The sequence below is a fragment of the Colletotrichum orchidophilum genome, assembly GCF_001831195.1.
Source record: "Colletotrichum orchidophilum strain IMI 309357 chromosome Unknown Scaffold_1.1, whole genome shotgun sequence".
Lineage (NCBI taxonomy): Eukaryota > Fungi > Ascomycota > Sordariomycetes > Glomerellales > Glomerellaceae > Colletotrichum > Colletotrichum orchidophilum.
In genome coordinates, this window is record NW_019172957.1 from 1 (window position 1) to 58,967 (window position 58,967).

Below are 58,967 nucleotides of genomic sequence, written 5' to 3' on the forward strand. Positions count from 1 at the left end.
ACCCTAACCCTAACCCTAACCCTAACCCTAACCCTAACCCTAACCCTAACCCTAACCCTAACCCTAACCCTAACCGCCCAACGTACCGACGGCTGCCCGCCCATCCGCATTCGCCAGCCTCTCCCGAGCGCCATCCATCCGATCATAATATTAATAACCGTATGCGCGCCTACGTACATCTAAGCGGCGTATTAGTCCCGGAACGCGAGCACCGCTTAAATCCCGACCTCGTCTTAATCCTGGGGCTAGCCCTCGAACGCGGCTTCTAAAAAAAAAAGCCGGGACTATTATAAAATAGCCGCTAATATACCTATATATAAATACGGCTCCGTATACCCGAGCGGGCGGGTTCGGATCCCTAACGCCGCATAAAAGCATAATAGCAAGTTAAAATATACCTATCTACCGACCTAAGTCTTAACTAAAGCAACGAAAAATAAAAATACGGCCTGGTTAAATATCTTATCGTCGCCCTGAGGATAAATACCTTCGACCCCTTTTCCGTCCTCGTCGTTATCTTAGCCGTTATAAAACCCGTTATCGTAGCTATTAATAATACTACTCTTATCTAACTTAGCTATTATATCGCATAATAAGCCTTACTACTCGTTCGTAAAACGGATAGCCTAACGCTTTAATACCTCGTCTCGTCCGATCCGATACGCCCGCTAATAAAAACCTAAATACTAATACCCTACTAACTAGTATTTAATTATAAACGCCTCCTTACCTTTAAGCCCGAACGGCATCCTATTAAGATTAATATTTACGATATTAATAAGCTATTAAAGCGTCTCGGCCGGTACGCTATCTAATCGCTAGCTATACCGTTCTACTTTACGATCGAAATTCTTCCTAAGACATAATAAAACTAATCGCTCTCGCACGGCCTCTTCATCCCATTCCTAACCTCATCCTAACGCTATACTCTTAGCCCATATCCACTTAATAGCGTCGTAAATCCTAAGAAGATCGCAAGACCTAAAATACTTAACCTATTATAACCTCTTTACTTATAATAAATCCTAGTTTATATCTTCCTTTGAATCCCTTATTCTTAGCCGCTCGGTATCCTCGGTGTTAAGTTCGGCCGTATACTAAGCTATTATTAACTTTATAACATCTTTCCCGCTACTATTACCTAAAATAGGTCCTACCTCGGCCTCGTTATTACCGATAATTTAATATCGTACGTACTTCCCGCGCATTTACGTTTATAACTAAACCTTTATTAATATCGGCCTAATCGCTATATACCCGGCCTCCCGCTAATAGTATGTAATATTATTTTTTACCGTAATAAGATAGTAGTATACGAAGCAGTTATACCCCCGCAGAACGTTAAACTATTTAATAGCCGAGCTACTATCGCCAGGCAAAATATTAACTTTTAGATTAGCTAAATCTAAGCAACTATAATAATCTTTAATATCTTTAAAAACCTCTCTTTTTAGCTAATACTCGTGGCGGAAGTACGACTTAATATTATTACCGGGCCGGATAGCTGCTTTGCATTTCCGATAAATAAGTATACGATGCTTCTTATTAATCTCGACGAAGCTATCCATAGCGATTTAATACCGCTTTTTATTTTATAATAGTAAATAAATAATATAAAATAATCTTCCTATTTATTATTCTTTTATTACCTTATTAGCACCCCTTTCTCATAACTTAACCCTAGTAACTACCTATATAACCCGAACCCTAAATCTCTATTCAACGTGCAGCGCCAGCCAATCATTACTCCGTCCCAACTCCAACCGATATTACTCCAACGCTCGGATCACATCTTGCAGTTTATATAGCCGATTCTACTTAAATCGCCTCCGAATAATACTCAGGCTGAAGCAAGCATCAATGGATACTCTAGATCGCTTTAGCACATTTATTCGTATTGACAAAGAAGCTGTGGCTGTAATGAATGTTTTGTGTTAAACGCCCAGAGTAGTCTCTCTTTGTGCCCCTGTCATTGATGATCTTGTCCGCAAGAGACGCGTCGTTAAGTGAGGCGATGATATCACCAAGAGACCTTTCTCCATGGATTGCGGAGGGATGCGCTGCGCGAGATCGGTACGTCACCTAGATATCAACACAACAATCTACTAGGACAGGTCCTCTGAATTCTCCTCGGGGAGGAATGCAACGCGGTGTGGTTGGATATCGATCCTTAATACTGAAGTGAGTCTAAATTGCGAAAGGGCTGCGAGTCTCCAAACACCACTGTCACTCGTTGAATAGCACACAAATACAGAAAGCAAACAGGCGGTAGTCATCGAACACCAGCTGCAGATATATCAGTGGCGAAGTGTTCTGAGACTTTCACCGTGTCGGCTATGGACTTGGGCACTGCTCATGGGACCTTCTCTTACTACCAGGCAAAATGGCGGTCTCGCGAGCTACCTCGGTGGATGAGTGTCCCTGTTGTCAAGTCCCCCTGGTGTAGTCTGTAATGATTCGGATGTATGGGCCGACCCGTTACGCTGCCCCTGAAGGAGCAGGGTTGTTGAACAGCCCGTGGCATGGCATGACATTCCCCTTAGCCACCGAACTTTCGCCTAGGCCCAGACCTCGCAGTGACTCGGACTCTTTCAATCTCTGCCTGTATAGCTTGATAGCTGGAAAAGGTGACGCTCCTTCGGTCTCATCTGCCACTCAACTATTAACGGACACGAGCATCCCGGATTCCAAATACGCTTCTTCGAGTAGAAGGACTAGCTAGCCGTGGCGCTCGTAGACCAGGAGCACAATCATTTTACTTTCTCTTCCTTACGTCAGTCAAGTCCCTGCCTGCCTTTATCCTAATTCACTCAACTCAGTATGTACTGTCTGTCAAGGTTCCTCGAGGCTCGTCATGGCAACACGCGGTAGCCGAATCGCGTATCTTAGATATCAAGTCTCTTTTCAAGTCACTTCGCGCTTCCCTTAAATGTCCAGGGGAGTCGTCACACACTCGGCCAGAATCTGAAAGAGTTCAGTTACCATGCTCCGGGCCAGGTAGTCCCAGCGCCTCGATCCAGCTGTGCGACTCTTAGCCCTCATCCCCAGCTTCCCATTGCCTGACCCAATGTTGTGGTTCGTCGAAGGCAGTCGCGTAGAGTTGCTCGAGATGTTCGTTCATGGCGTGCGACCAGACCAAACCCCCGAGAGTGACAGTGCATGGCCCAATGTCAATAGTATTTGACAAGTCGTGCTTAATCGTTGCCCATCGCTTTTTGGTGTATTAGATCAGCAATGCCGACGATGTTCTTGATGGCGTGCTGGCGGCCGCGGTCTTCTTAGAGGTTAAACGCCTACGTAGCACGAACTTAAATAAAGCTGGCGTCTTTGTGCTAATGGTCGCCGTGTATTCTAAGCTGCTCTCGATAGTTAGGGCTAATATGGACCTTAAAAAACTGCGTAAAATAATACGAGGCAGTAATGATGAAGATCCTAGAGAAACAATCAGTCCCACGGCCCTCTTAACGCTAGTTATGCTTGGAGAAGCTCCCCCGGATCTAGACTTACGTATTCTGTGGTCCCGCTTATTTTAGGGACTTATCTATCCACAAAGCTAACGCCTAGCCGATCATTTATGTAAAACGCTCGTCGGTAAGGATGTGTCTATCGCTATAAATAGAATTTAAATTCCGTTTTATTTTGGGAATTGCGATGCGGCCGTGAACGTAGCTTAAATCCTTTATAAGCAGAAGGCCTCCGTTATTGATAGATATATAGGCGATGTCCGGTTGCACTTTGTAGTTTAGCGAAAGTCTGTGGTCGTCAAAGTCGACATGATGCTCGTCCTCGGCTGAGGTTGGAATGTTGAATAGTACGTGCCTAATGAAGGCGCTCGCGAATCGGTAGGTAAGATCCTCCGACAAAGCTAGGTAGACGACGGACTCCACCTCGTTAATATAACTTAGAGAAGAGGGTCGATTGGTAGAGATCGAGGGACTTGAGGAGGGGCGCGACTTGTGAAATTTAGTAACCATGGTGTCTAATCGAAAGCCTTTTCGACCTTCTCTACGTGGGCAACGATTCTGGGGAGCTATACAACGGTGTCCCTTGCTTCTTCTCCGGATCGGGGGTTAGTTGGGGGGGAGGTGAGCTTGGCATTGAGCTGCCATCGCCGGCAAGCTTGTCACCTGCATCGTAACTATTGACATGCTGATCTTTAGGTTGAGCATCACCTGTTCGACACAGACGATTCATAGCAGCCCAAATTGGTCCAAGCGATTTGCCGTAGGTTTCCTGCAGCGCGTACTCAGAGCATGGGACATCTTTGACGCGGTCACTGAGCTCGGGGCCTTGAATAAGGCTCTCCAGCGCTGTCCTGGCATCATCATGGTCTTTCCAGAACGCGGAATTTGAGGGGAGATGGTTCCTGTTGTTGACAGCGAGAACGCGCAGGGCAGACAGCTGATCGCGGCCCCAATTACTGGCGCTCCCCTCGTTCAAGCTCTCGAGCCAATTTTCCTTCCGTTGTCGTTCGCGGTGAAAGATATTGGGCGTTGTGACGGTGTCAAAGTAGAAGTTCTGCGTCATGGTGGTTGGCCTGGCGACGGAGCAACTCGGAGTTGGAGACCTCCAAAGAGATACAAATGCGGGGGAGCTCCATGCGGGGGTGGTCCAGACGGGGAGTGAGTGGCACCCCACTGGTGCTGTTCCTCCAATTAAACGTGGTGTGGCATCGCTGTAGCAACCGAGAAAACGCTGCTAGAGTTTATGAAGTACGCAAACCCAACTGAGGTTCAGGGCGGGCAGCGTTTAGAGGGCGCTGCATCATCAATCACCCCACCACGGCCACTGCATCCTTGCGTTCACATCCGCTCACGGAGAACACACCGGCAAACGTGCATCCCAATGTGCACTCTTCACGATAACATCCAGGCCTGGCTTTTGAATCTACCCAAGGATCACGAAATACCCTTCAACGCGTCTCCGACGACAACCCGCAAGCGCAAGCGACTAACCAGCCATGCCCTCACCCCTCCGGGCTCCGACGACGAACAAGGGCATGCGACGATCATGACTGATCAAAGCGGAGGAGGGCCTCTCACGCCGCAAAAGCGCCAGCGTCTCATACCTGCCGGCGGATACCAATTCAACCCCGAAGACAATACCGAAACCCCTCGTGCGGTGCGACCAGGCGATTCCGTCTCCTGCGATGGTAGCAGCGTATCTCTAAGTGCGGGCAGCGGTGCATACTCCGTGGCCTCATCATCGCGACCTAGTCGCTCCAAGTCGCCCACGAAACGATTCAGCATAGCAGAAATCAGCAAGAACCCGATCAAGGTCTATGCGCTAGATTCCATAAGGACACTCGAGAACATCGACGCCAGGCCTGGTGCGGGGAGCCTACGAGAGTCTCTCAGCATTATCTCCAGGATCGCGAAAAGTAGAGGAATCGTCCCTAACAGCGATGTGGTATGATTTTGTTGCTCTTCCCCCCGTCCGTTTCCCGGCGTCACTGTGATGGTAGTCCTGACAGAAGTATTGCGCAGGATTCAATTCGATGTTCCAACCCCGAGATAGATCTCGACGACGATGCTGTTTACGATGTGAGCGATATCCACGTTAAACGATACGGACCGGTACCTTCGTTCGCGGAGGTGAATGCTATTGTCCAGACATCGCAGTACGGCATTGCGGAAAAGTTTGACGAGGCCAGCTGGGATCGTGAAGTGCACTTCCGTGTACTCGCCCTGTCTTTGCGGCGTCCTCTCGCGCCTGCTAGAGATGGCCTGATCAATTTCGCACCTTCGTAAGTATTACTTGTGCATCTACACCTCGAAAGGATGGGACCAATAGCTGACGTTTCTTTCCATCTACACAGAACGACAGCTGCAATCCACCACAAGCTGATCAAAGATATGCCGCCTCGTATGGTCGACTTCTGTGTCTTTATTGATCCGGAATCAACAAGTACAGAACACAAGCCTATTGTCACTGAAGCCATTGATCGTATGCGGCACATGTCTGGCTACTCGTCCATCAACCACACGTCTCACTTTCTCTTTCGCAATAAGCCCATCTCGTTGAGCATCGAGTCTAAGCAGCGCGGTTCTAGCCAGGATGACGCACATTTGCAGATCGGGACATGGCATGCTGCACAATGGACTTACCTGGATCGCCTTGCACAAATTCAAGGGGCCACATTACAAGGCTTGGCTTTCCTTCCGGGTCTTATTGTTCAAGGAGAGGACTGGCATTTCGTAGCCTCCACGAGAGAGGGAGCCAGTACAGTAAGACGCCCCCATTGGTGTTCTCCGCCTCTCCCGTTCGTACTGCCTCTTGTTCTCCTTGCTAATTCAAAGTGTAGCTGCTGTGGTCCAAGAAGAACATAGGCTCGACCACGAACCATGAAGGAGTTTACCAGGTTGTCCGGGTAATTCAATACCTTGCCTGGTGGACGGAGACGGTATATTGGCCCTGGTTTTCGTCGATCATCCTCGGAGCTTCAGCGAGTGGGCCATGAATGGCGTTTGGTGTTGGTTTGAAAAGAGCTCATCCTTGAAATTACCACGCCCCCTAATCCAGGTCCATCACCCATGGTGCGTCCGTCATGCCAACTAACCGAGGACTTGAGATACGTCTTGCGTATGCAGTACTCTATCTTCAAATTGGCCGCTCGCCTATGAGCGACGTGGGGTCAGTCCATTGCCGTGGCCCATCGTTGCTGCCGCCACTTTTGGGAAATGGCGAAAGCTATTTTGGGCGAGTAAGCCCATTCCAGTCTCATCATGTCGGCTTGGATGGCGTGCTCCCCAAGACGACGAGGGCTATGTAGTCAAGCTGCCAGAAAGGGCGATTACTAACATCATGCCGAGATGGTGCCCCGATGCAGCCGAATCGCTCCATCTCTGACGAAAAGTCGCGTGTTCATGCTTCATTTGCCTGATGGCTGTTTGAAAAATTCCACCGTTGTGCATGGCTAGACCAAGAACACTGAGCGCTGTGAAATGAGACATGGATCTTCTTCTACGTTGTCGATCGGACGGGCTCCTCTGGAAATGACGTCGCGCCTTGCCTGTCATAGAGAGATCAGACACCACGAGACTGTCGTAGCTGAGAAGGATTTCCTTCACGCCGCGTTATTTGAAGGTTTCGAGATCATGCTGTGGTCGATGCTCTCAGCCTATGGTAGTGGTTTTACTTAGATCCACTAGAGCTGCCGTGAAGCTTGCAATTCAGAACGGGTGCGATGTCCGTCAGGGTCCGAGATCTGATGCGGAGGCTCGGTGCAGAGAGGATTATTGGCGAGCGTCCCAGTCACGAAGATGGAACACTCCTCGGATTAGTCTTACGAGACCGGGTATGGATGTTTGAAGAATCGGCGCAGAGGTTAAAGAATAGACCACGAGAAACTTTGTTCAACTATCAACACCACAATGTCGACACTCAATTGCATGATGAAAAGATGATGTGCGGCCAGCTATATCTATTTACATGGTCGGCGATGTGAGTATTGAATGATTGAAAGCAGAGGCATTTGTGTACGGCCAGGGGAAGACACCACTCAATCAGCTGGAGCCAGACCCAGACGACTCAGCAGGTTTTGGCGCCCAGTCGGGTTGAAAGTCGACATTTTCCCCTCTCCACTTCGCCATCTCACAATCGCTTCAAACCACCAATTGGCAGCACTTTCAAAGATTGAACAGGAACTGTCGGAAATTGGAGCGATAATTGGAAGTATAGCAGTCACTCAGCTTAAATGCTGTATTTTCTTACTCTGGGTTGCGATCAAAACCGTCGCCCTTTGCTCACCAAGTTTGTCAATCACTCGGCTCTCCATTGATCGCAGACTCATGGTGCAGATTACGCGTACATAAGGTAAGGTAACCCCACTTGCCTTAGCGGGAGTCATTAGCGAAGGAACATTCAGTTTAGTAGTACGTCATTCAAATCAGGAGGCAAATCGCAGCCACAGGTAGGAAAGGACGACAGATCACAATACCTGGATGAGGAATGACGACGTATGTTATCCTTTCCGCTCCAAGTGAATCAGATACGCTGCACAGCAAACTCCCAGAGAAGTCAGTAGACAGTGATATGTCACAGTCGGCTATATAAAAGCAAGGTCTGGAAATAGAACTCGGCAATCAACGCCGCATAGTAAATAGAGCATTCCCTAAACGATTTTATCAAGCCTACTGGACAGCCCAAGTCTTCTGTGCTGAGGTGAACAGGGTCACTTCCAGCGAGCTATTCTACAGCATCAGCAGGCTAGAAGTGTGCACCAAAATACAAACATTTTCATTGCTGGAGGCCTGAAGAATTTTGAGCTTAATAGATTGTGCTATAGTTACTTATGTCTTCTGGTCAGCCCCTTCACCCTCGTACTGCTGTTCCCCGGTGAGTCTTTACAGTAACCACTTAATCATCAACAATTCAGCATTCCTCATCATCAGGGGAATGATTCCATCATTCCTTTTATCTGAGGGAGCTCCAACTGTTATTATAAACGACTGGTAACAGCCCTTGTCAAAGGACCGGCTACCTTTACATGAGAAATTGTTTAATCAGCACTAGCAAGGAATAGGGCTGGATGCGATTGGAAAGCAACGGGGCGTCTAAGCCCGACGGGAATAGAAGGAATCTCTACGACTCTAGTATATTTCTTAGAATCCAATTACCTCAGCACCTTCGTGGGATATATCAACCTCAAGTCTTTACAGACGTCTGGGATACAAAGCCCGGGCGCGAGCCGGACGGCGCATCACAACCTCTGCAAGCTGTCCATGCGCGTGTATGTGTGTGGACTTAAGCTGACAGCCAATTTACGATAATTTGGCCAATAACAGGTCATTTGAAGGTGCGTTATCTGAAGATTGCTGATTGGGCGCCTCCCGTACCCCGTGACAGATGATGGCCAGTATATAACCCCCAAGGCAGCAGAGCGGGGTAGACGGAGCCAGATCCAAAGCCAAATCCCGTTTCTTAGAAACTCCAGTCCTCCGACAATGATCAATGAGACCGACCATGAAATCCGAGGATGATGCAAGGCCCCGGTCGCGACCGAGGAGCCCAAATCCGGAGCCCTCGCGACCCGAAACGCCGGCCGACAACGACGCCGAACACCACAATGGAAATTGGAGCTATCATGTCAAGATTGGAACGCCTCCTGGGGGGTACCGGCTGGAGCTAAGCCTCGTTCAGAACTTAGCTGCGATCGCCGGGTATTCCGTGGCAATGTCTATATTACAGACGTTGGACAATGCAAGAGCAGCACGGGAACGACAGCGCCAGAGGGAGGCCGAAAAGCGCCGGGCAGACGCAGAAGATCAAGAAAGAAGGGAAAGAGAGCGGCGAGAGGCCCTGGAAAGACACATGCGAGATCTGTGGGCGAGCCTATAGGCTATATGACCATACTACGTCCCGCTGGCTAACGCTTCCTAGCGGAATCGACCTCGCGAACCTGACCATATCGGACGAGGATATATCGGCGGCCAGGGCGGACGTGGGCTACCAGGTAGGAGCTCGAAATATCGTCATAGCAGGCAGCCTCAACTCGGGGAAGTCATCTTTGCTCAATGCACTGCGGGATCGAACCTTCGGGGATGAGGACTATGCGCCTACTGGTGCATCGGAGGTCACGCAAGAACGCCACCGATACGTGGATCCTATACATAACGGGTTCGTGTGGTACGACTCACCGGGGGCAGGCACGGTAAGTGAATCAGCCTTTGGGTACTATCAGAGACGCCAATTGTATGCGTTCGACTTGGTCATGCTGGTGCATGAGTCTACCATGACGCAGGTCAGTGCAGTCCTAGATATACAGCCTCGCCCTGATAGTGCTATCACGCTAACGGGAGAAACAAGGCCGATGTGCAAGTACTGCAGGTCTGCCATGCACTGAGGACACCCTGGATCTCCGTGCGTACGAAGAGGGATATGCACATAGGGAACTTCCAGCTCGAACGGGGCTGCAGCCCTGCAGAAGCAAGGACTCTATTTCTCAGTGAGGTTGAATCCGATGTTGCTAGATTCCGACAACAGACCGACGCGAGTGCAACCGGATTTACGGAACAGTTTCGCGACTACGTCGTATCGGCTCCTGGGATCAGGGCGGCTGTGCGTGGAGGAACATCACCGACAGATCCTATAAACGCATTTACAGATGAGATGGAATTACTGCGCTATATAGAGCTAGCAGAACAAGGATAGGACTATACAATCGTTAAGTTTTGAATTATTTGTATTTTTAATATAATTGATTATTAGGAGAACACAGATTTAAATAATATGTACGCGCGAAACTTCATGAATCATAACTTCATGAACATTGCTACCCACGTGTTACGCCTTGTCTGTGACTATCGACGAACTCTTCATCGTCCCACAAGGTCCCCAGTCCCCCTGTTTGACACCCTGCAACCTCCATCTTCAATACTTTAAAATTTCTGTCTGGAATAGCGAGCAATGATGATACTTACGACGCACATTGTGAAAGGGTTGTCGTCATCGGCTGTATCCCCATGATCCTCCCCCATGAAAAAGTCTGCGGCCACATCGGCTGCACACCGAAGGTTCATCATGGTCTTTGCTTCCAACCGATTTGCCGGCTCTACACGATCGACGGAGGGAACTCGTGGGTCTTTCGGGTCGACATGCTTGAGTATACTGGCGACAGCTCTGCGTATCTCGCGACATCTGTGCATCGCTTCCTTCTTGATAGCGTCCTGCAAGAGTCGAGCATGGCTCGCATGCATGGCATCGAGTGCCGGAGCAATGAAATGCATCTCCCATCAACGTCCCTCATCTTGACGGAGCTGCCGGATGCTTGCGGTCGAATCGCCAAAAAGACTTCCTGGCTTGAGTAGAGACTCGATAGAGGAGCGTCGGTCGCGGATTTGTAAAGTGTATCGAGCGATAGACACCATGCGATCTCCTACAGTCTTCCCAAGGACATCCAGGCCTTTGATCGGAGGAGGCGACAGAGCGGCGTCGGTGGACGTTAAAAGGCAGTGAAGGAAGTGTCTGCGATGAGAATCGAGCGTCTCCGAGGTGACGTCTGTTGGCATACCTTTGAAGATCCCCGAAACGTGGTACGCGAACAGCAGCGTGAAAAGCCCACAGTCGACGCCATTCTACTGGCGAGCATATTGACGATATCTTAGTACACCATTCGGATCCAAGAAAAACTAAAGAGGTACTTACTTCGCTCACATCTAAGTCAACTTGAATATTATTGAGCACGCCTACCCGACGGAGGAACGGCAAAATGACGGCATTAGCAACCTTATTAACAAGCAGACCGCTTAGACAAGAATCGAAGAGGCGCACTTTGTTGTCTTAGCGGAAGAAGATAAACAATACCTACCTAGTGGCTATTACGGTACACAGGTATAAGGATCTTGTTATAGTTCCCCTATGCGATTTTATTAAAGACACTATTAGGTATACTTTGCGAGATAAAAACTAGATTACTAATTACCAAGACTTTTGTATTACCTAATAACAAACGGTTAAGAAGGGCATCAATGATAGTATCGTTGAGCATATATCCTGGTGCTAGACGGTATGCATTCTCCAAGAGCTCTGCTAGGATGGAGCGATACTTGAGCCTCGACGATGGCCTTGGTTTGGGGTGGGTAATTGGGGTGGAATTGATTTCTGGAGGTGCGTCAGATGCCAGTTTCGCTTGAGGAGATTGTTCACTTTCGACGATTTCGATAATAGGGCCTGGGGACGACTCGGGTCGGGCGGATATTTCGCGGGATTGTTTGCGCTGAATGTTTTCGAAAACGGGACTGGATGGCACGTTGAGTCGAGCGGGCAACGGAGAAGCAGGTCTAGCTCTCACGGGTATTGCTGGCCCATCTCTGGCAAGAGGCTTAAGTTTTGGTGGAGTTCGACATTGACGAGTGCACTGATGCTCTCATCGCCAAGACTGTCGTTGCTGGCATCCCAGTGTCTGCGTCTAACGTCAGTGAGTCACGACGCTTGGGATTGGGCGGAATCGGTGTATGTTCGCATGATGTGCGAATAAGCTGCAATACTCGGGGAGGGGGCGGCCCAGACCAAAGCTCTGGCTGGGGTATTTGGAAGTCACCGTCTCCATCATCATCAGAGTCGTGCGCAGATGGGGCCATCTGGAAGAAAAAATCGTCGAGTCCATCATTGTTTCTCAACTGAGAGAGAGGCGCTGAGTATGGCGGGGAACTGGCCACAGTTTGGCGTTCCCTTCTGGGTCGCTCTGGTGAAGGAGAAAGATCGACGGGTTAGGCTTCAGGAGTTTGCTTTCGTTTTGCTGGAGGATGTGAGAGTGGTGCCGAGCTTCTGGTGACGGGCCGTCTCGGTGAACGGCGTGCGAAGGCAGGTGCATCTTGCGTAGCGTCACCGTCTGTCGCTCCGGCTTTGATGGAGGCGGATCCGGCAGGAAGGGGCCGATGTGGATCAAGGTTGTGTTTACTACCGTCATCAGAGTCGCATTCATGCTTGTCCAAGCTCGCGGGGGGTTCATCTTCCAAGTCGCCGCTATTACTACTCAAATCGCTTTCTGACGACAACGGATCCTTAGCAAGCCGATATTTCCGCTTAATAAGGGCATGGTTAACTAAGAAGAGAGAAGAAGTGTAAGTAAAAGTAGAGAGAGTGGGATATAGATAGAGGAAATATACTGACCAATAACCTCCTTGGGCATACTAATGGCGTTCTTGACGGCGCGGGGACCGTACCGATTAGTATTGTGTCGCGGCACGCTATTAAATTAATTAACAAAGTCGGTAAGCAGTAGCTCAAGACTCGCCTTTCATAGACTATGGAGGAGATCAATGCATGCATAGGAAGCGATAATTTTATGGGCGAAGAGAGCAAAGAAGAGGCCGGGGGAGGCGTCCTAGCGTTCGGCTAACTTTACCAAACGGCCCTGCATGTCTCAAGTGTTGGATTAAAGGACGGCCTTGTGCTCCTGGCCGAGGATGCGGCAGAGTAGCTAACGGTCGACATTGTTGAGGGCTCAGACAATGAAGCCGGCGCCGCCGGTGATGGAGGAGTCTCTGTTGTTGGCAAAGTTGGCGTGCAGCTCGTCCCACAAGCCGCCAGTGTGCTTCTCAATCCCGATAATGTCGATCTTATTCAGCTCATTGAGCGTTTTGAGAAGCGGCGGGATCTCGGAAACATCTGAATTGACGAGGGAGAGGTCTTGATCGCTGCTGCGCGTCATCGCATTGATTGATGTGATGCTGGAGTGTTGATGTTGATTGATGGGCACTTGCGCCGAGATGGTGAGATGCGAAGGTGGGGAATAGGGACGCGCAAAAGACAGGAAATGGAGAGCCCAAGTTAAAGAGTGAAGAGAAAAAAAAACCGTAACGAAGGAAGGAGGGAAGATATGAATTGATCGCAAGGCAAGTGCAGGAAGGAACGCTGAAAAAGACAGGTGCGTAATCGGCGAGTACCCACTGTAAGAGAATGTGAACTTACGGTCCATTCTAGGCCAAACTAAGGTAACGCCTAAAGCGAGTCAATGCACTTGAGGCATTGCGGCAATTACCACTACTAGTCTTGAAGCAATTCTGGACGGTGCAGCACTAGGGTGCGTCTACACATAGTTGTCCGATGAGGGGCAAGGCAGCATCTGGGCTTGGATCGGGCGAACGATGATGTTGGTCCGGATGCTAGTTGAAATAGCCAAAGGTGGCGTTCTGGGGGACTTTCTCAGAGGGCCAGATGGCGCTGATGAAATGGAGCGAAATCCCCGTCAATATGGTCGTCGAAGCAATTAGGGAACATCTCGGCTTGGGTAAAGCATTGGCTGCGGCGTCGGACTTCGTAGACAACAGGGGCCACTGGTAAGAGAAGAATAGGAGTAAAGGGTAGAGAAGAGACAGGGCAACCTTAATTCGACGTACACTACCTTAAGGCAGAAAGGTTCTTACCAATCCTCTTAATTGTTAATACTGCTCTTGTCACATGTTCCTGAGTGTGGCCATTATGACGTGACCTGACAATTATGGAAGTCGCGCATCTTCTCCGGCTTGGATGTGCCTTCACCTTTTAGCATCGCGAGGTTAGTCACGCTTATCAGCACCTTCCCTATTTGCATTCTTTGCATCCTGCCCATTATTCTATCACATTGGGAAAGAAGTTCACCTCGGCTGTACTTTGCCTCCTTTCCCACTTCACTCTACGCCTTCACTCGCGGTTGACAAAGGACTTGGGACTTTAAACACTCAAACATGCAACAAAGCATCATAAAGTAAGGTATTAGAATTGGGGTATCTTGATATGCTGGAGAAAACTACTCGGAAGCAACGATCCATTTTTTGAACCAAGGCCAGTATGTCTGGCTGGACCATAATGCCAGGTACTCTAGAAAAGCGGCGACTTGGTGAATACCAAGTGCTGAGTTGGTGTCGCCAAAACGCTTCCCAAGCCAAAGAATCTGTGCGCCACCATTAGACCGCGAAGAAAAGTAGATAGAGGGTGGAAGAAACGCACCGTACGGGAGGAAGCGAGCCGCTCTGGTTGGTTGGCGGAGTCTTGAGGCTGCATGGGTTCGGGAGGTTCTGGAGACGTCGCAACGTAGATCCAGTCGTGGCCTTGGATGGCGACTCCGTGAAGCGCTCCCAGCTCAAACAATGCCTGTTGGATACTCCGCTCGACATCGTCTACTGTAGGAGACAGGATACCATGTTCTCTGAGTAGCTCCGGGGCCGCTCGGCGGAGCAGGCGACGGAGCATTGTCCAATGCGCAGCCTGCCATACGCCAATCTGTAGCACGGCCCCATCCAAGTCATGCCCAGGTCTCTTAGTCTCTAGACCGACAGAGATGGGGTAGGGACATAGGGCACCGTAGGACGTGTGATTTAGGCTCAAACGGGGTAGTCGGTTACGCAAAGCCAGCACCTTGCCCTTGATGTTGGCCGTTGTCATGTCGGCGGATGGGTTGAGGTAGATGCAAAAGTCGATGCGTTTGTCTGACATATCGATGGGGACGTAGTTCTTGATGATGGAAGCGGTGGTACTGTAGAGCGGGATAAGTCAGAAAACGATCAAATGTCAAAGGGCCACAAAACGTCAAAAGTGGCAAGATAGAGCTGATCATTGGAGGCTCACCATAAGCTGAAGTCGCAAAGATTGGTGCTTGACTGCCTGGTATCGCGGTCGCGCCCTCGAAAGACCTTTGTCAAGAGTAAATTGTGAACTTCAACATTCCAGACGGGCTCGTCATGATCCATCTCGAAGCAGCGGCGCGCATTTTCTGCAATTTGTTTGGCGTCATCAAGCTTCAGCCTGCTTGCGGGTTGCTGATCCGGTGCGAAAGACGCTGTCATCTAGATCAAATTCTTGCAAAAAGTCGGCAATTGAAGGTAGATTCCGGCCGGTAGACGACAGGATGTTTCTGCAACGCTCAAGCGACCGGATCCTGGAAAGCATGTCTTGGATAGCGACTGGATGCTCAGGGTTGGTGGGAGGACCAGAGAACTGCCGCTTGATGATGCCCTCGGTTCCTAGCGGAAGCTTGACAAATTTGTGGCGGGCAGACGATGTTGATCTTCCGGACACCGATTCGGAGCGATGACTAGCGCTGGATGACTTTGTCGGCGAAGACATTGGAGAGTTTCGATAGCTCGAAACTCGTGTTGGTTGTGCTGGTCTGGGCGTCTCGTCATGATCAGAACCTCGCACGAATTCGTCAGGCGCATTATCGGTGTCGACGAGTTGGGTCGCTCTTCGCTTCCTGGGAGTCGTGGTGCTCGGCGAGGACACCATCTCGCGAGGCTCGGAAAGAGATGAAAGATATGTTTCGTGACAATCGGCGTACAGATGGTCGACCAAGACAACCTCGTGGGATCTGCCCGGGTAGGAGGGATGGAGAGGGTCAAAATCGAGTCGCTGGCGTGTGCGCTTGTGTAAAGGCCGTTGCTGAATGCCTCCCAGCACTTTGTGGGAGCTTCGGGCAGTTGAATGCTCGTAGAGTCGAGAGGCTTGATCGAGGAGTATAGTTGGGTGTTCGGGATCGTAAATGTGAACGTGGTCTCGGCCTTGGATAGGCCCGTGGTTCGAGGCTCGGTCGCGGTCGCAATCGCTGTCCCAGTGGCAGTCGTGGGCATAATGGTCGGGAAGCGATTGTGTCCAGGAAGCAACAGAATCCCACATCACTGACAAGAGTTTGCGCGCAGTCGTTTTCGTACGCCGTGAGATGGTGCAAATCCGTATAGCGGCATGGTGGATGTGGGCATCGAGGTCTGGCCGCTACTTTTGATGCCTTGAAGACGCAGACGGATGGGATGAGCGCCGTTGTTGGCCGAGTAACAATCGATGCGGGGCCGTCATGAATACGTACCTTACCGCCGCACTGATCGGAGATGAATGCACCATCGTATGACTGGGCCACACGTAGCCGCTTACCTCATCCAGCAACGCTTATGTCATCAAACATATTTGACGCGTAACTTCGGGACACCGACCGACTCCGCGACAGGTCGATGTTCATGTTGACAGATAATTTAGTACTTGGGTGTCAGATCGCCCGCGGGTGGCCTCAGTTGACCCCCAGCCACTGGAAGACACGTGACTTGAACTTCCGGAGAGCTCACCAGACCAGATAATCCAACTTCTCGCTCATTCTACCACTTACCTGGAAATCCTTTCGCCATGGCGCCACAGGTTACCAGTTGGGAGGAATTGCTTTGGGTGTCTGAAGAAGTCGATGAGGACACTGGAGACTTCCAATATACCATGTTCGCTACGGTGGAAGACGACATGATATACTACGGCCAGTTGAACAAGCCAAAAGCGGACATCTTATTTCAGCATGCTGCTGACTCCCTTGCTCGAATTCCTGACGAGGAAATCTTTCCCCGGTGGCCCCAAGGTCTCACTCTCACTAAAGCTCCTGAGGAGCTCCCGCCAGACGTTTTCGTCAAGCGGCCCAGGCTAGCGCTGTACGATATCTTCTTAAAGCATAAAGTCGTGCATCTCCTCCCCAAGGGATTGGCGGAAGAGGCAGAAGCAATGGAACTGCTGGGGAGCCAACCTCACCCAAACATCGTTGGATACCATGGTTGCCACGTGCGACGGGGGTATATCACTGGACTCGTGCTCGACCGACACCCCCATGACTTGAACAGCTACCTAAAGAGCGGCCACACCATCCAAAACAAAGAGCTCTTTATAGAGTCACTGGAGTCGGCAATTCATCATTTACACTCGCTTGGCTGGGCCCATAACGACCTCAACCCCACAAACGTCCTCGTGGCAGAGGATAGTAGACCCATTCTGATCGACTTTGGCTCGGCTCGTAGAATTGGGGAGAAGTTATCGACTAGCCGAGGTACGAAAGGTTGGATTGATTGCGAGATGAAGCACTATACGACGTCAGAAATGCGACATGACACTTCAGCTCTCACCAAGTTTCGTACGTGGCTAGATAACCCAACACTCGAGGATTGAATAGCTGTGCTGTGCATTTCGAAGTTGACAACCAGAAGTTCTGCATGGCTGGATAGTGAGGATCAAATTCTGAGGCAAAGAAACGTTGTGTCTATATGGTCATGCAGCGAGAAATGTCACCAGGCTTAGATTGAAGAAGGATATCTGGATTTGCAAATTATGAGCTTCAATTACTCAAACCCCCGTCTCTGCTATTGGGCACCTTACTACCTGATGGTAATTGTTCGATGGTGACTACCGTAATTCGCCTGTTGAGTGGCTGTGATCTTCCAGACTGTATACAAGGAACGACTCATACTGCTATCTTTACCATCACCAGGCCGTCCAAGCCATTCAATGGGGTGAGCACCGAAACCGTTAGGCGATGATTCCTTCCTGAAGTAGAACCGCTTTCAATGCTTCCAGGGTCGGAAGAGGCTTCGAATCCTGGAAGACTGCGTGGGTGTTCTTTTTTAGCAGCATACACTTCGTTGCCCTTGCATGAAATAACCCCATCCTCTCCCACCTGGGAGAACCAACCCGTGGTGATTTGTGCGGGCTCAAGCCCGAGGACATCCATAGTATCCATCATCAGAGTGCCCTGTGGCCCAACCAGGAGCTCAGTCTTGGTCCGGTCTCTTGGGCCATCCAAGAGCTGCAGCGCAACCAAGCCTGCAAGGTTGTTGAGATGCAGGAACTCAGCAAGCTCTTGGAAAAATGCCTTGGGGACCATGGCTGCCTTAGATGGGGCTTCGCCTTCTTGGAACTCATACGGGACGAAGGCTCCATTGGGCTGTAAGTGAAAGACATGGCCATGAATAGGCTTGATGGTCAGCTCCTCTGCCGGAACGGGTTTGGTCCAACAAGATTCGGAATTGCCCGGAACCTGGACTTGGATCCCATACAGGACATTGCCTTCAGGGACCTGGAAATGAGCATGCAGAAGATGGATGCCGAAGGCATAATGGGCGTCGTGACGAACAAAAAGCTCGCCCAAGTTCTTGAGTATGGTGTCAGATATCTCTGGCTGCTCCTTAGGCTGGGGAAGATCATTAGAGCTACACGTCGATTTAGGGCTAGCACAAACCTCACAGGGGATCTGGGGAGCAGTCAGGCATACACGTTCCGGGAGTCTGCAAAGTCATCAGCGTTGGGCGAGTGATGAAGACCGGGGATGTCTACGACTGCAAGAGTTTGAGCAGTAGCCATTTTGTTGAATTGACGAGGTTAGAGAGGTAACTTGATCGAATAAAGGCACTGGCACACTGATTGTGAGGATTGATGTTGACAAGAGTTTGCGCATCGAACCACTCTTCAAGAGGATATGTTACTTCTTTTATACCCGGATCGCCCAGCTTACTGGCAGCGGCGAGGTCCAGGACAATCTGCCGACATTAAATTGCTGTCCTCGGCCTGATTACCAGATCCATGTCTGCATTCCATTCTCGCTACCTCGGTGATAGAATTTGCCCTCAATGAGTACCCACGGCTAGTCATTACCAACTGAGGAATTTATATTTACGGTATAGAAATGTTTGTGGTGACTACCCGGAGATACCCAATCGTACACGCAGGTGAAAGCGTAACCGCTTCTTGCATAAAGGCTGGCTGAAATGAGGGGTTGCTGCCTAAGGTAGTTCAATGCATGCTGTCTGTTGGTCTGCAGCACCAGGCAATCGGTTAAGGGAAACCGAAGAAGAAGCCAAGCATGGAGTCTTTGTCAAACACCTGGCTCGGTAACTCTCGTATAAGCCAATATATATTCAGATGCAATCTTGCTCATATCTTCAGGGTACTTTGCACGATGTTGGTCAAGCTCTCGGCCTGTTGACCGTCAAACCCAAGCAGAGAAGCAAGAGAGAATCCGTAAAAGACTTGCCCGGCTGGTGGAAGAATCACCCTCGTCCGTTTTGTCGAACTCGATGCTGTCTAAGCTCATTGAGAACCTTCCCTTAGTCTTCAATCAAGATTGCCCACAAGTCCTCACGCATGGGACCTCTCGGCAACGAATATTCTAGTCGATGAGAACAAGTTGGAAATCACAGGCATCGTCGATTGGTCCCTAGCGGCGGTTATGCCCTTCGGAGTAGATTTAGACGTCCTCTTCTTAGCCACAGGGTTCATGACCCAAGACGGCTGGCATGACTATGCATGTAAGTTGCTGCTGCGAGACACCTTCTGGAAGGAGTTCTGGGCTGTCTCTGGGATCGAAGGGGAGGAACTTCGGGGTGAAACACAGGATCTAGCTGAAGCTGCAGGCCAGATTAGCGCAATTCTCCGATTAGCATTCCGGCGTAACACTGATGGGTCACCATCTGAAGAGGTTTTGGTGTCAGAAAGCAGAATGAAACAGCTCAGGGCGTGGTTTGGCGAATAAGCGGCAGGGCTTACCTAGGGCAAAATAGGCCGCTGGTGTTGACCCCTATATTCCGGCAGGTTTACATTAGCACACACATACTACCGCATCTAAGCTGCGGCAAACATAATCATAGTTACTCAGCGGTAATCGGCCGTCAAAAATATCAATAGGCTTAAAAACCTAAAGCTAACAATAGCGGCGGTTCGACAAAGATCTAGTGATATAAAATTAACATTAAGCGAATAGTTTTAAGATATTATAATAAGATACTAAGCAACGGCTTAACTCTAATAATAATTAATTACTTATATTCTATCAACCAATATAAATATACTACGTAATTTATTTTAATTTAAATATATAATAAGGATATATTTTATTATTAATACGTATTATTCAATAAAAAGGTATTAATTTCAAGTTAAAAATAATGAAGTATTTCAAAAAGGTAGCGCTTATTTAATTTATTTTATAATATAAAACTATGGGTTTTTTTTAGGTTTTATTATTGAAATATATTAAATAATGTATATATATAGTAAGTTGCCTATTATAACGAATTACTTATTTTCTTTTCTTTTTATACTTTTTATTTTAATAACCGTTTTTCTTTATATATATTAATATATTCTTTTTAAAATAAAAGTTAAATTATTTTTATATTTTAAACTATAAAAAAGACTTAAAATTATTTACATAAAAAATAGCTTTTATTTATAATGTTTTAAAAATAATATTTTATAATCGACGTATTAGTTTATTATTTTAAAATAAAACTTGTTTAAATTTAAAAAATTTAACTTTTTTTAAAAAATTATAGTTTTAAATAAATTATTAATTTAATTAATTAAAAATCTTATAATTACTTAAATTTAATTTACTTTTATACGAAATATAATTATAAAATATAAAATATACGATAATAATATTTATAATTTTAATAAAACGGGCTTTTTAATAAAAATATTTTCGTATATAAAGGTTATTACGATTTTTAATTATAAAAAAAAGCTTAATATAAAATAGTTTAATAATTAAAATAAGTTTTATTATTTAATATATATATATATATATATATAATTAAATATTACTTTTATATATTATTATTAAGAATAAATATTATTTTGTTTCGTAATATATTAATAACTAATCTTCTTTTAAATTAAATATCTATTTTAATAAAAATAAATAATTATGAATAAAATTAACCTAAAGTAAATAGAATACTTTAAAAATTATATAAAGTCTTATATAAAAAATATAAAGCGGCTTTATATTTTCAATAATTATAATAATTCTAAATTAATTAAATTTAATAATTATTATAAAAAACGTATTATTATCGCTCTTTATTTCCTTTTTAATTTATTATACGAGTTTTAACTTTTTAATATTAATTATTTTAACCCACTAAAAGCTCCATATAAATAAAAAATTTAAAAAGATATTATAAATATAAATTACGTATATTATTAAAAACGACTTTTTTCTTATTTTTAAAATAGCTTTTTTAATTTTAATAAAAAGAAAATATACGAGCTAGTTTTAAATAAATTAAAATTTGATTTTTTAATTTAAAAATAATTATTTTTTATTTAGATTTTAAATTAAAAACACTAATATTATTTAATTTATATTTAAATATCTAAGGCTTTAAAAACTTAAAAATATTAATGATAATATATAACGCTATATAAAGCTCTATTTTACTTGAAAAATAAACTTATAATTATTAATATAACTTATTAATATATTTATATAAAAATATTCATAAATTAATATATAAATTAACTCTTATTAAAACTAAATACCACGGGCTTTATATAGTAAATAAAATACTAAATGAGCGTCGGAAAATAGAAAGAATTATTATTATATTTTAAAAAGTTATTTAATATTATTAAAGCTAAGGTAACTTAAATAAAAAAATTTCTTAATTTAAAAAGGAAAATATATATTAAAAGAATCTTTATATAAAAGGGTTAAATTACGTAAATAATAATATAATAATTATATAAAACATTAAATATAATATATAAATTTATTAAGTAGTTTAGGAGACCTTTAATAAAAAGGTTAATAAATAGTTTTAATTAATTTCGTACAATATAGCTCAATTAATTTATATAAATAATAAAAAAGTAATTAAAAATAAGCGACTTGCTATAATAAGCAACTCGCTATATATATATATTATTAAGAATATATATAAACTTTTATTATTAAATTAAATATAATATTTAATCGTAACTATTATTGATAAGTTTTTATTATTTATAATATAAAAATAAAAATAAATAAATAAAATAATTTTTTATTAATTATCATACTATTTATAAAAGCATAATTAATATAATATTAAAACTTATTAAAATAAATTCATTTATTTTAATATTTTTATTATATTTTATATTTTTTTTAAGTATTTTAATGTATATAATAAAATAGTAAATTAAGTATTATAATCTATGTAATACGGCTATTTCTTTAATAATAAAAGATTTATATTTATATTATATAGAAAATAAAACTAATTAATTAATCACAACGGCTAAAGTATAGTAATAAGAATTTTTTATAAGTAATTAGCTATATATATAATTAAGTTAATTTAATATATATATTTTAAAGTCTATGTAGTGTTCTCGAGTAGGCTACCCTTAAGTCACCGTGAACGGCCGATGTTTAAACCCCCTCATCTCCCCCTTGGGTAGGCCGGCTGGTTTGTGTAATGGTTTCATGTGATAAATCGGCTGCTACTGCTGGTGCTGGCACCGTACTTAAACTGCTGATTTCTTCATCGCTATGCTTGAATAAGCAAAAAGTCCAGGCATCTCGTCCAAAGCAAAAGTCAAGTAATGTAGCTATGGCCGTCCACTGATTTCAAAGACGTTTACAGCTTTAAAAGGTTCATAAAAATCAGCTTCCGCCTTTTCGCCATGGCATCGCTAGTAGGGAAGCTAGGCTCATTATCTGACGTTGCTGATGATGGCCCCAGACCCTGCGATTTAATCCTACCATACTTAATGAATCATGCCCCGGCGTTATACGAAGTCTAGCGATGTGTAGACTTCCCGCGCTAACATGGCCTGCATAGTTAACGCTGATGTCAAGTGATAGGTTTGGGAGAATCCCGAAGCCGACCTGTACCTCCGAAACCAGCGATCACGAGCCAATTATGCCAATGCAAAAGTTGCCAGGTCTTACTTCGTTATGATACAAAAGATGGGAAAAGAGCTACATGCTGCGACGAGCGCCTTTCAAGCCACAGACCTTGGCACACAGAAACCGCGGATTTTTGACATGTGTGCCGCTCCTGGAGGCTTCCTCGCGACCGCGCTTGAGATGTGTCCTGAAGCACGAGCAATGGCCTTCACTTTTCCTATTGCAGCAGGAGGACACAGAGGTCTCTTAGGGAGAGATATTAGGGTGAAGTTCAAGTTTCTTGATATCACAATGCTGGCTGAAGATATGGATACAAGCGTCATAGGAGTCGACCATGAGCAGCATGGAGAGTTCCTTCCACGAAAGATTCCGTATTGCCATTTGTTTCACCTCATTCTTTGCGACGGACAAGTGCTTCGGACGCAGAGTCGACCAGAATACCGCAAACCGCGAGAGGCTCACCGGCTCGTGTCAACACAATTGGCTCTAGGCCTTGAACACGCGGAACCGGGTGGAACCATGATCATACTCCTTCACAAGCTTGAGCAGTGGGACACACCCATGCTTTTGTTCACCTTTGACAAGTTTCATACAATCGCATCGTTTGAGCCCCAAGTACTCACCTAAGGCGCTTGTCATTCTACATGGTGACCTCGAACATTTGTACATTTGTAGCAAAAGCCCTTGAGCGACTCAAGCAGCGGCAAAGTGGAAAGATGTGTGGAACGTTGCGACATTCGAAGGAAATTAAGATAATCAAGACAACCCTCATGCGGATGAGCGTGATGTAGTCGGAGTGCTCGATGAATTTGGTTCGAAGCTGATTGAGCTAGGCAATGTCATTTGGCCCATCCAGGAAAAGGCACTAGCAAAGGCATTTTCCATGAAATCATGAAATAAATGGAAGGGTCATAAATCTGGGGCCGCAAAGACTGCCCTGACCTCTCTCCTCTGCTTTCATTTCCCATATGTCTTCTTAGTTGCTTCTGACCTCACACATAAGACAAGAGTGATTGGCATATTACTCAGGACTTTGCGACAAAGAAATAGAACTTTCTAGTTAAGTGTATAAGGCTTTTGCTTGCTCATCGCGGACTATACACACCGTTCGTTCAGCTAATCTATTTAGATTAAATCGCGAGATCTACGAGACTATTCACCAGGTTATTTGCTTCACCGCTCTCGTTTTCCGCTCCTTCTGCCTCTCGCCTCAACCGATTGATGCTCAGGGTCAATTGCCTTCTGGGAGAGTCGCTTTAGACTCGCCATCTTTGCAATTCAGGGAGTCTTCTACTGTCCACGCCTGTGATAGATCGTGGAAACTATCGTGTTGTCGAATAGCTTGCTCCAACAAATGCAGATGCAAGTATTCATGTTCCTCTTCACCTCATATGTTCATTAAAATAAGACTAACCAGACTTAGCTTCTAAAGCACCTCGACAATAGTCGGCATGCTGCCAGACAAGTCAAAAGGGCTCAGACTGAGAAGCATGATGACGCCTGGTAGTGCAGAATGCTCCAAGGCCATGTCACGTGGACGGCTGCTTGAGCCTCAGTAAACTAATCTCGATGGCCGACGAATTGATTCGGTACAAGTCACCGACAAGCCAATTCGCCGAGGCCTTTAAACCTACCCAATCAACAGGGTTTAAGACAGTGACAGGCACCAACCGACTGGCCAGATGCATGTCGTTGTGTCTGTCATAAAGCAGTTTCCCGTCCCAGACCCCTACCGCTTCGACGGGTTGCCTTTTGTGAGAAAGCCTTGTAGGCTACTTTCAAGTGGGGGGAGGTCGGATTGGGGGCAACGAACCATTTGCCTATGGCAAATAGCAACCTGGAGTCTTGCGCAAATCTCTGGACGTCGACGAAACCGAAAGCCCGCTTCGACTCGGGATCACCAGCTGATGCTTCTGATTATTCGAAGCGATCCGCTGCCTCCACCACCTAGCCATGCCGGCCAAGTGCACAGCTTGGTCCAGGCCGGGCCTCTTACAGCAAGAGAAGCGATCAGAGATTTTGGGCATCGATCAGTCCTAGATTCGTGTTGATACCATGGATATCGCGCAGTGCGGGGACGAGTCTCAGGACTCTCTGTTTGGAAGAGTACGTCTCGACATTGGCCGGAAAATTCAGCCCCCGCACTTTGAACAAGTTAGAGTTTATTTCCAGTGGATGCACACTATTGGATGATACTTTGCGCCTTGAAAGCATCGAAAGCGCTAATATTACTCATCCCCACTCGCTTGGTCTAGTTCACATTAACATCACTCCTTCCAACATCTTCATCACCAAAGAGAGCAGGCTGGTCCTGAGCGACTTTAACAGCTGCCGCCGGGTAGGAAAGTCTTTCACAAACGTGTCTGAGGGTACGAAGAGAACATACAGATAGCATGATCCAATTATCACTATCGCGTCGAGGTACAATAATTTATACGTAATTGAAAAGTTACGAACGTAGAGATTCGGATCATCGGCGGACAAGTTCATCTTCTAATAATAAAGCACAGATATCAGTAGAATGGCCGCAGAACTTTCGCTACCCTCAGGTCCTAATTATTCGCTCCCCTGTTTCTCCTGTGACATTTTGCCGAACACAAGCCGCTAGCCCGTTTACACTCTGCCGCTAGTCTAAAGGCGTAAAGCGCGACCGCCAATCATTCGCACATATTCCTACTGACAAAACCAGCGTGTCTAGCATGCTGGGGTGTATGCTTGGCGAGACCAACGTAAAGGCCAATGAGCGGTCTGGAAGTTAGGCCACTACTGCACCTTCGAGGTAGTGCCGTCTAGTTTATTGATCTAACCCCATGTGCAACAATTTGAATTCCAAGAGTCTACGGATACGAATCCTTCAAATAGCGTACCAGACCAAGGCCCCGGCCGCTCCGATCATATACATGCGGAAGCCGTCGACGGAGTCACTGGCTTCCGTACCCCGTCCCGTCACTAGAGCCGCAAATCATCACCTGGGCAAGAGGAAAAAAGAAAAACCGCCCAACATACGGCGGCTAGAAGTCCATCTCGGATGGCATAAGGTGGCATGGCAGTTGCTGCGAGTGCTATAACCCAGTTCGAGACCTCTCGCGGCGTCAGACAGGCAAGGTTTCAATAGGAGGATGTACAGGCAAGCCAGTGCTTCTTGGCCTTCGCCTATCGCCCCGCCCGAAGTGGACTCTACCATACTGTGGCACTCCGTAATGCGTACACACCTCTCACCCCTGAAAGCACTGCACCGCGGGCACGAATCGCGGGCGGCCTCGCATCGATGTACCCTACAGCCTTGCGGGCGCAGCACGCTTTGATTTGGAGTATGCTAGGAAGCGAAAAGTTACATATGATACTTTGACAATTGACCTGCGTATTGCTCTAGCCTGGATTTCGCTCATTTCTGCGTACATTTACTTCCCCTTAACATGACACTTAGCGGCCCGGGTTTGGTAAGGTCATTGCAAGGTGTCACGAAGCAGAGATAGTGGCAGAACTATCATGGTAGTACGGAGGTGCTTACCAAAAGTTTCTGCTAGAGTAGCTGGGACCATGTTGAGATTAATAAGGACAGGTACTTTACAGGACATTTTCTTATTAAAGATAATAATTTATAAAGTATCTTCTTTACGAAGTCAAGAATTCTTTAAGGGCTCGGAGGGAGGATTACCTAGGGATAATCCGAGCGCAAAGTAGACCTGTGTACTAATACCGTTGACTAGGTGATATCCCCTGTCTTTTCTTAGCACTTTAGTAAAAATTTTTAGTAGGCTCCATCGTACAGGTAAGTTTAGGTAGAGGTGTCGGATTGGAAGCCCAATTCGACCTCGAGTCAGCGCCAGCGCAGGGGCCATCTAAGGGTCTTTATATCAGCGTTCAACCGGCGATCTATCCTACGGTCAGAACCTCTCTTTTCCTCTTCACGCAGAGATCCTCTTCACGTAGAGATCAATACACAAGTAATTGAACCTCTGTCACCACGGTTCGATCGAATAAATCACCCCTGTGATACGTAAACCAACAAGAGGAGAGACTTTTAATGGCCAAATTTGTGTTTAAGGTGTACGCGGATCTTTAAAGTTATGCTATTAATATAATCTTTACTGTAGTATGAAATTAAAGTTTAACCCCCCTGTGAAGTATTTTAAGCCGTTCTTACTACTTTGCCTAAGCCAGACCCATATTACTTAATAAAGAGTTTAAACTTACTTATATTATTAATATAAGAGCACGGCTAAAGACATTTAATAAAAGGGCTAAACTTTAGCAAGATATTATAATAAGGATACCCTCGCTTAAAAATACTTATTATATATTAATCCGTTTACTTTTTATGTACAGTAAATAAAATTTAAACTTTATTTACATTTTAAAAACTTAAAATAAAAAAACGAGAACGAAGTTTTTATTTACATAAAAACGCTTTCTTTAATCTCAAAAGAAATTTAATTTTATTAATATTATAAAAAGGTTTAAAAAATAGTGTCGTCTTATAATAAAGCTAAGCTAAGCTAAATAAAATTAAATTAAGATGAGATTGGTATATATCACTTTATTATATAAGACTTACGAATCCCTTTGGATACCAGGCCGCTGATTCTGATTTTTTCATGACCAATTTCTCAGTCTCGTTCAGTACGCTGCAGTCACAGCTTCAGAGAATTCCAGTCTTCACAATCTTTACACCACTATGTGGCAAACTAACATCATCCTCTTGTGGCTTGCGTCAGTCATTATTCCGGCCTCCACACTTCCCCAACCTCAAACTGGGCCGTCAACTCCACCAGCTCGTGAAGGAGACTGTCCAATCAACGAACCAATAATCAGTGTTACCCAATCCAATCCCGAGGTCACAATAGACGTAGCAATCGAAGACAATGCCGGTATCGCTCATGTCACGGGATACTTTACGGTGGCGATCACCTTTTTGCCCCAGGCAAATCAGCCATTACGAAGAGCAACTATACGAACAATTGGGTCTGAGGTTATGGCTCCCGGAATACGTGTTTCACCGCTCTTCACCGCCTACATCAACCCCCTCCCTCTTGCCCGAGGTCAGGCACCCTCGGGAGCACGATTTGAGATCGGAGTAGATTCCCCGCGGCAGGCCGACCTACCCAACGCAATAACACAGTCACCGGAGGATGTGACAGTTGACTGGTTAGGCGCTAATCCAAGGGTGAACGCCATTATAACTTATCAACCCGAATATTATCGCAACCGTCGGATGGACGTCTGGGTTGTGAATTGGGACAGTCTCCGTCAACTAGCGGCTGCCATCTTCCTCGTACCTATTGTACGACAAGGACACGTCTGTGGTTCTAGAGGAAGTGCTCTTGAAACCCTAAATAGTACATTAGCGGATGCTCTGTCTAAGGCTTAGCAATTTGTTATCTTCGGTGTATTTAAAGGTGTATAAAATGGGTTGATCAAACTTGGATTTAGGTAGATATTATGTAGTCCGAGAGCCGGTGCCGTAATTACCTAGGTCCCTAGTTGTTAATATAACTTTGATCTCGCCTAATATTTTCTTATTTATAATTAGTGAAATGGGTGTTACTACTTAGATTTTTAATAGCTAAAAACTCTTTATTTCCTTTTTAAAGCCTTTCCGTGATGGCTTTGTAGTTTTTAAAAAGTCCCGGGCTGTAGCCGGCCCCTAGGGCCGGCCGTGTGTTACGGCTAGCTAGTTATATAATAATAAATAAATAAAGCTATAAGGATGCCGCTGCCGCGCGCCACACTAGCTCAGCCACCCTGCGCTCGAGTGGCGACGGGTCAGCGAATCTTCGGCCCTGCCGAACCAGGTCAGATTCTAAGGAACCGACGATAGCTTTATAGGTCTTTAAACTTAAGTCTTAAAATTACGATAGGCCTACTTTTATATTTTTCTTAGTCTAAGCACCTAGCTATACTCTTACAAAAACTTAAGGCTACGAAATACTAAGAATCGTATTAATAATCGGGAAGAGTATTACGACTTAATACGGATTACCAGACCAAGGCCTTACTTTATAAAACCTACGATAACTACCGTATTATATATATAATAATAAAAACTTAAACGACTCCTTTTAAAATAAAAAAATTCAAAAATAACTTATATAATTATAATTATATAATAAAATAAAAAAACGGATATTTATAAATAAATAAAATAAACGATTATAAAATTATAAAATAAACGATTATTTAATAAATAGTTAAGTAATAATAAATAAGATATTATAAAAATATATTTATAATAAAAATTTATATATAATATAAATTAAAACTAAGCTTAAGTTTGGATTTTTATAACTTTTTAAATAATTAATTTTATATTAAATTTTATAATTATTTTTGTTTATTTTTATTAAAAGCTTATTTAATAAAACTATAATTAATTCTTAAAGCTTTATTTATTTTACGATTTATGAATAAATAGCTTTTTTATGATGATTATAATAATAATTATTATTTATAAATATTATAGCTATAATTTTAATTAATATAAACCTTTATTACGATTAATTAATTATAATGTTTTAATTATTTTTATTTAATAAATCGACTTTATAAAAACTTATTAAATAATTTAAACAATATTTATTTAATTCTTTTTAATAAAAATAAATAATTTTAAATTTCAAACGCTAAGCTTTTTAAATTCAAAGAAATTTAAAGATATTTAATATTAAATATAATTTTGATAAAAATATAGTTTTTAATAAAATAACGTATATTTAAATATATAAAACTATTAAAAAAAGTTTTAAATATAATAAAAATTAAAATAAATTTTTTAATATTAATATTATTTAATTAATAAAAACTTAAGTTAAAAACGATTATAATATTATTTAAATATAAAAAATATTTAATATTATATTTAAAAAATTTAAAATTAAATATTAAAAGGTTTTAAATTTCGCTAATTAAATAAATGCGTTTTAAAATATAATTAATATTTTTTTTAATAAAAAACGATAAAGATTTAAATTTAATATATTTATTATTTTTAATAAAACTTTTAAAATTTTAAAAAGATTTTTAATTTAAATTAATAATTTTTAAAGTTTTTATTAAAGGAATTTTAATAATAAAATTGAAAAAGTTATATATATTATTAATGTTTTTAAAAAATAAGTTTTTAAATAATTTAAATTTTTTTAAAAAAAAATATTTTAATAAGGGAATTTTTAATAAATATTTTATTAAAATATAAAATATTTATTATAATTTTAAAAAGTTTAAAAAAGTATTTAATTTTTTTTTTTAAATTTTAAATAAAAAATAAGAAATTAAATATAATATATTATAATTTTAATAAATTATTATGACTTAATACGTATTACTAACCTAAGGCCCTGCCCTATAAGACCTACGGCGGCTATTATACTATATATATAATAATAAAAATATAAACGGCTCCTTTTAAAATAAAAAAATTATAAATAAATTATATAATTACGATTATATAATAAAATAAAAAACGGACGCCCGTAAATAAATAAAACGGACGATTATAAAAATATAAAACGAACGACTATTTAATAAATTATTAAATAATAATAAATAAAATATTATAAAAAATATATTTATAATTAAGATTTATATATAAAATAGCCTAAATTAGGTTTAAAAATAAACTTTTATAACTTTTTTAATAATTAATTTCTATATTAAATTTAACGATTCTTTTTAACTATTTTTATTAAAAATTTTATTAATAAGATTATGATTAATTATTAAAGCTTTTTTATTTTATAACTTATAAATAATAGCTTTTTTAAAATTATTTTAATAACGATTATTATTTATAAATATTGTAGCCTCGATTTTTATTAATATAAAACTTTATTATAATTAATTAACCGTAATATTTTAATTATTTTTATTTAATAAATTAACTTTATAAAAACTTATTAAATAATATAAACGATATTTATTAAATCTTTTTTTAATAAAAGTAAATAGCCTTAAGTTCTAAATACCGAACTTATTTAAACTAAAAAAAACGTAAAAATATTTAATATTAAATATAATTTTAATAAAGACGCGGTCCTTAATTAAATAATTTATATTTAAATACGTAAAATTATTAACTAAATTATTTAATATAATAAGAAATTAATAAAAGTATAAATTAAAACGGATAATAACATCGCTTATATATAAAAACTATTTAATATTATATTTAAAAGACTCGATGCTAAACGTAAAAAGATTTAAAAACTTATTAAATAAATAAATACATTTCGAAATATTATTAATATTATTATTACCTTTTTTATTAAAAAACGATAAAAATTTAAATTTAATATATTTATTACTTTCGACGGGACCTTTAGAATTTTAAAAAAATTCATAATTTAAATTAAAAGTTTTTAAAATTTTTATTAAAAGGATTTTAATAATAATATTAAAAAAGTTATATATACCGTTAGCCTTTTTAAAATACGAGCTTTTAAATAATTTAAACCTTTTTAAAAAGAATATTTTAATAAAAAAACCTTTAATAAATATTTTATTAAAATACGAAATATTTATTATAATTTCGAAAGGTTTAAAAAAGTTTTTAAATTATTTTTTTAAAATTTAAATAAAAAATAATAAACCGAGCGTAATATTTCGTAATTCTAATAAATTAAATTAATAAAAAACTATTTAGCCGAGTTTAAATACTTTAATATTTAGCTTAATTTTATTAATAATATTAAGATTTTTATATTTTATTAAAAATTAAAAAACGAAATTAAAAACGAAATTATTAAACTTAATAAGCTAAATAATTTTTTTTAATATACTAAACTCGTAATTAAAATCGATAACCGTTTTTATAAAAAAAAAAAAAAGAAAAGTTTAATAATAAAAACCTAATTTAAAACGTAAATATTAATAATAACTTTAATATAATTTTAATTAAAAACACCGTTATAATAATAATCTTTAATAAATTATTACTTACGGATAATATAATAGATTTATAAATTTTAATATAATAAAACGAGATTAACCCTATTAAAAAAAAAATTTAAATATTATAATTATAATAAATTAAAATATATAACTAAAAACTATAAGTAGCCTAAACGAATTTAATAACGACCTATTTTTAAAAAATAAATTAATATCGCTTTTAAAGAAATACTTTATAAATTATTTTTTTAAACTATATATTATAACGATAACTACGTTACTTATTAAAATAGTAAAAAATAATTAAAATAATATTTTAAAAAACCTTTTAATAAAACCTTTATTATAATAAGTAAATAAAAACGCTTTAAAACTATCGAAAACTATAATAAAAAATATATTTAAATACTCTTAACTATATATAAAATAATTAAAATATAATTTATTAATTTTCTTTAATAAACGTAAACTTTTATAATAATAAAAAATAAATTAAAAAAAAATAATAATTAAAATTAAAAACGACCTATTTTAATTAAAAAACGAAATCCTAACTTATAAAATACGAATTATAAATAAACTTATTTATATAATATAATAAATATTTAATAAAATAATTTAATATTATAAATACTACCTTTTAATAATAAAAAATTATAACGAAAACTATATTATTATATTAATTAATTATTATAAAGCTAGCCGATTATTAAAAAAAAAGCGATTAAATATAAAAATAATATTCGGCTTATTTTAATAACGATTTTAAAAACGATTAAAAATTAAAATAAAAAAAAACTTTTTTTAATTAAAATACAAAATCGATAAAAAAATAAATATTATATATTTAATATATAGACTTTAAATATTGAAAAAACGTTATTATTAACGTATTAAAAAATTAAATAAGGTTTATTATATAGTAAACGCTTATATTTTTTAATTTTTAATTATAAAAATAATTTTTATTATCCTATAATAATAATTATATAAATAATTTAAAATAATAATAAAAAACAATATATTTTATTTAAAACTAAGTTTTTTTATATTTAAAAAAAATACTAAATTAAATAATTTAAATAAAATAATTATTAATAATATATTTATAAAATTTAATACTAAGGGACTAAACTACGACTTTTTTTTAAATAATATTAATATATTTAATTACGAATAGCTTATAAGCTAATAATCGTTTTATAATTCGGACGAACTTTGTAACATCGCTCGACAATATATTTAATTAAAAATTAATTATAAAATACTATTTAATATTAACGATTTTATTATTAAAAAAGAAGCCGATTTAAATAAATAATTAAAATTATAAAAATTTATAAATTTTTAAAAAAAACTAAATTAACTTACTAAGGATTTAAAAAACTACTTATATAAACGATATATTTTAAATATATAATTTAATATTAAAATATTTAAAAACTATGAATTATTTTTTAAAAAGAGAGTACTTATTAATAAAAAAATAAATAATATTTACGATATTATTAACGTATTATATTTACTTATTAAAAAATAAAAACGTTTTAATTTAGTAATTAATTATGAATAGTTTATAAAAAAAGGACGGGCATTAGCCTTTAAAATATTAAAAAACTAAATACGTTAATTATAAAAAAATAATAAAAAACGGTTAAAATAAATAAGTTTTTATATATTATAATACTTTTTAATAAAGAATATTTACGAATTAAATTCTAAATAAATAGATACGATATTAGCGTTTAAAAAATCTTTATTTTATTAAGAATAGTAAATAAGTATAATTTATTATAAATATAGAAATTAAACCCGTATATATTATAAATAATAAAAAAAAAATTTAATTATAACGACGGATATATTAATTAAGAGATTATATACTTTATAAAATATATTAATAATTAATTAAAATAATTAAAATACGATATTATAAAGATTAAAAACACCGATATTATTTTAAAAATTTTATAATTATAAAAATATAATTTATAAATAAATTAAAAAACCGGCTAATTTTAATAAATAAATTTAATTATTAAACGATTTAAAAAAAAAGGTTTAAACGAGTCTTATATAATACTTAACGAATAAAAATAAATTAGATATATCGCTTTTATTAAAATAATAAAATTTATTAAAATATTTATATTCGATATAAACGATCGAGGATTAGACTTATTTTAAATTATATTTAAAAAATACCGGATTTATATAAAACTATTTATTTTAAAAAAAAATTAAGATTATTAAAATATAATAATTAAAATATAAAAATCGAATTAAAAAAATAAATATAACTTAAGTTCTATTTATTATACTTTATAAATTAACTTAAACGTAACGAACTTAACGAATATATTAATAATAAATTTAAAAAGAGTTATATTAAATTATTATCCTTTTTAATAAGAGTACTAATCTTTTTTATATTTAAAAAAAAATAAAAAGAAATTTAGATTTATAATCGACTATAAAAAACTTAATGAAATTACTAAAAGAAATTATTATTTATTACTTTTTATCTTAAAACTTAAGGAAATATTATATAAAGCTTAATAATTTATTATAATAAATTTTAAAAAAGTATTTAATTAAATTAAAATTAAAAAAATAAATAAATAAAAAACGGTATTCAAAATTTATAAAGGACTTTATAAATACTTAATTATATTTTTTAGATTTATTAACGTACCCGTTATATTTTAAATAATAATTAATTACGTATTTAAAAAGTATATTAATATTTTTATAATCGTTTATTTTTATAATCGTTTATTTTAATAATATTTTTATCTTTTTTTTTAATTTCGAGATATATAAGAAATACGTTTATATAATATTTTAAAAACTTTAAAATATAAAGCTTTTTATTAAGCCCGATAAATATGAATTTTATATATAAAAAATAGATTTCTTTAGTTATATAATTATATTAAAATAAATTTATATATAAATATCTAAAATAACGGTAGTTAAAAATTAGCTTATATTTATTAATATTAAAAACGTATAGTTATTTTTAAAATTTATTAATTTTTATTAACGATTTTTTAAAAACTACGTTAATATTTTTAAACTTTTTAATAATTTAATAAAAAAAAATATAACTTTTATTTAAAATAAAAAATACGATAATATTTTTAATAAAGTTAAAAACTTAATTATTTTAGAATTAATAATTATAATTTTAAATTTAAAAAAACTATTTAAAATCGAAACTAATACTTCGGATTTTATTATAAAAGCTATTTTAAAATAATAAAATTAATAAAAAATATTTTATCTTTATATATTTTATTTTAAAACGTTTTATAAAATAGAATTAAATTAATAAATTTATAATAAAAAATTAATAATTATAATTAAAACTTTTAAAAAATAAAAATTATAATTTTTAAAAATTAAATACGAAATTATTATTTATATAAATTATAAAAATCTAATAAACTTTATAATAAATAAAAACCTAAATAAATAATAAATTAAATAAAATAAATTCTTATTTAAATTTAATTTCCGAATTATTTATTAAAAAAGTTTAAAAAATAATAAAATAAATGCTTTTAATAAACGACCCGATTATAAAATTACGGTTTTTAAAAAAATATAAGTAATTTTTAAATATAATAATAACGGTAATTTTATATTTATTATAAAACTTTTTATAATAATTAAAAAAGTTAATATTAGCTTATTTAAAAAAATAATTCTTAAGTTTATTATAAAAGTTTATAATATTTAGGTATATAATTATTAAAATATTATAAAAATATAAAAACGGATTTATTAATATTATAATAAAACTGCTATAAAAATAAAAATCGCTAAGGCTATTAAAAATTACGATATTTATAAAAAAAATAAAAAAAATATTTATAAGCTTTATAAAGAGCTATAACTATTATTAATACTTTTAAAAATATAATATTTAATCTTTTAGGATTTTATTATTAAGTTATTAAAGTTTAAAAAGCTATTAATAAATATATAATATAATAATATTTTAATTATCGTCAACTGATTTATTAAGTTTACTTATTTTATATTATATAAAAAAATAAATAATATTAAAAAATTAATATATATTTTCTTTAAAATAATTATTATTAACTATAATTTATTTAAAAAATAAGTTTTTAATAAAAATAAATTATTTATTATTAAATTTTAGAAATCCTTAATCTTATAACTTAATATAAATTATAAATTATTGACTTTTTTTTACTCGTAAACCGATAAATAAATAAAAGAAATTAATTAAATTTTTAAAATTTACCTCCGTTACTATATAAATTATAATTAAAATAATTAAATAGTATTATTATTAATAGCTTAGTTTATATATAATAATATAGTTAACGAAAATATAAAAAAATCCCCTTTTTATTTTAATTATAAATTTTAACTAACTATATATAAAAAAAATACGTAAAGGATTATAAATTATAAAAGCTATAATAAATATAAATAAACTTAGGAAAATTTAGAAAAAAGCCTTTTTAAACCTCGAGTTTATATAGTAATATATAAAAAAATACGCCGATAAATTAAAAATTAATAAACTAATTTTTAAAAAAAAAATAACGTATATCTCTTTTATTATAATATTAAAATAAAACGATTAAATAATAAATTAAATTATAAAAAACTTAGCCCTTTTAAAATTATTAAAAAAGTTTTATTAATTAATTTTAAATTAAAACTCTTAAATACGATATAATATTACTTAGTTTTTTATATTTTATTCTTAAAGTTAGTATTTAAAAGGTTATATACTAAAAATCGTATTATTATTAAATTTAATATATTTAAATACGAAGTTAAATAAGTTATTAATTATCGAATTAAAAAAAGATAAAAAGAATACTTTATTAAATAAAAAAATTATGGATATAAAAATAATATATAAAAACCCGTTACGAACTTTTAAAACTCTTAATAACTTTTTAAAAAATATTAAAATTAAATTTAAATTTAATATTTTTAGTTATTACGGCGTTTTAATTAATAATATTAAAAATATTATTAACTTACGCTTCTTAAGTTCTTAAAAAAATACTCTTAGTATTTTTAAAAAATTCTTTTAATACAATACGACTTTTTTTAAATATTATTTATTTTTAAAAATAAAAGCGTTTTAATTTAAATAATAACTTATTTAATTTAACTTAAGCTTTTTAATAAGTTTTAACTTTTTTTTATAACTTTATAATTCTTTTTTAAAATTACGATTTTTTTATTTATTTTTTATAATTAAAACGATTAAACTTTATTATTAAACGATTTATTATATTTATTAATCGGGATTTATAAAAAATAATCTTTAAAAACTTATAAATATAAATAATATTAATAGAAATATTATATAAAATACCTAAATAATAATATATTCTATAAAGACTAAAATTAAAAAAAAACTAAATAATGAATATTTTAAAAATAATAATTTAAATATAATATTATCTTTATATTTTTATTAAAAAATGAATAATATATAATAAATAATAACGAAATATAGTTATTTATAATTTCGATTTTTTAATTTAATTTAATATAATATTAAAATATTTTTAATAAAAATATTTAATAATTTTTTAATTTAAAAATAAATAATTTATTTATAAACTTAAGGATTAGATTTTTAAAAAAAAGAGTTAATATTATAATTTAATACGTATTATTAAATTAAGGCTTTATTTTATAAAACTTATAACGATTACTATATTATATATATAATAATAAAAATATAAATAGCTCTTTTTAAAATATAAAAATTATAAATAAATTATATAATTACGATTATATAATAAAATAAAAAATGGACGTTTATAAATTAATAAAACGGACGATTATAAAAATATAAAATAAACGATCGTTTAATAAACTATTAAATAATAATAAATAAAATATTATAAAAAATATATTTATGATTAAAACTTATATATAAAATAGCTTAAGCCGGGCTTAAAAATAAACTTTTATAACTTTTTTAATAATTAATTCTTATATTAAATTTAACAATCGCTTTTAACTATTTTTATTAAGAATTTTATTAATAAAACTACGATTAATTATTAAAGCTTTTCTACCTTATAACTTATAAATAATAGCTTTTTTAAAACTATTTTAATAATAATTATTATTTATAAATATCGTAGCCCCGACTTTTATTAATATAAAACCTTACTACGACTAGCTAGCCGTAATATAGATAAGGTTAATAAAAGATTATTTAATTAAGTTTAAATACTTTAACGTTTAATTTAATTATATTAAAAATATTAAAATCTTTATATTTTATTAAAGGAATTAATATATCGACGTCGTGAATTAATATATTAACGTCGCTCTTATACCGACGTTATTATTCGGTTTCCTTATTAACTTAAAAAGATAATACTTCTTTATAAAAACAATAAAAATAATTATATTAATATAGCTATTTTTACCTTTTTTTTTAACTTGAGTTTTTATTTAAAATTTCTAAAAATACGTATTATAACTTACTTATATTATAATTTATAAATCTTAAATAAAGATTATATAACTTTTAAAAAGGCTTATTATTTAATTACCTTTTATAACGTAATTATAAAGATTTATCGTTATTATAAACTATTTTTTATTAATTTTATTTTTTTTGAATATTAAACTATATTAACTGTTTATTTATATAATTCCTTATTATCCTCCTTTTATATTACGGCCAGCTAGTCGTAGTAAGTATATTAATAAAAGTTAAGGCTACGAATACTAAGTAAATAGTATTATTAAGTAAGAAAGCTTCGGTAATTAATTATAGTTTTATTAGTAAAATTCTTAATAAAAATAACTAAAAACGATCGTTAAATTTAATATAAAAATTAATTACTAAAGAAGTTATAAAAGTCTTTTTTTAAACTTAACTTAAGCTATTTTATATATAAATCTTAATTATAAATATATTTTTTATAATATTTTATTTATTATTATTTAATAGTTTATTAAATAATTATTTATTTTATATTTTTATAATTATTTATCTTATTTATTTATAAACGTCCGTTTTTTATTTTATTATATAATTATAATTATATAACTTTTTTATAATTTTTTTATTTTAAAAAGAGCTGTTTATATTTTTATTATTATATATATAATATAATAGTTATTATAAATTTTATAAAATAAAGTTTTAATTTAATAATATAAATTAAATTATAATATTAATACTTTTTTTTAAAAATGTAATCTTTAAGTTTATAAATAAATTATTCGTTTTTAAATTAAAAAACTATTAAATATTTTTATTAAAATATATTAACGTTATATTAAATTAAATTAAAAAATTAAAATTATAAATAATTACGTTTTATTATCGTTTATTATATATTATTCGTTTTTTTAATAAAAATATAAAAATAATATTATATTTAAATTATTATTTTTAAAATATTTATTATTTAATTTTTTTTAATTTTAATATTTATAAAATATATTATTATTAAGGTATTTCGTATAATATTTTTATTAATATTATTTATATTTATTAATTTTTAAAAGTTATTTTTTATAAATCTCGATTAATAAATATAATAAATTGTTTAATAATAAAATCCGATTATTTTAATTATAAAAAATAAATAAAAAAGTCGTAGTTTTAAAAAGGAATTATAAAATTATAAAAAAAAGTTAAGGCTTATTAAAAAGCTTAAACAAAATTAAATAAGTTATTATTTAAATTAAAACCGTTTTATTTTTAAGAATAAATAGTATTTAAAAAGAGTCGTATTATATTAAAAGATTTTTTTAAAAATATTAAAAACGTTTTTTTAGTAGTTTAAGAAACGTAAATTAATAATACTTTTAATATTATTAATTAAAACGCCGTAATAATTAAAAATAATAGGTTTAAATTTAATTTTAATACTTTTCGAAAAACTATTAAAAGTTCTAAAAGTTTATAATAAAGTTTTATATATTATTTTTATATTTATAATCTTTTTATTTAATAAAATACTCTTCTTATCCTTTTTTAATTCGATAATTAATAACTTATTCGACTTCGTATTTTAATTTATTAAATTTAATAATAATACGATTTTTAATATATAATCCCTTAAATACCGATTTTAAAATTAAAATATAAAAAACTAAATAGTATCGTATCGTATTTAAAAATTTTAATTTAAAATTAATTAATAAAACTTTTTTAATAATTTTAAAAAATCTAAATTTTTTATAATTTAATTTATTATTTAATCGCTTTATTTTAATATTATAACGAAAAAGATATATATTATCTCTTTTTTTTAAAATTAATTTATTAATTTTTAATTTATTAACGTATTTTTTTATACGTTATTATAAAAATTTAAAGTTTAAAAAAGTTTTTTTTTAAGTTTTTTTAAATTTATTTATATTTATTATAGCTTTTATAATTTATAATTTTTATATATTTTCTTTATATATAATTAATTAAAATTTATAATTAAAATAAAAAAGGGATTTTTTTATATTTTTATTAACTACGTTATTATATATAAACTAAGCTATTAATAATTATAATACTTAATTATTTTAATTATAATTTATATAATAGTAAAAATAAGTTTTAAAATTTAATTAATTTTTTCTATTTATTTATCGATTTATAAATAAAAAAAAGTTAATAATTTATAATTTATATTAAACTAAAAAATTAAAAATTTCTAAAACTTAATAATAAATAGTTTATTTTTATTTAAAATTATTTCTTTAAATAAACTATAGTTAATAATAACTATTTTAAAAAAAGTATATATTAATTTTTTAATATTATTTACTTTTTTATATAATATAAAATAAGTAAATTTAATAAGTCGGTTGACGATAATTAAAATATTATTGTATTATATATTCGTTAATAGTTTTTTAAATTTTAATAAATTTAATAATAAAATTTTAAGAGATCGAGTATTATATTTCTAAAAGTATTAATAATAATTATAATTCTTTATAAAGCTTATAAAATCTTTTTTTATTTTTTTTATAAATATTATAATTTTTAATAATTTTAGCGATTTCTATTTTTATAACGGTTTTATTATAATATTAATAAATCCGTTTTTATATTTTTATAATATTTTAATAGTTATATATTTAAATATTATAAACTTTTATAATAAGTTTAAAAATTATTCTTTTAAATAGGTTAATATTAACTTTTTTAATTATTAAAAAAGATTTTATAATAAATATAAAATTATTATTATTATCGTATTTAAAAATTATTTATATTTTTTTAAAAACCGTAACTTCGTAATTAAGTTATTTATTAAAAACGTTTATTTTATTATTTTTTAAATCTTTTTAATAAATAATGTAAAAATTAAACTTAAATAAAAACTCGTTTTATTTATTTTATTATTTATTTAAGTTTTTATTTATTATAAAATTCGTAAAATTTTTATAATTTATATAAATAATTATTTCGTATTTAATTTTTAAAAACTATAATTTTTATTTTTTAAAGGTTTTAATTATAATAATAAATTTTTTATTATAAATTCATTAATTTAATTCTACCTTATAAAACGTTTTAAAATAAAATATATAAAAATAAAGTATTTTTTATTAGTTTTATTATTTTAAAATAATTTTTATAACGAAATTTAAAACGTCGGTTTCGATTTTAAATAATTTCTTTAAGTTTAAAATTATAATTATTAATTTTAAAATAATTAAATTTTTAATTTTATTAAAAATATTATTATATTTTTTATTTTAAATAAAAGTTTTATTTTTTTTATTAAATTATTAAAAAGTTTAATAATATTAATATAATTTTTAAAAAATCGTTAATAAAGGTTAACGAATTTTAAAAATAATTATACGTTTTTAATATTAATAAATATAAACTAATCTTTAATTATTATTATTTTAAATATTTATATATAATTTATTTTAATATAATTATATAATTAAAGAAATCTTTTTTTTATATATAAAATTCGTATTTATTAAGCTTAGTAAAAAGCTTTATATTTTAAAATTTTTAAAATATTATATAAACGTATTATTTATACGTTTTAAAATTAAAAAAGAAAATAAAAATATTGTTAAAATAAGCGATTATAAAAATATTAATATATTTTTTAAATATATTAATAAGTCCGAAAAGTATAATTCAATATTTATTAAGTCTTTTATAAGTTTAAAATACCGTTTTTTATTCGTTTTTTTTTTAATTCTAATTTAATTAAATACTTTTTTAAGGTTTATTATAGTAAATTATTAAGCTTTATATAATATTTCCTTAAGTTCTAAAATAAAAAATAATAAATAATAATTTTTTTTAATAATTTCGTTAAATCTTTTATAATTAATTATAAGTCTAAGTTTCTTTTTACTTTTTTTAAATATAAAAAAGATTAATATTTTTATTAAAAAAGATAATAATTTAATATAACTTTTTTTTAAATTTATTATTAATATATTCGTTAAGTTCGTTACGTTTAAATTAATTTATAAAATATAATAAATAAAACTTAAGTTATATTTTTTTTTAATTCGATTTTTATATTTTAATTATTATATTTTAGTAGTCCTATTTCTTTTTTTAAAATAAATAGTTTTATATAAAGGAATTAATATACGGGTATAAATAATTAATATACAGGTATAACTCTTATATAAGTATAATAACTATATATTATTATTAACTTAAAAAATTTATTACCTTATTTTAATTTTATTAGTCCTATTAAAAATATTTAGGAATTTTTTTAATATATAATCGTAATATATTGTTTAGTTAATTAAAATTTTATCGCTATATTATTTATATTAAAATCTTTTATATTTAAGCTTACCCTTTTATTATTAAAATATAACTTATTATATCGAACTAAAAACTTAAGCTTAAATAATAAGTTTAATTTAAAATAGCGACGTAATAAATATTGTTTTATATTACGACTTTTTATTATTAATAATTTAAATATAAATATTAGTAATTATTATAATTTTAATAACGATAATACGTTTAAAAATATTTTTATTTTTTATTTAGACTAGTTTTATTAAGTTATTTAATTTTATAATTTATATAAAAACGATATAGTATTTATTAAAATATAAAATAATTACGAAATTTTTCTTTATAAAATATTTTTAATAATAACTACTTAGATTTATTAAGTTATTATATTAATATTTAGCTTAGAATATAGTTTATTTTTATCGTATTTTATTTTTAAGTTTACTTTATAAGATAAGGAATATTAATTTATATAACTTATTTTTATAAAAAAGTTTAAATTTATATTATATTTAAATAAAAAAGTAATAAAAGAAAAATAACAATTAATTAAAGAATTTTTTAATTTTTCTAAATAAATTTAATAATAATAACGGAGATAAGGTTATTTATTATATTTATTTAATACGTTTATTTTATTACCTTTATTTTTATATTCCCTTTTTTTTTATTTAAAATATTCTTTTACTAATTTTTAAATAAATTTAATAATTTTATTATTATAAAGTTTTTATTTTTTAAGTTAACGTTTATTTTCGTTTTTATTTAATTTAATTTCAAATTTATAAATTTTTAATAATTTAAAGTCTATAATTAATACTTTGTTTAATTAAATTAACTTATTTATTAAAAAGAACAGGTTTAATATTATTTATCGATATAAATATATATATAAAAATAAAACAATAAAATATATATTTTAATATCTTTATTTTAATAAACCGCGGTTTATAAAAAATACGGGGTTATATTAATAAAAATCGTAAAAATATAATTATAAATAAATAATTATTATTAAAATAAAAAAGAAAGGCGCTTAGTTTCTATAATAATATATTAAAGCTTAGTATATTTAATATAACTATAGGCTAAGCTTTAGTTTTTTAATATATTTTTTATATTAAAAGCTTATATTATTAATTAAAAAACTTATTAAAATTATTAACCGTTGGGTTAATATTAAAGCCCGCGATATTTATATTATTATTTAAAAATAACTTTTAAATTTTATATTTATTTAATAAAATATTTATAATATTAAAGCTTTTATAAATAAGGAGAAATTAAACGGTTATTTATTAATAGCCGTTTTAATAAAGGTTTTTAATAAGCGGGAGGTACTTTATATTATAAAATAAACTAATAACGAGCTTAACTAGCTTATTAATTTAATATAAATATTCTTATTTTATTTTTTAATATAAAAACGCTTTTTAAAAGTAATTAATTTTAATAATATATATAATACGAATCGTTTTAAACTTCTATTATTTTAAATTATTAACTAAATATATATTCAATTTATTTTTAAAATAGTATTCGGCCTTATTAATAACGAAAAATTAAAAAAGTTCCGGTTCTTTACGGAGAATATTTATTAATTAATTAATTAATATTCGATTCGCTTATTAAATATTATTATTATTAATTATAATAAATAAATAAAAGCCGTCTTAGCTTATAAATTCGTTAATATATAGAATTAAATTTATATTTATTATATTAACTTTAATATTATATTTAAAACTAAATAAAAATAAATAAAAAGAAAACGATTAAAAGGTACCGATAATAGCTCAGATTATAAAAACAATATTAAACCTTTAAAAATATTAATAACGGAATTAAATAATAACGACTAAGCGTATATTTATATATTTATTAAAAATTTAATATTTTATATATATTACGGAGTTTTTATAATATAAAAACTTATTATTTTTATTAAAACCGAGGTTATTTTTAAAAAAATATAAAATAATTTTTATAAAAAGTTCGATAATTAATAATTAATATTATATTATTTTTATAAAATATATCTTTTTATTAAAATTTAATAAGCTCGTTATTATATTTAAAAATATTAAAATTTTAATATTTATATTATTTTAAAAACCGAGTTTAATAATAATAATATTAAAAGCTATTTTTTTAATAGCTTAAGTTATTTATACCGACTTATTAATATTATATAAAATATAATTTAAAATTAAAAGTTATAGTTTATATAGTCCTATATAAAAAATAAAATATTAATTACTTATTAATATATTAAAACTAATTTAAAATATTTAAATAAATTCTAAAATATACTTTTTTTTAAATATTTAAAATTAATTATAAAATAATATTAAATAATAAAAATAATATTATTAATCGATAATTATTTATAACCCTTTTTTATTAAAAATTATATAAACGACTATTTTATTTTAATATAATTAAATATTTTTTATTATTATATAATTTATATAAGGTTTATAATTAAGATATTTTTTATAAAATAAAACGTTTATTTTTATTAAAAATTAAAAAAAAAACGTTTTTAAAAAATTTATATTATTAAGATTTTAAATTTTAAAATTATTATATTTTTTTATAATAAGTTAAAAAACTTAATATAACTTATTTTTAGTTAATTAATTATATAGGAAAATAATAATTTAAAAGTTTAATATAAGAAAATGCTATTAATAATTTTTAAAATAATTTAATAAGGCCGTTTATTAAAAAGCTATAATAAAACGATTATTATAAAGTTTATATAAAAAAAAAAGTAATAAGAAAACAGTTAATTTATAACTTTATTATAACTTTAAATTAAAAGTTAATTTAATAAATTTAATATAAGGAAATCTATAGGAATACGAATTAATAAATAAGTATTATAAACGAATATTTAAAAAAGGAAGTACGAATAAAAGATATTAATTAATAATAATAACGAGGCCGTTTTTTAACGGACGCGATTATTTAAATAAGGTTTTAATAAGATTTAATATTAATTTACTATTTATTATATATTATAATAAAAAGATATAAAAAACGTAAAAATTAAAAATAAGTATAATATAATTTAATATAAAATAATTTAAATAAATATGTTAGGATAAGAAAATGTTAATAAAAGAGCTTTTATTGCTTTTAAAACGAAGTATTTATAATTTATATATTCTTTTAGGCTAATGATAGTGTGTAGCTATTATACTTATGTAAGAGTCATGCCCGTATATTACATATTTATACCCGTATATTAATTTCCTTATATAAATTTAATATTTTTTAAATATAGTTTAAAATAGGTCTAATTCTCGATCGTTTATATTAAGTACGAATATTTTAATAAGTTTTATTATTTTAATAAATACGATATATTTAATTTATTTTTGTTCATTAAATATTATATAAGACTCGTTTAAACCCTTTTCTTTAAATCGTTTAATAACTAAATTTATTTATTAAAAATAACCGGTTCTTTAATCTATTTTTAAATTATATTTTCGTAATTATAAAATTTTTAAAATAACGTCGGTATTTCTAATTTTTATAATATTATATTTTAATTATTTTAATTAATTATTAATATATATTATAAAATATATAGTCTTTTAATTAATATATTTATCGTTATAATTAATTTATTTTCCTTTTACCGTTCGTAAAGTATATAAGTTTGATTTTTATATTTATAATAAGTTATATTTATTTACTATTTTTAATAAAATAAAAATTCCTTAAGCGCCGTTATCGATAATAATATTTATATTATATTCGTTTGTTTAAAATTTAATTTATAAATATTCCTTATTAAAAAGTATTATAAAATATAAAAACTTATTTATTTTAATTATTTTTTGTTATTTCTTTATAATTAATATATTTAATTTTTTAAAATTTTAAAAATTAATATTTACCTTTTTTTTATAAATCGTTTATAATTAATTACTAAATTAAAGCATTTTTATCTTTTAATAAGTAAATATAATACGTCGATAATATCGTAAATATCGTTTATTTTTTTATTAATAAATACTCTCCCTTTAAAAAATAATATAGAATTTTTAAATACGTTAATATTAAATTATATACCTAAAATATATTAGTTATATAAATAATTTTTTAAATCCTTAATAAGCTAATTTAATTTTTTTTAAAAGCTTACGGATTTTTATAATTTTAATTATTTATTCGAATTAGCTTCTTTTTTAATAATAAAATCGTTAATATTAAGTAATATCCTGTAATTAATTTTTAATTAAATATATTATTAAGTAACGTCGTAAGGTTTATTTAAATTATAAAGTAATTATTAACTTATAAACTATTCGTAATTTAATATATTAATATTATTTAAAAAAGTGTCGTAATTTAATCACTTAATATTAAATTTCGTAAATATATTATTAATAATTCCTTTATTTAAATTATCTAATTTAATACTTTCTTTAAATATAAAAAAATTTAATTTTAAATAAAATATATTGTTTTTTATTATTACTTCAAATTATTTATATAATCGCTATTATAAAATAATAAAAACTATTTTTATAATTTAAAATTAAAAAATATAAGCGTTTATTATATAATAAGCCTCGTTTAATTTTTTAATACGTTAATAATAACGTTCTTTTAATATTTAAAATCTATATATTAAATATATAATATTTATTTTTTTATTAATTTTGTATTTTAATTAAAAAAAGGTTTTTTTTGTTTTAACTTTTAATTATTTTTAAAATCGTTATTAGAATAAAACGAATATTATTTTTATATTTAATCGTTTTTTTTTTAATAATCGATTAACTTTATAATAGTTAATTAATATAATAATATAATCTTTATTATAATTTTTTATTATTAAAAAGCGATATTTATAATATTAAATTATTTTACTAAGTATTCGTTATATTATATAAATAAATCTATTTAAAATCTATATTTTACAAATTAAAATCTCGTCTTTTAGTTAAAATAAATCGTTTTTAATTTTAATTATTATTTTTTTGTTTAATCTATTTTTTATTATTATAAAGGTTTATATTTATTTAAAAAAACTAATAAGTTATATTTTAACTACTTCGTATATTATTAAAAATATTTAAATATACTTTTTATTATAATTTTTAATAATTTTAAAACGTTTTTATTTATTTATTATAATAAAGGTTTTATTAAAAAGTTTTTTAAAATACTATCTTAATTATTCTTTATTATTTTAATAAATAAAATAATTATTATCGTAATATATGGTTTAAGAAAGTAATTTATAAAGTATTTTTTTAAAAGCGATGTTAATTTATTTTTTAAAAACGGGTCGTTATTGAATTCGTTTAAACTATTTATAATTTTTAATTATATATCCTAACTTATCGTAATTATAACATTTAAATTGTTTTTTAATAAAGTTAATTTTTCTTTATAATACTTAGGTTTATAAGTCCGTTATAATAGTTAATAGCGGTAATTATTAATCTATATTTATATTTAATATGAAACTTAGGTCTATTATTTTATACGTTTTATTTTTTATATTTAAAACGTTATTTGTATAGTTAGTTATTATTTTTAATAATTATATTAAAATATTTATATAATTCATTTAATCGGTCTTAATAAAAAAAGTCGTTTTTAACTTTTTCTTTTAAACTATAATAAAAAACTATTATTAATATATTTTTATTTTAATTAAATTTAAAAATAATTTATCGGAATTCTAATATATATTTATTAACCGATCTTTTTTATATAAAAGTTATAAATTTTTATTTAGTAATTCGTTTTTTATTAAAATTATTAAAAGTTTTTTTAAATTTCTTTTCGAACTTATTATAATTATTAAAAATCTTTTTTATATTTTAATTTTAAAAATTATATTTATTTTTAAAATAATCCTTTATAAAAAGTTCGAATTAAATAAAAATATCCTTTTTAAAAAAAAGTATTATATAATAAATCTTATTAGTTTTAATTATAAAAAAGGTTCCGTAATAATATAAATAAGCTTTAATATAAATAAAAATTTTTTAAAGCGTATTTAAAAACTTATTATAAAGTTTTAATTTAAAATATTTAGTTTTAAATATTAAGAAAAATCGGGGCGTTATAAACTAAATATAAAATTATTTATTTTTATTTTTAAATTTAAGTATTATATTATATAACTATTAAATAATAAATATAGCTACCTTAATACGCTGCGTAGTATTATTATTATTAATAATTGATATATTTATATTATTTAGTTAGTTTTTTATAAAATAAACTTTTTAAATAAAAATAATTAAACTACTACGGCTAATTAATTATAATAAATATATTAATAAAAGTTAAAGCTACGAATATTAAACAAATAGTATTATTAAATAAAAAAGCTTTAGTAATTAATTATAATTTTATTAATAAAATTCTTAATAAAAATAATTAAAAACGATCGTTAGATTTAATATAAAAATTAATTATTAAAAAAGCTATAAAAGTTTATTTTTAAGCCTAGCTCGGGCTATTTTATATATAAATTTTAATTGTAAAAATATCTTTTATAATATTTTATTTATTATTATTTAATAATTTATTAAACGGTCGTTCGTTTTATATTTTTATAATTATTTATTTTATTTATTTATAAGTGTTTATTATTTATTTTATTATATAATCGTAATTATATAACTTATTTATAATTTTTTTATTTTAAAAAGAGCCGTTTATATTTTTATTATTATATATATAATATAATAGCCGTTATAAATTTTATAAAATAAGGCCTGAATATTATATGCTTTTATATAATAAAAATAAAATAATATATTAATACCTTTTTTTAAAAACTTTTTATAAATTTTTTAATAAAATCTTTTAAATATATTATAAAAATTCTAAAAAAAACCTTTAAAAAATCTTAAAGATTTCTTTATAATTTCTTTTAAAAAGTTTTTTTAAAAGTTTTAAAGTTTTTTTATAATTTATTTCAAAAAAATCTTAAGGAAATTTTAAAAGAATCTTAAACTTTTTTAAACGTTTTATTTAAAAAAAGTTTTTAAAAAATCTTAAGAATTTCGTAACTTTTTTTTTTTAAATAATTATATAAAAAAAAAATTGGAAATTTAATAATAAATTATAATAATTACCGTTATATAAAAATTAATTTTAATTACGAAATCTTTATAAATATAATAATTTATATTATTATAAAAATTATATATTAAAAGAGCTTTATTTAAAAATATAGTTTAATATATAAAATAAATAGATATATAAAAAAATTAATATAATAATATAATAATAAATACGTAGTTTTATAAAAAGATATAAAAAAAAGTAAATATATATATATTAATTTATTTTTTATAAGAGTATCGTTTTTAAATATAAAAATAATTTTATTTTAATTTATATTAATATCCACCGCATATAAGCCTTAAATAATATTAAAAAACTTAATTTTAATTTTTATTTATCGCTTTTTTTACCATAATATTTTTTAAAACTTTAGTTATTTTGTTAATAATATAAAAAAATAAAATAATAACGTCGTTATAAAATACGTTATCTATAATTTAAATATTTAGCTCGACCGTAGTTATATAATAAAAATTAGCTTAACTAAATTTAATATTATAAAAATAGCTTTTAATTATAATAATTATTATAACGGTAGTTTTACGTTTCTCTACATAAAAAATTAAAACGAATTCTTGATTATAATAATATCCTTTTTAAATAGTTTTATTTATAAAATAAATAAATCTAACTATATTTATAATAAGTCTAAATATAATAAGGACTTTTATTAAATAAAGGCATAGGATAACGGATTCGTTTATAATTAAATTCATAAAAATTATATAAATTACGTAATATATAATATTAATATTAACAATACCTTCGCTATATAAAATCAATACGTACTTATTATTATTCTAATTAACTAAATCGGGCTTAAGCTTAAATCTATACGTTATTTCTTTAAATAAGAATTTATAAAAGTTTTTATTAATAATTAAAAAATAAGCTTTTTTTATAATTATAATAATATTTATACCTATAAACATAATTTTTATTTTTAAAAAATAAAAGGTAAGCGTATTAACGAAAAGTTATCGCTAAGCGTTTTAAAACAAAATATTATCTATAACCTCGTTAATAAAATTAATAGCGATACGCTTATAAAAATTTAATAAAAGCTATTAAATAACTAATAAATAAGTTCTAATTTAAAAAACTTAATTATAATAGATTTATTAAAAAACTCTTATAATACTTTTCCTATTCCTAAATTATTATTTTAAAAACTAAGTATTATTATTGTAAAGTCTTTTTTAATAACATTATTAGCCGCTAAGGTTTTAATTAAACCCTAAATTATTTTAAAAAAATAAAAAAACTCGTATACTTCCGTTATTAATTTAATAATAAAATAATTTCTATTAATACGTTAAAAGAAAATAATATATATATTATTAACGTTACGGTTTTAATTATTTATATATATAACTAATATTTTAATAAAGATAATAAAAAGAATAGGAGTTTATAAAATAGTTTTAGTATTAATATTTATATCGAACGTATTAAATAATTTTTTATTATCGTTAAGTTTTGATAAAAAAGGGTCGAAATTTATAAAAATTATTAGTTTTTAAATACGATTTAATAATATTTAACTTTTATATATAAAGATATTATTTTAGCCGAGCTTAGTAATATAAAATAGCTAAAGGTTTTTTAAAAAAACTTATTTAATATACTTTTTATTTATATTAATATTAAAATTTAACCGGTTTTAAAAAATAATATATTTAATAATAAAAATATTTAATTAAATATAGCCGCGTTTAATAACTTAACTTTATAATTAATAAAAAAAAATTTTATTTTTATAAAAGTATTTTTTTATACGTTTATTTAATTTAATATTTTTAATAAAACCGTCTTTTTTATTATAAATATATAACGTACGGAAATAATTATAAAATTTAAAATCGCTTAAATAATAGCCGTTTTTATAAAATATATAAAAAAAATTTTTAAAATCGTAATCTTTTAATAAATATTAATATATAATATTAAAAATAAAATATTACGTCCGTATTTTATAATATATATAAAAAAGGTTATAAAAAAAATCTTTTTTTATTTTAAATAATATATTTTTTAATAAAAAAGATATAAGTAACGATAATATAATAATAAAATTAAAAATTAAAAAAAAAAAAAAAAAAAAAAAAAAAAAAAAAAAAAAAAAAAAAAAAAAAAAAAAAAAAAAAAAAAAAAAAAAAAAAAAAAAAGTAATAAAAAAAAATTGATAAAAAAAAAAATAATAAATATAAGTATATAAAAAGGATTATATAAAAAATCGTAAGCTTTTATAAATATAAATCTTAATAAGCTTTTTCTTTAGGAAATTTTTAAAATTTTATAATAATAAATAATAATATTATTACGCTACTATTTAATAATAAAGTTTTAAAAAGTAAATTATTATTTAAATTTTCTTATTAATTAATAGCTAACTTACGTAAATAACGAGGCTATTTTTTAATAATTACTTTATTAAAAAATAAGGATAGTGCTTTAATTTCTTTTTAATTTCCTAAAAAAATTAAAAAAACTATTATTGTTTTAGGTTTATTAATTTCTTAAAAAAATCTTTTTAAAAACCTTTTATTATATTATTTTTTTACCCGTCTTAATTTTTTTTTTTTTTTATATATTAAATAGTAATTTTTTTACTTTTTTTAATATTAACTAAATAGCTTTTAATTTTATTATAGGTATATTATAAATATATTTATTTTTAGCGTCGGCTAACTATCGCTCGTAGGTTTTTATTAAATTTAATACTTTTATTATTTTTACATCTATTTAAATATTATAAAAATAAAAGTAATCTTTTTATTTAATAAAGTATTAAATTTTCTATAGCCCTCGACTTTTAATTAAAAAGCGTTTATTTAAAATTCTTTTTATTTTATAATAACTAAACTAATCTTTTAATTTTATTTATTATAAATTATCTATATTTATCGGTACGGCCGGTAATGCTATTTAATAAAAAAGATCCTTTTTTAAATTCAAAATATATATTAAATAAGCTATTAATATTATTAAATAAATATTTATAATTAGTAAAAAGTTAAGCTTATATATTAAAAGACCGATTCGTTTTACTATTCGTATTAATTTAATATATTAAAAAGATATTTTTTTTAATAAGTTTTTAAATAGTTTATAGCTTTTTTTTAACTAAAAATAAATAAAATCTCTTAAAGTAAAAACGATATAGCAATATTCTTTATTAAATATTATTTTTATTTATATTTACCCCTCGATAATAAAAAATTTAGCTTTTTTTTAAAATATATCTTTATTAAAAATAATATTTATATTATTTAATAAGTTTAATAAGCTGTTAATTTTAAACTTATAAAATAATTTATTTAGTAAATACTTTATTATTATAATATATCCGTTATTAAAGCTAGATTATATAATAATAATACCCTTAAGCTAATTTATATTTAAATATAATATATACTATATTCGTAATACGGCTTTGATAGTTTAAAGTTTTTATTTTAATTATCTATTTATTTAAGGGTAATAAGTTATTAAGAATTTAAAGTTTATATTAGTTAGAGGTAAATGGGTGAACAAGAGGTGAAAGTGAGTGAAAGGGTCAATGAATAGGTGATGAATGAATCGATTGTATTGATAATGAATCTAACTGTTAAACTGAGAGGAAAAGTCCTCTATATATAATTTAATAATTAGCACATATAAGCGCATGTGTTGCTTATGTGCGAATTAAGTTTAGTTAGTTATTAGATATAGTTTTAACTAATATATTTAATTATATAAGTATTGAACTTTATATGAATACGAAACCTTATATAAAGATCTGAAAAGGCCCTTTTTATAAAAAGGTTTTCTAGTTCGAACGTTATTTAGATGCGTATATAAGAACACGTTTTAAGTCTATAGCTTTTAAAATATAGATATATATTTATAGGTATATATTTATATATAAAATATATATCATTAAAATTGTGAAAAATCGCTAATTTCAAATATATTTATGATAGATTTTAACCTCTTATATTAATTAAGATATATCTTATTATATTTAATATATATCTAATATTATATTAGAGTTCTCTAGGGTACTTAGAGTTCTCTAGGGTACCTTGGTGTTACGGCCAGCTAGTCGTAGTGAGGTTTGTGTTAATAAAAGTCGGGGCTACGATACTCATAATAATAATCGTCATTAAAATAGCTTCAAAGAAATTATTATCTATAAATCATAAAATAAGAAAGCTTCGGTAATTAATCGTAATCTTATTAATAAGATTCTTAATAAAAATAACTAAAAGCGATCGTTAAATTTAATATAAAAAGTTAATTATTAAAAAAGCTATAAAAGTCTATCCTTAAGCCTAGCTTAGGCCATCTTATATACAAATCCTAATTATAAATATATCCTTTATAATATTTTATTTACTATTATCTAACGGTTTATTAAACGGTCGTTTATTTTATATTTCTATAATCGTCCGTCTTATTTATTTATAAGCGTCCGTTTTTTATTTTATTATACGATCGTAATTATATAACTTATCTATAATTCTTTTGTTTTAAAAAAAGCCGTTTATATTTTTATTATTATATATATAATATAATAGCCGTCGTAGGTTTTATAAGGTAAGGCCTTAATTTAGTAATACGTATTAAGTCGTAATATTAGCTCCTCCCCTCAAAAGTCTAATCCTTAGGCCTATAAATAGGTCATTTATTCCTAAGTTAAGGAATTATTAAATATTTTCGTTAAAATATACTAACACTATATTAAATCGAATTAAAAAATCGAAATTACAAATAGCTACGTTTCGTCGCCGTCTATTATATATTATTCGTTTTTTTAATAAAAATATAAAAATAATACCGTATTCGAATTATTATTCTTGGGGTATTCGTTACTTAATCCTTCTTAATTCCGATATTTATGGAATATACTATTATCTAAATATTTTATATAATACTTCTATTAATACTATTTATATTTATAAGTTTTTAAGGACTATCTCCTGTGGGTCCCGATTAATAAATATAGTAAATTATTTAATAATAGAGTCCGATCGTTTTAATTATAAAAAGTAAACGGAAAAGTCGTGGTTTCGAGAGAGAGCTATAGAGCTATAAAAAAAAGCTAAGGCCTACTAAAGGGCTCAAGCTAAATTAAATAAATTATTATCTAAATTAAAACGCCTTCGTTTTTAAAAATAAATAGTATTTAAAAAAAGTCGTATTGTATCGAAGGAATTTCCTAAGGATACTAAGAGCGTCTTTTTAATAACTCAGGAAGCGTAAACTAATAATATTTTTAATATTATTAATTAGGACGCCGTAATAACTAAGAGTACTAGGTTTGAGTTTGATTTTAATACTCCTTAAGAAGCTATTAAGAGTTCTAAAGGTTTGTAACGGGTTTTTATATATTATCCTCGTATTTATAATCTTTCTATTTAATAAAATACTCTTCTCGTTTTTCCTTAATTCGGTAATCGATAACTCGTTTAACCTCGTATTTTAGTTTATTAAATTCGACGATAATACGATCTCTAATATATAATCCCTTAAATACTAATTCTAAGAGTAAGATATAAAAAACTAAATAGCATCGCATCGTATCTAAAAGTTTTAATTTAAAATTAACCGGTAAAACTTTTTTAATAATTTCGAAAAGTCTAAGTTTTTTATAATCCAATTATTATTTAATCGCTTCGTTTTAATATTATAATAAAAAAAATATACGCTATCTCCCTTTTTTAAAGTTAATCTACTAATCCTTAATTTATCAACGTATTTTTTTATATACTGCCGCACAAACTCAAGGTCCAAGGAGGCTTCCTTCTAGATCTTCCTAAGTTTATTCACGTCTACCACGGCTTTCACGGCCTATAGTCCTTCGCGTACTTCTCTATATACAGTTAATTAAAATCCATAGTTAAAGTAAAAAAGGGATTCTTTCGTGTTTTCGTTAACTACGCTATTATATACAAACTAAACTATTAATAATAATACTACCTAATTATCTTAATCGTAATTTATATAGCAACAGAGGTAAGTCTCAAGAATTTAATTAATTTTTTCTATTTATCTATCGATTTATAAATAAAAAGAGGTCGATAGTTTATAGTCTATACCGAGTTATAAAATTAGGGATTTCTAAAATTTAACGGTAAATAACTTATCTCTATCGAAAACTATTTCCTTAGGTAAGCCGTAGTTAGTAATAACTGTTTTAAGGAAAGTATATACCAATTCCTTAGTATTACTTACTTCTTTATATAATATAAAATAAATAAATTTAGTAAATCGATCGACAATAACCAAAATACTATCGTACCATACATTCGTTAATAATTCCTTAAACTTTAATAGTTTAACAATAAAATCCCAGGAGATTAAGTACTATACCTTTAAGGGCACTAATAATAGTTATAATTCTCTATAAGGCTTATAAAAGCTATTCTTACTTTTTTTATAAATATCGCAGTCTTTAATAGCCTTAGCGACTTCTATTTTTATTACGGTTTTATCGTAATATTAACGAATCCGTTTCTATATCTTTATAATACCTTAATAGCCGTATATTCGAACATTATAAACTTCTATAATAAGTTTAGGAATTATCTTTCTAAACGGGCTAACGCTAACTCTTCTAACTATCATAAAAAGTTTTATAATAAGTATAAAATCACCGTTATCGTTATACTTAAGGATTACCTATGTTTCCTTAAGGACCGTAACTTCATAATTAGGTCGTCTATTAAAAGCGTCTACTCTACTATTTTCTAAACCTTTTTAATAAATAATTCGAAAATTAAACTTAAATAAAAACTCACTCTATTTAATTTATCGTTTATTTAAATTTTTATTCGTCGTAAAGTTTATAAGATTCTTATAATCTATATAAATAGTGACTTCGTATTTAGTTCTTAAGAGCTATAGTCTCTATTTTTCGAAAGCTTCGATTATAATTATTAATTCTTTATTATAAATTTACTAATTTAATTCTACTTTATAAAATACTTTAAAATAAAATATATAAAAGTAAAGTATTCCTTACTAATCTTATTATTTTAAAATAGCTCCTATAGTAAAATCCGAAGCGTCGGTCTCGACTTCGAATAGTTTCTCTAAGTCCGGGATTATAATTATTAGTTCTAAAATAATTAAGTCCTTAATTTTATTAAAAGTATTATTATATTTTTTATCCTAAATAAAGGTTATATCTTTCCTTATTAAATTATTAAAAGGTCTAACGATATTAACGTAGTTTTTAAAAAATTATTAATAAAAGTTAACGAATCCTAAAAATAATTATACGTCTTTGATATTAGTAGGTGTAGGCTAGTCCCTAACTACTATCACTTTAAATACCTATATATAGATTTATCCTAACGTTATTATATAACCGAGGAAGTCTACCTTTTATATATAGAATTCGCACTTATCGAGCTTAGCAAAAAGCTTCGCGTTTTAAAATTTCTAAAATACTATATAAACGTATTTTTTATATATCTTAAAATTAAAAAAGAAGATAAGGATATCGTTAAAATAAACAATTATAAAAATATTAGCGTACTCCCTAAATATATAATTAATTATTATTTAGAATATAGCGGGTGCGTTAATAAATTTAAAAGGTATAACTAGGTATTCGTAAAGTCCTTTATAAGTTCGGAATACCGTCTTTTATTCGTCTCCTTCTTTAATTCTAATTTAATTAAATACTCCCTTAAGATCTATTATAGTAAACTATTAAATTCCGTATAATATTTCCCTAAGTTCTAAAATAAAAGGCAATAAATAGTAATTTTTTTTAATAATTTTGTTAAGTCCTCTATAATCGATTATAAATCTAAGTTTTTTCTTACTTTTCTTAGGTACAAAGAAGATTAATACACCTATTAAAGAGGATAATAGTCTAATATGACCCTTTTTAAGTCTATCGTCGATATACTTATTAAATTTATCGCATTCGAATTAATTTATAAAGTATAGTAAATAGAATTTAAGTTATATTCCTTCTTTTAATTCGATCTCTATATCCTAACTACTATATTCTAATAGTCCTATTTTTTCTTTTAAGGCGAATAGTTTTATATAAATCCGGTACTCCTTGGGTATAATCTAAAATAAATCCGATCCTCGATCGTCCGTACCGAGTACGAATATCCTAATAAGTTCTATTATTTTAATAAAAGCGATATATCTAATTTATTTTCGTTCGTTAAGTATTACGTAAGACTCGTTTAAACCCTTTTCCTTAGGTCGTTTAATAACTAAGTCTATTTAATAAAATTAGCCGGTTTTCTAATCTATCCATAAATTATATTTTCGTAATTATAAGATTCTTAAAATAACGTCGATATCTCCGATCTCTATAATATCATATTTTAGTTATTTTAATTAATTATTAATATATATCGTAAGGTATATAGTCTCCCGGTTAATATATCCGTCGTTATAATTAATTTATTCTCCTTTTACCGTTCGTAAAATATATAAATTCGTTTTCTATACTTATAGTAGCTTATACTTATTTACCGTTCTAAATAAAATAAAAATTCTTTAAGCGCCGTTATTAATAATAGCGCTTATATCGTATCCGTTTATTTAGAGTTTAAATTAAAAATATTCTTTGTTAAAAAGTATTATAAAATATAAAAACTTATTTATTTTAGCCGTTTTTCGTCGTTCTTTTACGATTAGTATATTTAGTTTTTTAATATTTCGAAGGATAATACCCGTCCTTTTTTTATAAGCCGTTTATAATTAGTTATTAAATCGGGACGCCTTTATCCTTTAATAAGTAAATATAATATATTAATAATATCGTAGATATCGTTTATTTTTTCGTTAATAAGTTCTCTCCCCTTAAGAAACAATTTATAATTTCTAAATACTTTAATATTAAATTATATGTCTAAAATATATTGGTTATATAGGTAGTTTTTTAAATCCTTAATAAGCTAATCTAGTTCTCCTTAAAAACTTATAAATTCTTACTATTCTAACTACCTATCTAAATCGGCTTCCTTTTTAATAATAAAATTATTAATATCGGGCAGCATCCTATAATCGATTTCTAACTAAGCACGTCGTCGGGCGACGTCGCAAGGTTCGTCCAAATCATAAAACAATTATTAACCTATTAGCTATTCATAATCTAATATATTAATATCATTTAGGAAGGGGTCGTAATCTAGTCCCTTAATACTAAATTCCGTAGATATATCGTCAGTAATTCTTTCATTTAAATCGTCCGGTTTAATACTTTCTTTAAACGCAAAGAAGTTTTATTTTAAACGGAATATATCGTCCTTCGTTATTATTTCAAGT

General features: G+C 29.8%; 13 protein-coding genes across 13 annotated transcripts; 5 read left to right on the forward strand and 8 right to left on the reverse strand.

Annotated features, from left to right (window-relative positions):
* Positions 1-4,005: 4,005 nt before the first annotated feature.
* On the reverse strand, positions 4,006-4,527 carry CORC01_00001 (uncharacterized protein; the record flags this gene model as incomplete). The annotated part of the gene is made up of 1 exon (XM_022611659.1): positions 4,006-4,527. The coding sequence occupies one exon, from the start codon at positions 4,525-4,527 to the stop codon at positions 4,006-4,008; it is 522 nt and encodes a 173-aa protein (XP_022481664.1).
* A 318-nt stretch (positions 4,528-4,845) lies between these two features.
* On the forward strand, positions 4,846-6,460 carry CORC01_00002 (uncharacterized protein; the record flags this gene model as incomplete). Its single annotated transcript, XM_022611660.1, has 4 exons — positions 4,846-5,409; positions 5,487-5,746; positions 5,819-6,227; positions 6,305-6,460. 4 exons carry the CDS (start codon positions 4,846-4,848, stop codon positions 6,458-6,460), a joined length of 1,389 nt encoding a protein of 462 aa, XP_022481665.1.
* Positions 6,461-8,952: 2,492 nt separating this feature from the next.
* Positions 8,953-10,152, forward strand: CORC01_00003 (uncharacterized protein; the record flags this gene model as incomplete). The annotated part of the gene is made up of 3 exons (XM_022611661.1): positions 8,953-9,323; positions 9,382-9,652; positions 9,808-10,152. The coding sequence occupies 3 exons, from the start codon at positions 8,953-8,955 to the stop codon at positions 10,150-10,152; spliced, it is 987 nt and encodes a 328-aa protein (XP_022481666.1).
* A 581-nt stretch (positions 10,153-10,733) lies between these two features.
* Positions 10,734-12,424, reverse strand: CORC01_00004 (Ulp1 protease family protein; the record flags this gene model as incomplete). Its single annotated transcript, XM_022611662.1, has 5 exons — positions 10,734-11,075; positions 11,146-11,156; positions 11,452-11,738; positions 11,792-11,902; positions 12,207-12,424. 5 exons carry the CDS (start codon positions 12,422-12,424, stop codon positions 10,734-10,736), a joined length of 969 nt encoding a protein of 322 aa, XP_022481667.1.
* A 522-nt stretch (positions 12,425-12,946) lies between these two features.
* Positions 12,947-13,153, reverse strand: CORC01_00005 (Ulp1 protease family protein; the record flags this gene model as incomplete). The annotated part of the gene is made up of 1 exon (XM_022611663.1): positions 12,947-13,153. The coding sequence occupies one exon, from the start codon at positions 13,151-13,153 to the stop codon at positions 12,947-12,949; it is 207 nt and encodes a 68-aa protein (XP_022481668.1).
* Positions 13,154-14,230: 1,077 nt separating this feature from the next.
* On the reverse strand, positions 14,231-16,046 carry CORC01_00006 (uncharacterized protein; the record flags this gene model as incomplete). Its single annotated transcript, XM_022611664.1, has 5 exons — positions 14,231-14,374; positions 14,431-14,956; positions 15,049-15,193; positions 15,342-15,787; positions 15,877-16,046. 5 exons carry the CDS (start codon positions 16,044-16,046, stop codon positions 14,231-14,233), a joined length of 1,431 nt encoding a protein of 476 aa, XP_022481669.1.
* Positions 16,047-16,590: 544 nt separating this feature from the next.
* On the forward strand, positions 16,591-17,444 carry CORC01_00007 (uncharacterized protein; the record flags this gene model as incomplete). Its single annotated transcript, XM_022611665.1, has 2 exons — positions 16,591-17,353; positions 17,413-17,444. 2 exons carry the CDS (start codon positions 16,591-16,593, stop codon positions 17,442-17,444), a joined length of 795 nt encoding a protein of 264 aa, XP_022481670.1.
* Positions 17,445-17,745: 301 nt separating this feature from the next.
* On the reverse strand, positions 17,746-18,576 carry CORC01_00008 (uncharacterized protein; the record flags this gene model as incomplete). Its single annotated transcript, XM_022611666.1, has 3 exons — positions 17,746-17,822; positions 17,908-18,425; positions 18,488-18,576. 3 exons carry the CDS (start codon positions 18,574-18,576, stop codon positions 17,746-17,748), a joined length of 684 nt encoding a protein of 227 aa, XP_022481671.1.
* A 4,363-nt stretch (positions 18,577-22,939) lies between these two features.
* CORC01_00009 (uncharacterized protein) lies at positions 22,940-23,518 on the forward strand (the record flags this gene model as incomplete). The annotated part of the gene is made up of 1 exon (XM_022611667.1): positions 22,940-23,518. The coding sequence occupies one exon, from the start codon at positions 22,940-22,942 to the stop codon at positions 23,516-23,518; it is 579 nt and encodes a 192-aa protein (XP_022481672.1).
* A 12,844-nt stretch (positions 23,519-36,362) lies between these two features.
* Positions 36,363-36,503, forward strand: CORC01_00010 (uncharacterized protein; the record flags this gene model as incomplete). The annotated part of the gene is made up of 1 exon (XM_022611668.1): positions 36,363-36,503. A coding segment is annotated over one exon (141 nt), but the record flags the coding sequence as incomplete, so codon positions are not given.
* Positions 36,504-39,817: 3,314 nt separating this feature from the next.
* CORC01_00011 (uncharacterized protein) lies at positions 39,818-40,021 on the reverse strand (the record flags this gene model as incomplete). Its single annotated transcript, XM_022611669.1, has 1 exon — positions 39,818-40,021. A coding segment is annotated over one exon (204 nt), but the record flags the coding sequence as incomplete, so codon positions are not given.
* A 452-nt stretch (positions 40,022-40,473) lies between these two features.
* Positions 40,474-40,623, reverse strand: CORC01_00012 (uncharacterized protein; the record flags this gene model as incomplete). Its single annotated transcript, XM_022611670.1, has 1 exon — positions 40,474-40,623. A coding segment is annotated over one exon (150 nt), but the record flags the coding sequence as incomplete, so codon positions are not given.
* A 1,414-nt stretch (positions 40,624-42,037) lies between these two features.
* On the reverse strand, positions 42,038-42,184 carry CORC01_00013 (uncharacterized protein; the record flags this gene model as incomplete). The annotated part of the gene is made up of 1 exon (XM_022611671.1): positions 42,038-42,184. A coding segment is annotated over one exon (147 nt), but the record flags the coding sequence as incomplete, so codon positions are not given.
* Positions 42,185-58,967: the final 16,783 nt, after the last annotated feature.